The following is a 53,079-nucleotide window of genomic DNA, read 5'->3' as shown; positions in this document are numbered from 1 at the left end:
TTGGATTGAAAGTCAAAATAACTTAATTGTATATCCGGCTCATATTTAATGGCCCAACAAAATTTACTTAAATGGGCCAGGGCCATAATAAAATCCCAATAGTACTCACAATACCAGACCCGAACTTACTGCTTATTTGGGCCATAAAGGCTAGGACACACCACATTGTAAGGCCCATTTATTGAGTCGGTCCAGTAGATGGGCCCACGCATATTGGCAAGCCCACACATATATATATAGAGTCTGGATTGTTTCAAGGATATTGTATTAAAAAAATAACTGAAAAAATAGGAGGGGAGTCGCCGACTAGAAACCGGGCGGCGCGGCCGTGGATTAGAGTCCGATGCGATCGTCGGGGAAGCACGGTGCGGCGGAGAATAGCCGTGGCATCAGTAGTCACGTCCTCAACCTACATCAACGCCTTCAACATGCTCTCAGCCTCGGGTACCGTATGTTTGTTTATCGTGTAGTCTTACGATAACTTCATTGTAAATTTTTGGAGCATTGATGACAGACATTTATTCTCGTTTGGATCCGTATCTAAGTCAGATGAGCTGTTTTTTTTTTTTTTTTTTTAAGATCCTATTTAATTTGGTAATTTTGTGTGTTTGTAGTCCTTTTAAGCTGAATAGTCTAGTTGTATTTGGTTACAATGATGGTTATATCAAAATTCGAAGCTCCTGGTTGGTAGTAAGAATTTAGGTAAGTTTACTGACTTGAAGTTAGTGTATTCCGCTTGCTTCTGATCTTTATTGTTACATTTGACAGTATGGATAATTGAATTTTAGATTCTTAACTACCGCTTGGCAGTAATAATTTCGGTAAGTTTCTTTAATTAGATCGTGTTGTAGCTATAATTCCCTTGTAACTGCAACGTGTGGTTGCAGAAGCTGGGAGAACAAAGGGAAATGGCACTGCTCAGACATTGAGGTGCAGAGACTGGTTCTTCGTTCAATTGATGCATTCCTTGAATGCATATCTAGTGAGACATTGAGATACCCACTTATTAAGGTACAATATTTTAATCAGAATATAAGATTCTTATACACAGAAAAATTTGATTTTCAAATACATTTTCAGTTGTCACCTGCACTGTTTCATTGGCTGATCATTTCATGGTTTTCTTTTACATTAACAGCACCATTCAGCTCATTTTTTTACCTAGTACAGATTATGGTTCTTTTTAAACAGTCATGTTGTTTATAGAATTTTAAGAAATTGGCCTATTATTTTCTAGTCTAACCATATAAAATCTAGTTCATGAAAAATACCAAAGTATTTAACTCAAGCTGTTATAAGTCATAATTTATCTTTGCTGACTGGATATTACATTCATGTTAGTGTTAGACAATACTATTGATCACAGAATGCTTTATTTGTTTCATATGATTCCAGGATTCAGTTGTGCAAATTATGAGAGCGTTGGAAAGTATAATACAGTTCAAAAATCAATCTATATTGAAGCTGGCATTGGATATTGCGGTGAAGATGGTCAATATTTTACCAAGTTCAACACTTCAATCTCATGTTTTGGATCTAATCTGCCCTTTAGTAGATTTGCTGTCTTACCAGCAGCTTCAAGTTGTTATATCATGCGCAACAACATTGAATATCATCCTGTCAAAACTGAGTTCTAGACAAGACAGAGAAGCTTGGCAAATTTTGAAGGAAAGCAAAGCAGTTGTCTATCTTGTCCAAAATATTAAATTATTCTACACCAAAAATCAGCCGATTGAATACTTTCAAGAGATGGCCTCTCTTTTAAGTAAAATGTTGTGGCAGTGGCCATCTTTTAGATTCTGTGCATGGAACGATCCTATATTCTTAGATGTTTTGGATGCTGTCAAACTTAGGCCTGAAAATTCAGTGAAAGTTGTTGTCCTGCAGTTATATTCTTCTTTAGGTACTTCCTCTTTCGTTGACGAGTTCTCTAATAGTCACACTTATTCTCATTTATGTAGCTTTTATTGTGATTAATTATTCATCCTTTTTTTTTGCCAGCACTCTGTGGCAATGGGGCAGATAAACTTCTTGAAAATGGAGAATCACTTCTTCAAATGACAGTGGGCTGCATGGACCGATCTAATACTGATTCAGTTCGCTTTGAAGCATTTAAACTTGCTCGATGCCTTGTGGTAGTCTTTCTCAGTTGAAACTTAAACTCTGAAGAAGCTTTCAATCCCTGTCTCTGAATTTTCTGCTTTATAAATTTATCAGCTCACAAGAAGAGGATGTATTAATATGATGAACATTTACTGTGAGCCCCTGGTCAATGCTCTAACTAGCACATTGAGCAACTGGAGTTCACAGCCTGAAGAAGTAGCTAAGAGCCAAAGGCCTATCATCGAGGAGGCTCTCCGCTTAGCCTCAATAACTCGCTGGGCAGGTAATCATCATGTGTACTTTTGGAGAATGGGCATGGATAGAGTCCTTGTTAATCTTCTCCTGGACAATTATCACAAAATTCACCAATTGAGGCATGAGTTATCAGTGAATGAACTGATAATAATTGTACGAGAGTGTCGTAATTCAATTCTTCCGCTCTCTTATAGACCCTTCATATGGGATATTCTTGGAGGACTTGCAGCCAATTGTTCAGAAAATATCAACCATGAAATGCATGGGAATAAGCTTCGACTAAATATCCTGATTATAAGTGCATGGTAATTCATTTGTTTGCATGACACTGGTTTTCCAGATCTAGTTTCTTGTTAGTTTACCATCTGTCTGATTGTATATATTTTGTTTAAAACAGCTTGAATTTAACTCATGGTTCTCTTTCTGTTCTTCTCGATAATGTCCCAGCTTTTCCTTCGTCAACTCAATCAGAACATTGCGACAAATTACTCAAAATGGCCTCGTAATCATGTCTGATTGTGAATCAGCAAGCAGGGCAGTGCTTATGATGGTTTATTCACCTTGCAAGCACATTGCATCCTTGTCAAGGTCAATACTGCATGAAATACTTAAGTTGCATGCGAGGGATCACACTGAGTACTTACTCGATATTGTCAATGCAAGATTGACGAGAAACAAGTTTGGGCTTCCAGGAAACCTTCAAACTGTGATTAGCTTAGTGTGTTTGGCATGTTACTGTAGCTTACCAGAATATGGCAAACATATAATTAAACTCCAAGGTTTGAAGACTGTGGTAGCCTTCATAGTGTGGTGGTTCCAGAACCCTGTCTGTGCAACAAGGGCGAGTGCGGTGCTTCATCTGGTTGATGCATTCAGTCAGAAGAGCTGTTGCGTCCCGGACACAGACGAGTGGGAAGGGGATAATGGGCTTTTGCTTTATAGTTTGTGGATCCTCGGGCAATTGCTGCATCATTCTCCTCATCTAAAAATCCATCTCTCTGATGGCCAGCTGGACTTCTCTGAGGCTAAGTTGATTCAAAATCTCCAGGAGATTTGCAGAAGCAAGAACTCGCAAGGTTCAAAATGGTATGCTGCATATATGCTTAGCTATTTTGAATTATATGGTTTTCCAAGTCGATTGGGAAACAGGATTGGTGAATTACTCGGTGAGAGAGAGGACTCTGATCTGAAGCTAGATATTGTCGATGAGGAATCTGTATTTGTTCATGAAGTAATTCTTACTGTAAGATGCCCTTCATTATTGCCTCCCCAAGTATCTACTTCTCAAGAGATGATATCCACTGGGATTAGCGTAAAACTTGAGGCACAGGGGAGAGCCTTGAAGGCAATACGTTTATCAGCTCACGTAGATCACCAGATTTTGTTGAAGTTGTTAGAATATGTTTACTTTGGGCATCTGCAGGCCAGTGAAGATCTTGTTAAGAAGCTGAAAATTCTTGCAAGGCATTGTCAGTTGGGATCTCTGGTACAGTTGCTTTGTAAAAAAGTTCCGAAATGGGGCGCCTCTATACCAATCTTTGATCTTAGTCTGGCTCTCGGGGCAGCTGGATATTGCTTTTCGTAAGTACCCTCTTCATCCTATTAGAGTACTTGAGCATTTATGTGATGTTTTATCTAAGTAGATCTATTTGCTGTTGATACCTTGTTTTTATTTGGAAAGAATTTGGCATTAACATAGTGTTTGTTTGTCTTATTAGTCACTGCCCTCTTTACAATTATGTAAATTGGATCGATTTTGTTGTGATTTCTCTGTTCTCTTGATTCATGGTTCAGGGACGTTATCTTGGAAGCCAGCACGACAGAGCTCGTAGATTGGAAATGCAGCTTCTGTTCTGCTTCTGCTCCACATCTACATGTTCACAGAGTTATATTAGCATCCAGTTGCAATTATTTACGGGCCTTATTTTACTCAGGAATGCGAGACAGGTACTTTCGTAAAAGTTACATTTGATTCAACATTATGTATTTGATGGCGGTATTAGAAATCACGACGGTGTAATGACCTCCTTTTCCAAAATGTTTTTAACTTTTATTTCCAGCCATTTGCAAACTATCAAGGTCCCCGTGAGTTGGGAGTCGCTTACCAAATTGGTTAACTGGTTCTACTCCGATCAGTTACCTGTACCTGAATTCGACTGTCGATGGGACAATATGGATCCGGAGAAGAAATTCCAAGAAGTCCACACATATTTAGAGCTCTGTTGGCTTGCTGAATTTTGGCTCGTCGAGGACCTCTACAAAGAGTGTTACGAAGTTGTCGCGTCTTGCCTGGATTCATCGAGATTCTTATCGACAAGAATAATTCAAATCGCTGCCGATTTCTCCCTGTGGAAGCTGGCTCAAGTAGCTGCTGATTATATGGCGCCGTCGTATCATCAGTTGCGCAACTCGGGCGAGCTTGATGCTTTGGACAACAGTGTTATCGAGATGGTTCGCGCTGCGTCGGTTCGACTTTCTCAAGTTGGCAAGTATCAGTGATTTTGATCAGACTGTCTGTTCATTTGAGGCTCGAGGTATCAATTGAGTTGCCGTTGTTGAGGAGTTTGCACAGGCCACATATCAACTGGTAATCACATTTTAGCTTATACAATGCATTTCTGTCATACTTAAAAAAGCTTAAGACTATATACTAACGTGCATGTGTATGTATATATGTATATATATATATATGCATGTGTGTGTGAGAGAGTAAAATGTGGGGAAATTTAGCAAAAATATTTTTGTTTTTATAGCTGAAATATATGTTTTATATAGAAAATGAATATATTTTTATTCTTATGTGCTTTAGATATCTTGATATGATATACTCCCTCCGTCCCAAAAATTTGTCTTGTTTTTTCATTTTCTTCCGTCCCAAAACAATTGTAACAAAATTATTCATACTTTTCCATATTACTCCTAATTATTAGTCTAACATACTCTTTAAAATCCTTCAAAAAGTAAGGGCAAGGAGTATAATATATGGCGCCGGGAATTATAAATTCAGCACTGTGCTGAACAATAGCGGTTTGATAGTACATAGACAGCACACTGTATGCTATAATCTCAATAACATATGACAACACACAGTAATACTACACACAATATACAATATTACTACAAATACAATGTATATGTTAATATAATATATATATATATAGCACATGAATTAACACCATATGTTATAGCCTCATGCATATTATATGAACTAACACTATATGTTTAGCACATAGCATACTCTTATACTCACTTTGTCTGTAAATGTAATAAGGTTGCTTTAGTCTTTTTATTTTTATTGTATCACATCTAAAATTCTGTGCAAAAAAAACAAATTGATATATAGAATGAGACGATGGAGTATAATACACTTGTTATTAATAAAAAAATAGCATATACTTTTACTATACACAATTATTGTTGTGTGTAATAATAATGTGTGATATTTGTATATATATTTATATGATAAAAATGATTTTAGTCATGAGTGTATTTAGTTTAAATATAATTAATTAACTTATTTTTTAAAGAATGAATAAAAAATTTATTTCTTCAATCTTCCATGGTCTCATCCATTGTAAATCCAAATAATCCCTAACCATTAAATTACGATATTAATATATATAATATAATAATAAAAAACATTAACATATAGTATATATAAATTTGTTAAAAGATCAATATATACACATTATTATTCAGCAAAATGGATATTTCAATTCAACGCAAGATCCGAATGGATAATTTATTAGCACTGAAGAAACATATTTAACAAAGTCGGTTGCAGAAAGTATCATGGAACTAGTTGCTTTATTTGGTGTAACTAAATTTACTTAGTACCACCTCAACTAAAATTTTAAACTCATATTCACTATAAATTATTATACCAAAATTTATTGAATACTTTTAACTGTTTTCATATAATAATTTTAAAAAATATTAAAAATTTTATTATCTACAAAATGACATATTACTATACTACTTCATCATTTTGTTATATATGTATATAACTCATTTATTTCTTGTATGAATTTTAATATTTGTGTACTTTGTATTTTTACAGTAAAAAGATAAAAAAAAATAATAAAAAATAGAATAATTTTTATTAATAATTTTTTTTTTAATGATAGACAAAAATTATATTTATTTTAGTAAATAATTAATTAATTAATTATTATTTTTATATTTATTTAAATATTTTTTTATCAATTATTTAATATTTTTTCATAAAATTTTAGTTCTATTTTTATATTTAAATACTTTTAATTTTTATATTCAAACAAAATCCAATAAAAAATATTCCCTTCGTCCGGTGTCTGGTATTTTATGAGGGATGCAATTAGTAAATAATTAAAAATATATTAGTGAAAATAATTATCCTATAATATAAATAATTATGAATTAAGATTAAGATAACTAATTAGTTTAATTAAAAAAAATAAATTAAAAAATTTTAAAATGAGATTAAAGTGTGTAATAAAGTGACATAGAATATGGGGAGGGACAGAAAAAAACGGCAACATGGACGTGTATGCGGGACGGAGGGGGTATTATTTTATTGAAATAGAATTTTCAAGATATTTTTAATATATATTTTAATCAAATATTCTAAATAATAAGAGTATGTTTTCAAATACCATCCAACAATTCTCTTTAGGAATCCATTCAAATCCAAAACAGCTTCCAATTTTAAAATATAAAAACCCAACAAAAAGTTATCCAAACACGCCTAATAAGTAGTTTTTGGCTGATCGAAATTGGTTTAATAATAATTCCTTAATTTGATAAATTAAGAAGATGGCAAGTTCGTGTCACAGCCAATATTCTGGCTGCCCAAAACAACGACCCTTCACCCGCACACACTGCCTATTCCTTTTCTTTTTTATTTACTTTTATTTTTAGTATTTATTATTATTATTATTCTTTTTCTTTTTTTTTTTTTAATTTTTGAAAAAATTTACTCTTCCCTCCCTCTGTTATGTTCAAAAAGTACATATTTACGTCATAAAAAAAAAGTACTTTAATGCAAAATTTAGAAAATTTTATACATATTTAAATAGTATTTGGTGGATATTTTTATAGGTAATTTTTTTTTTTAATCTTTGTATTTAATTTAATTTAAATAAATATAAATTGAGTGATATTTATAATGTGTAATATAGTCAAACTCAATATATATATATATTTTGTGCTTTAATTGATAATAATAAAAAAAATTATATTCCCTCCGTTGTGCAAACGTGTCCTCATTTGACAAGGGACGAATTTTAATAAAAGTAAATAATAATAATAATTATTTTTTATAGTAAAAATAATACAAAAATACAATAACTTTTTATTTAGAAAAGAAAAGAAAATATTTTTTTATGACAATCCAAAGAAAAATAAGCATAGATTTGAAAGATAGAGAGAGAGTATACTACACTCTTCATTATTTAAAAGCTTACTCAAATATTTGGTCAATAATGTCCCTTAAAAAGGGTGACCGATAATTATAAGATGGACTCATGATCACGAGGTCGTTGGTTCAAATTTCAAATACCTCCAAGTTTAGAAAAAAATATACTATAGAGAAGAAGAGTATTTTTGTTTTTTTTTTTTTATAAAATTATGAGAATATTTTTTATAATTTAAAAAATAATTATAAATTTAAATGAGTGAGGAACTGTTGTACAGGAATGGATAATGATAATAATAATAATCTCAATATATATCCATTACAGCAAATCCAATTCAATTAAAATTAAAATTTCAATCATATCTATATCTCTCTCACTCAGCTCAGCTCAGCACTGCGTCTGTCTGTATCCACTATATATATATATATATGCGTGTATATGCAATTCATTCTTCAACAGTCAATCAATTGACACGATCGGATTCGGATCAGAGTTCATCATATATATATATATATCGATTAATCGTAGAAGATGAAGAAGAAGATGGAGTCCATACTGAGAAGATGCAAGACGCTGTCGAGGCAGCTTCGAAGGACCTCCTCCTCCTCTTACTCCACCTTCATTAGATCCATGTCCATGTCCTCCACCTCTCATTCGCACTACACCGAGCTCTCGTCCTGCCGTTCGCCGGAGAAGATTCCGCCGCCGCCGGACGACGATTCATCCAACGAGACAGTTTTGGTGGGGAGTTCCCGGAGAAGATACGTCCTCACCTCCAAGCACCTCACCCACCCTCTCCTCAATGCCCTAATCCGGAAATCCAAAACAAATACCCATGATTCGGATTCGGATCTGTCCGTCAAATGCGAGGTCGTCCTCTTCGATCATCTCCTCTGGATGCTCGATAATACGGATCCGAGTCTCGGGTCGGACTCCCTGGAAGAGCTTGCAGAACTGTACGTTTACTGATGATCCAGGATCCAATCAAACTTCGGGTCATATATATATATATTTACTGTTATATTCACGTGTAAAAGAATAATATGAAATTTTGCAAATTTTATAATTGATGAGTAAATGACAAGTTATTTCTTATTACTAGTTAAATATATATGCATGTCAGCATGGGTTTAATTATATTAATTACTTTTTATGTTCCATTATATATATATGCAATGACCTCCTTCATCTTCTCTAAGATATATATACATTTTTCTTTTAATTAGTAAAGAAATTATTAATAAAGTGTGTAAGAAATTTTTGACAAATTTATTATTTACAAATAAAAGAATATGTATATAAGTGTTGGTGAATTTAAAATAACTGTAGTGTGGAAAAATTATTGTTTAGAATTTAAAATTACTCGATGGTAGTGTGGAAAAATTAAACTTAATTGTGCTATTTAGATATTACTAATGTTATTGTTTACTTAACAATTAGTTTGGGAACACCTTTTATACTTGATTATGAATTTAAAATGGACATATATATATATACATATATATGCTCATTCATAGTTATTGTTTATATTACTACATTCGTTAGGAGAAAATTGAATATATATATATATCTAATTGTAAATATCTAGGAGATCTTAAAATAAAAATAACTACAAAAATTGAGATACAAAAATCAACATTTAATATAAAATATTATTTTTTATATTACCGAGATAAATTCAACGCAAAATACTAAACAAACAAGGGCATTGCCTCAATTAGAGTAAGCTTTTTACTAAACAAAAATTAAATCTCAAAGACTTCTTGGACTATGCTAGTAAATTTATACTGCCAGTATATTTGTTAAACTGCGTCGGTGGAGTTTCGAAGAAGAAAACGTGCCGGGGGCCGGGGGGGCCTACTTTGCCTAGCACGATTTCATTTTTCCATTAATGTCGCATTTAAGATATACTGCAGATCCCCTACATGACTTTGACCTATACACTGTCACCTACCACTCACCATTTAAGATACTTTAGGCTATATATCTTTTACATTTTTTAAGTATTGATTTTATTATTTTTTAATGATATTTTAAAATAATTTTAATAAAATATGATGAAATTTTAAATTAAAAGAATTTTAAAATTTGTATCAAAATAATATTATAATATAACGTTTTATTAAAAAATAATATATATTATTAATGAATAGTATGAAATAAATAGTGTTAGAAATATATTTAAAATGAAAAACCAACAAACCCATAAATTCCCTGCATTTTTTCCTCCGTATTTAACATTACATTTTTAATCATTATTTCATCCTCTCAATATTAAAAATAAATATAAATAAATAAAAAACCCTCAAGTAAATAACCCAAGAATAAAATTTTCACTAAAACCATATCAAAGTAAAAGAATTCCAAAACACAAAAACAAGAACATCTAATACCTGCCCACAGGCCGTAGTGTTTACGTCCACCTTTTCTGCCATCAAATGCCTGAGAACAAACGTTGATTCTCAAAAGGCACACTCACTGCAAGCAAAGATTAGCTCAATAGACTTACAGGGACGACAGCATAGATCACTGCAAATGTTAAATGTTACCTACCGGCGTTCGAGTTATTTCCTACCCCGATGGTCTCGACGATGATGATGATCGCTTCTTGAGCTTCTCTTATCCGAATATAATTCTTCGCCAAAATCATGTCTATCTCTGCGACTGCCTCGATTATCCTCATCCCCGCTCCTCCTTTTCGTCTCATTTTCATATTTCCTGTCTCTGTCGTGTTTGTAGCCATGGCCATCGTCTGCTCTATAGTTCTTTTCAAATCCCTTGTCGTCATTCCTGTGTTTGTAGCTACCATCACTGCCGTGTCGTTTTCTGCTCTCCCTCTCATTAGTATCATCATCACCAGGCCTTCTCTTGTGGTCTCTGTCGCGAATCTCATCTCGGCTTTTCCTTTCAACGGCTAGATCCTTCTCCGAGTATTCTTTTGTACCACCCCGACGAGGACTTCTCTGCCTTTGAGCATGTCCCCCGTGTTGTTCCCTCCGCTCCTCCCGCCTTTCGTCTCGTCTCTGCCAATCGTGTGTGCTTCCTCTTCGGTCATCATGCCGCTTGCTATGTTTTTCTGTGTCCTGTTCTTCATTTTCATTGTCCCTTCTCTTCTTGCTATGTCTGTGACTTCTGTCCTCATCTTCTTCAAAAACCATTTCATACCTAAACGGATTGCCAGATATTTTAGAGGCAGCATAGAAAACATTGATTTCTACTGAATCGAGATTATTAATACCTTGTGCTCCCATTACCACCGCGTTGAGTTTCGTTGTCTTTCAAGACGTACTTCGAATGTGGTTGTTTGGAATCTCCAGTGCAGTCCTTAGCTATGTGATCAAGAGAACCACATTTGAAGCAACCTCCACCTGCCATAAATAAAAATGTGAAGGCATGATGACTATTTTAGGTAAAGAAATACGCTCGATTGAAAAAATAAAACATAGAGAGCCATGGTCGTAGTAGAATGCTAGTTGGTTATAAGCAGATACTCGGTTGCATCAAATTTCCTAAAGAACTCTGGAACCATATTTGACACCAATTTTTAACAATATTTGGCATATGCACAAAATATTACTTTACTGGACGTCAATACAGAGTCAGTTTAAATCATTACCTGACTGCCCTTTGCGTCTATACTGAGACCAAAGCTTTGCAACACTTTGACTGAAATCAACATGAATCCTTCTGTCATCTATCAGAGCATTGTCCATCTACAAAATAGGAGGTAAAAGCATGATTAAAGCTAGCATTGCATTGATAGTAAGCTGATGTAGCTCCACTGTCACACCGCAACAGATTTAATATTAAATCAACAATCACGTCGCAATTATAAGGAATCTATAAGTAAACCATTAGCAAGTTGATTGTACTACCATAGAGGATATCACTCCCATTGGCAAGACGAAAAGACCTTCTTAAAACAAACATAGAATTGAAACTAAAAGGCAAATTAAATTTACAACCAACTTTCATGGGCCTATCATAGGATATGAATGTATCGTTTAATATACCACCTTTCAAGAAGGGAATTTTCAAGAAGAAATACTCATTGGATTCTCAAGAGCTATTGTTGCCGCATATACTCTACATTTTCTTTATACAAAAACGCTTCAGATGTAGAGTGCTTTTGCAATACATATTAACTGGTAAAACATAGACTATACCAGATTGTTAAAATCTTCCACTAGCATACACCTTCCTCACCAATAAAATAAAGAGAAAAAATGTTGCATAATGCAAGTTACATACTGCATCCTATACAAAAATTTGTAAGAATGATCAGAACTAACACACTCAACCAACTCAGCAGAGCAATACTAGGCTGCATATATTGTTGCTACCAAGTGTTAAGATAATATGGACTATTCATAGATTAATATTCAGAAATTATTCCGAGTAAAATCACAGTGATTAACTTTAGATAATCAAAGTAATTTTAGAAAATCAAGATTCAACATTCAAGTGTCCTCAAACACTATAGCATCACTTATTTCCTGTGAACTATGAAAACATGTCAACCTAAATATACCTTAAAATATGCTTGTTCACAGGCATCTTTGTCCTCAAATTCTGAAAAGAATAAACCGAAAACATCCGCATAAGCAGCAAGGTAATGAAAAGTATGGTAAAACATAACAAACCATGTAATATAAAAAAAGCCCTCATGTCCTCAAAAGCCATCTAATTAAATGCTCCCACTTGAATGAACAAAATCCTCACCTTATTATATATACAAAAGAAAGAATCAAATACATAATAAAATTGCTCAATCATAATTGTAGAATTGTTAGATAGGAGATGGCAAATATGAAGCTCCTACAACTATTATATTATTGTAATTGGAAGGATGCAGATTTTAATTAAATTGTTCCATTTAAAAGATGCACAAAGTTCTTGAAAGCAACTTTGCAGCAAATATACACTCACCAATAAATGCATAGCACAAGCTGTCCCCAGTTTTATGATCTCGGATAACTTCAGCACTAGCAAAGTTCATTAAACAATGAGAAACATTAGATGAAAGTCAAGAGATAACACTATAACAGAGAAATTAAAGGGCCTGAAAGTTAAGGGACTCACGAAGTTACAACTCCAAAGCGAGAAAAAATTGTGTTCAAATCTTCATCCTACATATAGAATAAAGGAATGTTATGAGAACCCGGGGGATCACTTTTTCAGAAAGTAAAAGCCCTGGATGTTATCAATAAACTGAATATCTGCACCTATGAAAAATAGTTCTCCATGGGATCATACTTACTTCAGTGACAGGATTGAGTTTACATACAAACAACACATTATCTGGAGGCTTTATCTCAGCATCTGGAATATCCCCAATCTGTTATACATAAAAACTAATGTGTCACATTTTTTAGATCAGGCCAGCTACTTTAGTTCTCAGTGATTCATGAAATGGCAAAGATACTGATGCATTAACTACTTACACTTTCAAGTACTACAGCGCGGGAATGTGCATCCTTTGCTCGTAACACTTCTTCAAGCTCATGTGCATTAAGTTGCTCATCCATTGGGACCCAATCATCTTCCAGTCTCACTTCATCATCAACCTAAATTTAAACCAGTACCAAAAGAATCAATTAAATCAAATTCACTGTATGCCAATATTTTGCTTCAGTTCATTAGAACATAGAACAATCTATTAACAGAGGAAAGCTTGAGATACATGTATAACGAATATAACAAACATTGAGGCCAAAAAAAAAACTACTAGATTTGGATAATCAATTTTGGTGACTCCTACTTATAGAGCAATGATGTATATCAAATACATTGATAAGATATGATTAATAGTCATGTGCTCGTCTACATTAAAATCCAACTGTTATTAGTAATGGCATTTAGAAAAATTAATCATCAAGAATCAAGTATTCAAGTTATAAATCAATGCATTACCTCATCTTTTGGCTTTCCTTCAGGTGAAGCATCAGGAATCAATTCTGCTAGTTGTGGAGGATCTTCAAAAGGATCATCCAATATGTAAGTGTGCTTGATTCTGCATAGATGAATAGTTAGTACGTAGGAAAATGCAGAAGAAAACCGATACAAAAAAGTAAAGGTAATAATCAATACAAATATTGAACCAAGAGCTTTCACGTGGTTAAGGAGGAAAAAAATGGTGGAAACTAGTAAGTAAAAAGATTGACCTGATATTTTTATATGGTCTGCTTTTTCCATCAACATAAGCTTCATTTATTCTCATAAGCGTCTCCAGCCCTTCTGCAACTTCCCCAAACACCTTTCAATCAAAAGGGTTGAAAACTTAGATAATTAGAACTAAATTTAGTCAATACTAGAATGCATCAAATTATTCCCGGAAAAGAAAGGAAAAAAAATGTAGGAAAGCAGTGCAACTATGACAAGCACATGCCATATGAATAAGTATACAGTTAAGTAAGAAGTGAAAGCACTAGCCAATACTTTCCTAAAAAATTAAGTAAAAGTATCACATTTGCCAACTAGCAATTTTCACATCCTCAGAACAAGCCAATGTTATCTTGAAAGGGTAACTAATAGCTAGCATAAGCAGTGTTTTATTTTTGGCTTTACAAAATGGGTAAGAACTCATATTTTTAACTTACAGTTAAGAAAACAGACATAGGGTTAAGAAATCGGGTCTTTTAAATTCCTATTAGGAAAGAGGGTATGGATTTATAACTCTTTGTGAATCTGTCTGGACTGTTAGCTTGGTTATCTACTTTTCTGGTTAGGATATGTAAATAAATAAACACACTGCTTGTGCACAACAGTTTAATTTTCTTATCTAATTTAGTTCTTAAATACATAATATATACATATACATGTAGACATGAAACTGTCATAAATGGAGATTTAGATTAGAAAACTCACAGTATGCTTCCCATCCAGATAATCAAGATCATCACGCAAAGTGATATAGAACTGGAGACAACAGCATGGTCAGAATTGTGGAGAAAAGCTTCTCAATGTCGGTAAGGTTACCAATGAGCATCAGAAAAGCATTGCTCATGATAAGCAAATAAGTCCTACAGAAGCAATACCTGAGAAGCATTCAAATTTTCCCCAGCACTTGCCATGGCTACAGTACCAACTTTCGAGTGTTTTACATCCAAATGAATTTCATCGCCAAAAAAGCGAGCCTGATCACCATATAAGAATCTGCATTCACGGGTTGCAGAATGAACAATAAAGGAAAGACGAGTTGAGATATACAAAAGCTAAACAGGATGGAATATGCCAGAATAACCACAAATTTGAATATGAAATGTATTGCGAGTACAAAGATAATACTTATCCAAGACAACTACATTAAATTTTCTCAACCATTCATCACAAAATGCAATGTTGCAAACTAAAATAAAGTTTTCCACAAGAATCCCAGCCTTAAAAAAACCACCAGTCAACTAACACACAAAGAACACTTACTTGTATACAGAATCACCACCAGATCCTGTACCAGTTGGATCACCAGTCTGTGCTGTGAAATCCTTCTGCACTGTGTGGAAGAGGCATCCATTGTAATACTTGATTCTGAAGTGCAAATATAAAAAAACGGAGCGTTGATACAAATCAAAGTTAAACTAACAAGAAACCTAATACTCGCACAACAAGGTCACAATCAGCTAAAAAGAAACGGACTTGCACAGCTTGAGAAAATTCTTGCAGGTCAAGGGGCAGCGATCGGTGAAAAGGTCCACCACTAAGTCACCCAAGCTCGTCACTATCATAATCGACATCTTAGCAAATCCTTTTTACAGACCTAGATCAACAACGACGAATATGAGCTAGGGTTCTTCCGACGAGAGTCCTAATTATGAGGAAGTACTTGCCCAACCGTTTTCGAACCGACCGGCGGTTCACGGTTCCGGTTTTAAACGGGACCGCGATCAACCTAAACCGATTTTTTTTCCCGGTGCGATTTCGGTAAAAATGTTAGGCCCATACAAGTAGGCCTAAAGAAAGCCCAATAATAATTGGGTCAAAAATTGATATATTATTAACCTAATTTACATTTCAAAACCCTAATCCGGAGCGCATCCTCTCCCACCGACCGACGACGCACCGAAAATGGTGAAGTTCCTGAAGCCAAACAAGGCGGTGATTCTCCTCCAGGGGCGATTTGCCGGGCACAAGGCCACAATCGTGAAGAATTTTGATGACGGCACGAGGGACAGGGCGTACGGACACTGCCTTGTGGCCGGCGTTGCCAAGTACCCTAGCAAGGTGATCCGCAAGGATTCCGCCAAGAAGCAGGCGAAGAAATCGCGCGTCAAGGCGTTCATTAAGGTTGTCAACTACAACCACATCATGCCGACACGCTACACGCTCGATGTCGATCTCAAGGATGTCGTGTCCGGCGACGCGTTGGTGTCTCGTGACAAGAAAGTGACTGCTTGCAAGGAGATCAAGGCCAGATTCGAGGAGCGGTTCAAGACTGGGAAGAACCGTTGGTTTTTCTCGAAGCTCAGGTTCTGAGGTGAAAATCTCTTCGGTACGTTTTGTCCGACTTGTTTTTGTTAGCTTTTGTTCTTATTTTTCAGATGATTTTGCTACTCGTTATGGATTATATCTATCTGAATTCTGTTTGAACTTGATATGGATTGTGTTCTGATTTCCTTATTTATTGTTCTACAGTTGAAATTTTCGGCATGTTGCTCATGAAATAGAATCTATTTATCTTCGTTTTCATTATTTGCTTTTGATTTTGAATTGGATACATAGTGATGTTTCATCTTTGTTTGTTTTTATAACATTATTTGCGGATCATATGTTTGTTTTTGTTTGAGAATCCTGAATCATACCAGTTTGAAGTTCGTGTTAAATTGTCAATTTGATATTCTTTGCATTACTCTTGAATCTTTATTCTGCATATGATAATTTTTCTACCAATAAAGTGGAGGTAGTAAAGTTACTGAGCAGTTTGTCATTATTAGGATATAGATATTAGATTTTGTGTTGTCGTTCATAAAATAATTTATATAGATCAACCATTAATGTGTGCATCTTTTGATCAACCATTATCTTGAAGTAGACATATCCTTGTTTTAGTCTTACTTAAGATTTTTCAACTGTGGAAAAATGATCACCTGCATAATCCTATAAAGTCCTTAAAGGATCTTTAGTTCTTGTTTTTAGTGTCTTCAAGCTTTGTTTATGGTGCTTGTTGAGTTTCGACATGTCCGCCATAGTCACTAAAGAGATCTTCAACATTCCTTGCTCGATTAGGAATTTTTGATCAAAAAATTTATTCTAGAATTGCATATGAATAGTATTTATGTTAAATAGTTTTTTACATCTGATTCTTTTATTAAATTCACGTAAGGGCAATATTATGCTTACTGAATCAAATGAATCTGTAATTTGGTTTGTAAAAACCCTTGTGCTATATCTTGTAACATGACACGGGGTGTGTCATTTCCTATGGCCCATATCATTTCTCGAACACGGCAGCGCCCCAAATAACTTTGGTGATGGATTTGGGCCGTTGTCGTGTGTGTTCGGGAGATGGTAAACCTAATTGGGAATTTGATTCTGAGCAAATTCACTGCTTTCTTATCCATGTTGGGTTCAAGAATATGTCCATGACAAAACTACTTGTGCATTATGGTTAAATATCATCTCCACAAGTAATATTTAGCATACTCTTCTTTTGTGTAGTATTTTAAATAAAGTTTATAATATTGTAACTTACTAGGCCCATTAAAACGTGGGTTTAAATGGGCCAATTCATGCGAGCCTTGGGGTTTGGTTTTGATACCATACATATGGTTCAGCCCAATTGGCCGACTGAAATGATACCATCATTTGCTTTTTAGTACTTAAAAAAAAAATATACTCTTTACGGTCCTATAATTTTCCCATTTTATAGTCTTGACTTGGGGTTTGGTTTTGATGGAAAATTTGAATTTTAGTTTAAATAGTATTTTCATTAAGAAAAAATAGTGTATTTTATTTGGGATTTGAACAATATAAATTTTTGCTTTAAAACAAAAACAAACACACCCTTGGTCGGGTTGGGTTTGTTAAATATTTTAGGTGTTAGAAGTAGGAACTTTTGAGATTACTACTAATACTCCATATAAAGGGTACTTAAGATAAAATTTTAAAATAAATTCTCAACTAAAATAAATATTTCGTAAAGAAGTGATCTCATTTTAAAAAAGAAAATCCAAATAATTGTAGTTTACGATATAATTACTTTACTTGATATACTTTAATTTATTTACTTGTGTTTGGTCTTTTTCTTGACATTTCACTAACACACACGAAAGCTTTTAAAGTGAAGTCATCAAACTGTCTTTCAATAGTTCTGTCCTAACGTGACATAAAAGCATGTTGCAATATGTTGATATGTATTTAATTTTTTATTTTTGCAACATTACACATCACCTGTCTATAATTAATATATCAGCTTTACTATTTTTGCCGGACACAATCAATATATATATATATATATATGTATATTCATTGATTTTTATAAAATATATTTACATTTCATTTATATTTACCAACATACAACTATTATATTTTACGACCTATCTACGGTTTTTCAATGGTGTTTTACTTGATATACTTTTATACTATCTATGAAATATAAAATTATGATTTTTTAATTTATATATCAAATGAACAGAAAATAGTACTCTGTTTGTTACATGAAAATAATTATTTTTTTTGCATTTAAAAATATTTTTATAGTAAAGAAACTATAGTACTCCTATTTTTTTTTACATGAAAATATACTAATTATTATAATTAACAAAAAAATATATACTATATTAAAATTCATGGTCAAAAGTTATAAATTTATTTTTTATGATAGAAAAAGTATATGATACCATCAATTCGTTCTATGTATAATTAAATGCAACCTTTAATATTAATCTTTATAATATAAAATCCAATATCATTATTATTTTTGTTGTTAATTTTTTATGTCAATTGCATATTGGTCCGCATTTTTAATCTTGTTTTTACATTATTGATTTTATTATATAATAATAATAATAATCAAACACATAGTAAATAACAATCATCTACACTGTTCAGTCCTTTTCTTTCCCCAAACACTGTCCCCACATACATACTAGGAAACACCCTGAACACACTATTTTTTCACCCTATAATATATATATATATAAAAGAAAAATATATACATACACACGAATATATAGGACATTGGTGGAAAAAAATAAAAATAATAATAATAATAATAATAAAATAAAATCAATATTAGTATTATTTTTATTATTATTGAAACACATACATGTGTGTGTGAATCTTCTAAGGACCACTGAAGCAAATAAATGTCCATACCAAACATTTATTTATTGTACACAATAATACATACATATATATATATATTATTCTATTTTTTTTTTTTATCGGAATATATATATATTATTCTATTAATTATAGAGTTGGTGGGCCATGGCCCATCTGTCATAAAGCCCAAAAATATCGGATTCTGTTAACTTTTTATTACATACTTTTAAAAATAAAGAGAAAACAAAATAAAAAGTAGTAGAGTGGCCCTGTTGAATTAAATTATTTGGTGCAGTGTTGGTGTTTATTTCTGACAGGATTAGGTTTCAGATAACATGGAAAGTTTCTGAAGAAATAATTGCTTTCGGGTCCCTCGTAACCACCTTAATCACCAATGTCCCCATTATTTTTCATTCAATGTGTGTCATAATTGTTCAACTGGCTATTTTTTTTGTCAATCTCTTTTATTATCATTATTATTATTATTTTCAATTAAATTGATTATTGATCTGCCTAAGCTACATTATTGGTTTGAATTATGAAAAGTGAATTAAAAACAAAGTTGGGTGAAAGATGTGAAAAAAAGAAAAGAAGAATATGGTGTGGAGGACCATTTATTTGAGTGTGTAATGAAATATCATCCCTACAAGTAGAGGGGATTCTATGGGTTGATCCAACGGCTGTGGTCCTGCCACGTGGTGCACATCGGAACAGTTGACCGTGAATTTCACTTTGCTTTAAATTTGATGGCTACTGATTCTTGCTTTTGCTTGTGTCATTTTCCTGTCTACGCTGCTTGGATCGCCGCTTTCTTGTGGAGTCCCTGGACCTCGAAGCCAGATCGATCCATGCCGTTGATGTAACACCATGTACGGCTTGGATTCATCCACCTATATACATGTATATATATATATATCAAATATGTAAGAATTAATTTTGTTGATTTTGTTACAGATATACATTAATATATATATCGTGCATGTGTGCTTTCCTGTCTGAATATTGTTGAGGAAATCGAGCCCACCATCAAATAATTATCACAACACCCAAAATATGATACATATATATATTAATATATATATATATATATATAGAGAGAGAGAGAGAGAGAGAGAGAGAGATTTGGGGTGGCATGCATGAAAATCTCACATAATTGAGTTGAGTGACAGTGTTACATTATATACTCTCACTCTTGCACAAGTATATATATATGTATGATTACGAATGATCGATTGTTTTAGGGTTTAGGGAAAATAATATTGTTATCAAATTATTATAGTACAATTTAAATATACAGCAAATTTATGTGATTAGTATATTATTATTATTTAGTAGTGAAAGAAGATTTGCAAAAATGTAGATATATTTATAATAATAGGAAAAAAAATAAAAATGAGAGGAGGGGAAAATAAATGAGCAGCGCAATTAATTCTTTTATAAAGTCTATATATACAGTTGAGTTGAGTTGAGGCTAAAGAAATCTTAGACTAGTGTTACATATATCTATAGCTGGCTAGGTATCTTGTCATCTCTATCTCATTTTTAATTTCATTAGCTTTATATATATATATTTCAATAAAGATACATTATTTCATCATAAAAAAAAATAATAATAAATATATAATATTTACAATACAACACATATCACAAATCAGACCTAACTTTTAATGCTAGTGGCTAGGTTTCTCTTTAATTTAATTAAATTACGTCATTCAAGTCACGTAAGGGATGTCTGGAGAATTCAATTACAAATGTGTATTTTCTTTTCATTATATATATATATATATATTTTTTTTTTCGTCAGCTTTTCTTTTTAAAAAATAATATATTTTTTTTAATGAAAATATCAGACCAAATATTATCTAAGAATAATACTCAAATATTCAATCTAAAAATGAAGCATGCTCAAAATATTTTTTTTTAATTAATTAATCTCAATATCTACTTAGAAGAAATCAAGAAAAACCACAACCAATCCCATTCGTTACATTAAACTTTATTGTATGTATATCTAATATATGATGGAATTATTCTCACTCGCAACTCTCAAGAACAGAGAGAATACATACAACCCTTTTGATTCCTTTATTTTATTCTTTTTATTAAATTAAATACAACATATAAAAATAATAATAATATTAATAATATTAATCCACGGATGGATCATACTCCTGGGAATATATATATATATATATTTTTAATTATAATATATATATATATAATATATCATTACATTAGTGTTGAGAGTGGGACCAATCGACATTCAGGAAGTGTCCTAATTGGAAAATGCAGTTAGGTCATATCAGTATTTCTTTTCATTTTTATATTTTATATATTTCCCAATAAATTAATTATTTAATCAATGAATTTATTTCGAATCTAACAATGAATTGAAGTGTGAAATCACGAATAATAATACCAAAAATAATAATAATATATAGTATTTGGACAAAAACCAAATCCACTATCTAATGGTGGTTACATCTAAAAATGACCCATTAATGAGATTGTGACTATATATATTTATATTTATATTTATATTAACAGATAGATAGATAGATCAATCGATGTATCAAATTAGTTAAATAAATTAAATGAGAATGGCAGAAACAGCCAATTATTCCTTGTTTGGATAAAAGCAATCGTGCACAAATATGAATATGTGATACTCATGCATATCATATATATATATATATATATATACTCATTTTTATTTTTTTTGGTACTTTTATACAATAAGAAAACAAAAAATAATAATTATTATCTATTTTATTAAAATTTATGTCTAAATATTTGAATGATAGAAAAAGTATATAGTACCTCCGGCCATTTTCTAATGTCGTAGGTAATATTTATACGTTTTTTAGGTAATTAGTTTTTTGGTTTTAAATTAACAAAATAGCCCTTATTTTGTGTATAGATATAAAAAAGATAAATAAAGTAAGGGTAAAAAGGTAAATTCTATGTATAAAAATAAAAAAAAAAGACAATAATTTTTTAACGTTCAAAATAGAAAAATAGAATATTAATTTGTGGACGGAGGGAGTATAAGATATGTTTGAAGTGTTTCTGTATTATTTTAATGAAAAATATAAACTATAAAAAGAAAAACTATTTTTTTTTCTTTATTTTGGCTCTTTTTTGTGGGGAGCATATATATTTTGTTTTTTGGACAATTTTACTAAAATATTTTTGAAAAAGAACATGTGAAAGATTAATTACACAAAGATTATCTAAATTGCATTATTATTATTATTATTATTATTTATTAAGTGTACAATAACCAAAACTAAATGTGTGTATATATATCTATAGTAGATTATTAGGACAGATGATGTATAAAAATATGATAAAAATACAAACATACTTTGTGACAATTAAAGTCCACCATAAATAATGCACCTACATGTGTTACTATTATTGTGTTTATGACTTGCCTGCAGGTCGAGAGGGTCCCTCTAATAATAATAATAATATATTTTTGACATATTCTAAACTCTATGATAGATTAAATTTATTAGCTTGAAAATTGGGGTATTAATTAATAATGTTGAGTGTAGCCCATAGCCCATCAACTTAAATAAAATAAGACAATAATTTTAAAAATTTATAAAAAATGATCGTAAGGTTATATGTTTAAATTTTAACAATATTTTTTTTTTTTTTTTTTGGTGTTTAGATTTAATTTGGCTATTTTAATTAACTTACGGATAATTAATCTTTATTATTTCTATTTCAATGGAAAATATCTTATTCATGACTTGTGAAAATTAGTTTGGTTGGTTTGGATTTGAAACTTAGAATGGTAATTTTTATTATTTTATAAGAGAAAATAAATTGATTGAAAACTGTACAAAATAAAAAGTAAACATAAAAAATAAACATTCAGTCACTCTAGAAAAATGTTACAAAATTCGAAACGTTCTGTGTCGGAAAAGATTAATCAAGTTTCATCTCATATACTTTGAAATATTTTTTATTTTAGTCTTTCTCATATGCTCTGGCGCTATGCAATATTTATAAAATAAAAAATATTTAATACATTTTTTATCTTATCATATTATTCAAATAATATATATATATCCTTTCAAGTCACCTAATTTTTACTTTATTCTACTCACTTCATTTCTGAATCAAAATGTTACTTCTTATAAGAGACATGAGAGTTTATAATATTAACTATTTTAATTAAATACAACCAAAATATATAAATAGTACGAGTTTTTGTTGGAGGTATTTTAAATCAATTTATTTACTACTCAATATGTAGTGTATAATACTCCTTCCATCCCAAAAGTATAGTCCTGTTGTATTGAACACCAGATTTTAAAAATATTAATATTATATTGGTAGTTGATAAAAAGTAAGGATAAATAATTTTTTTGCCTTTTTAAGTATATTAATGTAAAAAGTAGTGGCAATTGTGTACTAATAATGAAAAAGTAGGGATTATTTTATGGTAATACTATTATTTATGAAAATAGAACTATTGTTTTATGATTGACAAAAATAGTAAATAAGACTATTGTATTAAAACGGAGTTAGTATATTTTCAAGCTTATTTTTCGGTTATAGTTTATACGAGTCTTATCCAATATTTTACTTTTTATTCCACTAAACTAAAGATATTTTAGATTTTACCTATATTTATTTATTTAATTTATTATTATTATATTATTATTATTATTATATATAAACCCACAATCGCAAGAGTACGCTATGTTAAATTTTCTGCAAATTTTTTGCAAGAAAAGTCACTCGGAGGGATTTTACATTTTTGCCCTTGACACTTACAAAAAAAAATTAAATATTTTTGTAAAATTAAAATTTTGATCTTTGTACATATTTTTATTTTACTTAAAAAAAAAATTACACTTTTGCTTAAGACAAACAAAAATAATAATAAAAAAATTAATTAACTTTGAAACAAAAATACCAAGCAATAAAGTATTAAAATTTCTATTTTTTATTATTCACTAAAATTATACTTTCTCCGTTCCACATACCGTGTCGTCTGCTATACTGTAGACACAAATGTGTAATCATTTTTTAAAAAAGGAAAGTGACATGGAATGTGCGACGGACAGAAACGACAACGTGGACATAGTATGTGGAATGGAAGAAGTATTTTTTATTTACTAATTACCTACACTGGTATATATTATACATACTCTTTCAATGAGGCATATTTACACAAATGTCATACCGTTACATATAAATTCACATGGGTAAATTTGTTATTTTAATCTAAAATATCAAAAACTATCGTTAAAGTATAATATTTATTATTATATCATGTAAGAAGATAGTATTATATTTACTCTCTCCGTTCACAATCTAAAATTTTACTTTTCTATTGTAATATGCAATAATTATTGTTTTTTTTTTTTTCTATTTTTATATACATAATTTACTTTTTTTGTTCTTACTTTATTTACTTTTTTTTTGTTGTACACAAAATAAAGGATAAATTTGTAATAAAAAACTAATGGCCTAAAAATACTTGTAAATATCAATTAAGATATTAAAAAATGGACGGATGAGAGAGAGTACAAAAATCTTCGAATCAAAATTTATTTTAAATGTAGAAAGTAGTGTGAGCATTCCATCGGTTCATTTGGACTTGGCAAAATTTTGAATTTTGATCGAATTTTTTATTTGTAAAATCAAAACTGAAACCGAACCAGAATTTTTAAAGTCAAACCAAACCGAGTTGACTCATTTCGATTCAATTCGGTTTGTAACCTTAACAAATTGATTTTTTTTTATTTTCATGATGATGTTCGAACTCATTCGTTTAATTTATTCGTCACCGTTACATATTCATTCATTTTCAAAGCATATCCAAAACAATTTACAAATGAATCAAAATACTGAAATATAAGTACTTAAAAATTATAATTATAATATAATATAAATTTTATTTCATTTAAAATTCAAATATTTTGATTTAATGTTTTAAAAATGGTAACCAAATTTTATGGATTCGATTTTAAATAGAATCGAATCAATTAATCGGAAAGACCAATTTGATCCGTCCAAATATAAAAAAATAATAATAATAATAAAATTGTATATTCTAAATATTTTTCTATTATTTGTTCTTTTAATTATTTCTATTTAATAATAATATTACAATAAAATTAATTTATTTTTATTTATAATATATGTATTATATTATTCATATTTTTTATTTAAATTAAAAATTCTCATTTATTTTAAATAAAAATATAAATATTGATGATTTAATGGAATTTTTATAATTTTATTCAAATATATTTGTGTATATATAAATTTCAATAAATTTATACAATTTTATTTTATTTTTCTTTATTTTTAATATTTTTATTAAAATAAATTTATATTAAATATCCATAATTAATATATCATAACTAATATATTTAACAGACTATAATTAAGACAATCAATAAATATTTTGTAAATATTAAAGTTGATAAAATTATTAAGAATATGGTAATATGATGTATATATAGAATACTTATCTATTCAATTTAAAAATTAAATAATAAATTTGAATTTAAAAAATAAATTTGCTATTATATATATATATTAATTACATAGTTACTGATTATATAATTTTTAATTTTTTTAAAAAATAATGAATATGTTTTTTTAATAAAAATTTAAGAAAAACATAAAAAATATATAAATATTTGATGAATAAAAAATTAAATATAAAAATATTGTATATCGCACGGATTTTTCACTAATTTTGAATTAAAAAAAAATTGTATCAATCTAAAGAAAAAAAAAATAATGAAACGAAAATAGAAAAAGAATTGATTAATGATGCAAGATGTTTAGCATTTCCAAGAATTCAGTTTCAACACTGATTTCACGCGAACCCACCACCTTCAAACCTGCCACTGCCACTGCCACCTCATTGCTCTATTTATATTTATATTTATATTTAATTTATTTAAAAATTACTTCATCCATTAGGGATACCGTGTCTGCAGTATATCAGGAGAGTTATAATTAGTAGATAATTAAAAATATATTAATAAAAATAATTATTTTATAATATAAATAATTATAAATTAAAATTAAGATAACTAATTAGTTTAATTAAATTAAAAAATTTAAAATGAAATTAAAATGTATAATTATTTTTCAAAAAAAAATAACATAGCATGTGAGACGGACATAAACATGATGGTATTTGGGACGTGGAAGTAGTAGTAATTTCCAACAGGTTCAGTAACCAATTCAAACTCTAGAAAACAACCGCAATATAAAAATTAAAAAATTTAAAAAAAAAATGTTGTCACAGCCAATAAAATAAATTAGTACAACAGCACTGCACCCTCTGCATCTGGATTCACTATCTGCTTTTAGTAAAAAGTAAAAAAATATTAATAACTGATGATAAAAGTAATAATCTTTTTGAACAAATATTTTCTCCGCATCACTTTTTTCATTCATTTATATATATACACACAGACTAATTTAGATATAATATAATTATTTAAATTATAAATAACTAAAATATATAAATATTTTTTCTTAGAAAGACAAGTAAAATTAAAAATAGTGAACGAAAAAAATATTTTAAAAATATTAATAAAAATAAAAAATAAAAGTATTATTAAAAATATTTTTTTTACTAACCTTACTTAATAAGTGTATTAAGAGAGTAAATTTTAGGAGATCGGAGTCATAGTAAAAGTGGAAAATTAATGATGAAACAGACAACCAAAAAAGACCCACAATACATACATAAATACATATACATACATACAAAAGCATTGGAAACGTTGCCTGAATCTAGCAGGCGGAATCTGTTACACATAGTCTAAACCCTCATTTATTTTAATTTAATTTAGATTTTACTACCTCCGTCCCAAATATCTGTAGACACAGTATTTTATAAAGAATGTAATTAGTAAATAATTAAAAATATATTAGTGAAAATAATTATCCTATAATATAAATAATTATAAATTAAGATTAAAATAACTAATTAGTTTAATTAAAATTAAAAAAATAAAATTTAAAAATTTAAAATAAAATTAAAATGTGTAATCATTTTCCAAAAAAAGAAAATGACATGGAATGTGGGACGAAAAAAAATGACAATATGAATATAGTATCTGGAACGACGGAGGGAGTAATATATATCCATCACTATTTTATCATTAGCAGTAGTAATGTATTACTCATATTCTATACTATTTTCGTTGTACATAATTTTTTTTTTTTTTTTTATCATATATAATTTGTCTTTTTTTTTTTAAATATAATTATATATTTTAATAGATTTAAAATTTTAAATTTTATAATTTTTTTAATTTTAATTAAATTATTTAGTTATCATTTATAATTATTTTTATAATATAATAATTATTTTATTAATATACTTTTTAATTATTTACTAATTATATTTTATATAAAATTTTTGTATTTACAGTAATACACCTAAATTATATTGGACGAAAAGAATATTTTATTTCATATTTATGTTTTAGTTCTTTATATATTTTGTCTGATTTTTTCAAAGAATTATACATAATTTAATTTTAAATTTTAATTAAATAAATAAATTATATTAATTTAAATTTATAATTATTTATATTATATTATAATAATTAAATGTATTAATATATATATTTACTTATTTAATAAATACTAGTATAATTTTTAAAATTTCGTGTAAACATAAGTACATAGGACATTATTCATGAGAGAACGTAGAGTATTATTTTTATTTGTTATTTTATTATATGTTTTTACGAAACCTACGACGATAGGCTTAGCCTAACCTAGTCTGAAGCAGCACCTAATGGTTTAGACCACTCCCCACCCCCACGATACGTACATAATTAATACTCTCTTTCTCATTCTTATTGCTCATATTACTATTTTTTTGGTCTCACATTTTATATAATGTTTTTTTTAAAATAAAAATTATATATTTTAATCTTGTTTTTAAAATTTAATTTCAATTAAATTAATTAATTAATTTAATTTTAATTTATAATTATTTTATTAATATATCATTAATTACTGTTTACTAATTCCACTTTTTATAAATTTTTATATAATATGAACAGGGACGGGGAAAAGTAATTACTACTCTTTTTGTCCTAAATAATTAAATTATTTATTCTATACCATCCATTTCAAAGTATTTATTATTACTTTTGTATGTTCAGTTTTGAAATATTTTTTTAAAAATATAAAAAATAAAAATCATAAACTAATATTGAAATAATTTAAATTTTAATAAATTATAAACGTATCATCAGACATATAAAGTTTATGGACAAAAAATATCAAAAATTATTACGCACTTTCACTAATTAATAAAATATTATTATTATTTATTAATATACTATAAAATTCCAAAAATATTTTTTGAAATTGGACGTAAAGAGTATTTTAATGAAATAAAAATATTATAAAATTATTTTTATATTTAAAATATTATATTAATATATCAGTATATAATAGTATAAAATATTTATTTTATTTTAAAATTTTATTAACAAGATCCTGGGACATTTTCTGCTTCATTGAAAGCGACTCTAGATATGTGATGGTCCCCACATAGGTTACGCGCCAAAATTAAATAAATACCTGCAGTACTCTGCTCCGTCCTGCACACATGATACCAAACTCACAACCAAATTTAATTTAATCTAATACTATAATATATAATAAAATAAATGCACTTGGATGAAACTGTAATAAAACTTATAATACTAAGTATTAATTAATAAATTAAATACTACACCCCTTCCGAACCAATGAATAAGCAATTAGATGACTTGTAACGTTTTCCTCACATTGATAGAAGAATTAAATATTTTATGGTAATTGATGAACACACTTACCCACTCGGTAGTCGTCTTTCTTTTTTATTACTATTATTTTGGTAATAATGATGGTAGTAATAGTGGGACAGAATGATAAACCCCATTAATAAGAGTCTTGCGTTATGGGGAAAATAATTAAATTGTTCACATTATAATCTTCAATTAATTAAATAATTAATTAGACTATAGTATTGTATGCGGCAAGAATTGTCCTGTTTCAGACAGGCTTGGCCTTATCAGTAGGGAGCAGCGTGTGTTGTACGCAAGCGGAGAATACGGTGGAATATTATCTATATTTAATTATTTTTATTATTATGTTCGAAATAATGAATTAAGCATGAAACCTCGTGCATTGTCCGGCTCTATATATTGTGTTTATTATTATTATTATTAAATAAATGATATTTGATTTTTCTGGTGTGGTGCAGTTGTGAATATGGGGTGGGGACAGCAAATGGATTTTATCTTTTATTGTTCACCGTTCCTCTATTATGCCACAACAGCGACATTTGCGCGAGTCCGACGTGTCAGCCTTTATGCTGCACGTGTCACTCTCCATCTCTAACGGTTGACTGCCACGCTCCGCTGGCATGACTGACTGGAAAAAAATAAAAAATAAAAAAAAAAATAAATGAAAGAAAGAAATGGGAAGAACTGTAATTACAGTGATCAATGGAAAATTTTACCAGATGAAGAAAAGAAATACAAAATTCCATTAAAAAGATTAAAAAGGATCGGCTGATCTATCACTACTACTACTGTATTGGTATTTTTTTTGTTTGTTGTTTTCTTTTAGGAGGTGAGGTTAACGTGAACGCTGGCGGTTTTGGAGGATTTGCAAACGGGGCAAATGTGAAGAGAGGATCCGCAGACCGTACAGAGGCAGAGATGCCTGCAAGGAAGGAGAAGGACGGATGATTCGTTGTTCCCGCAGCTCCGGCAGAGGCGGTTGCGGCTTCGCCGGCCGTCGTCGTCGGTGAGGAGGATGTTGTAATCGCGATTATCATCGCCGCCGCAGTGGTCGCCTTTGTTGGAGGTGCTGCCGCAGCAGGATTGAGCGTCGTCGTCGCCGGCGGCGTTTTCCGGCGGCAGTTCTTTCTGTTCGTCTTGGATTTGTGCGAGGACTTGTTCGAGATTGCATCGGAGAGTGTTGGCTGTGGCTTCGTTTGTTTGAGCTAAATCTCGCCATATTTGATTTTCGACGCAGAGAGATTTCACTCGCTCCTCCAGCGCCATGTTGAGTTTTCCGATCTTATCGATTTCTTCCTCCTTGGCTTTCAGTTTCTTCAGGATGGTTTCTTCGACGGTTAAGGCGATGCTGCGAGAGAATCTCTTCCGCCTCTCTTCGGTTTCTCTTCGCATCTTTTCAGTCTATTGGAAGATGAACAAGCAAAATGCTAAATCAGTAAAGCACGGATTGAAACGAAAGCGAGGAACGAAATTGATGCAGATATTCCGGAACAAGGATGAACATACGTGTTGAGCGACGAAACGATCGATTTCCAACTGCTGTTGCAGAAATTGAAACGAGAAATCTGCTCCGAGAAAAGTAAAAGCACCGCAGCGGCTATTCGCAATCTGATTATGAACACCGGTCGTCGGAAGTGAAGAAACCAGAGGATCGCTCGCATCTCTCGACCTCTTCCTCGAATTCGGAGCAGAACAAGTCACACCGCTATCAGACTTAATAGCCACACCTTTCGCCGGAGCATTCCCCACCACCGCCGAACCGTACATCGGAGCCACCGTTTCCGCCGCCGCACTGGTTCCAAACAACGTTCCATGACCGTTCCCAATGCCTTCAACGCCATTATTCATCAATCCCCTGCACAAAAATCATCCAACAATCACCAAACACATCCAACTCCAAACCTAATTACAAAATCAGCACATAAAAAACCACTCCTACCTATTCCCAAGCATCTGCATCGGAAAAAGCGCACCAATATGCCGAGCTTCAACCGCCATGGATTCCAAACACCTATCCTTCCAACCACGCAGCAAATCAACCTCTATATATAACACCAAACCTCCACTGCACGCCAATCCAGCCTCGAATTAATTGACTCCGTCAGGCAAGAAAAGAAGAAGGTGAGAAGGAGAGCGGAAAAAGGCGAATACCGCATGCAACTAAATACTCACGCAAAAGGTTGGGGAGGTTTTTATTTTTGGGTTTGGTTTGCGTTGGCTTTCATGGAGAGAGAAACAGAGAGGAGCGAGAAAATAGAGCCTGCGAAAAGATGTTTGTTTTGGAGTATTTAAAGGAGGCGAGAGACAGAGAAAAAAAGAAAGAAACAGTAAAGTAAGTAAGAAGAGATTTGTTTTATTTCTGACTCGGCCGAATCGGTTACCAGAAACGCCCCTCTTGACCGTTCCAATTCGTGGGGGTCGCACCGTAATTTCGCATAACCACAGGGGCTATTCCGCAATTCCAGCAAGAAATAGAAAAAAAGGTAGAGGTGGGGGTGACGCGTGTGCGTGCAGTAGTCGCACGTGAGAGGTGCTTTGCGGGGGTTGGGGCCCACCGATGACGTGGCGTAACACTCACCTAGATGGTACGATACATCATCCAATTTGATTCCAAATTTTTATAACTGCAATTTTATTTTATTACAAAATTTAATTTAATTTATTAGTATAGTATATTAGTGTGAGCGTCGATTGCAATTGGCACCTACCGTACAAAAAGGAAATTGCCATATTGCATGATGTGTGTGACGCAAGGTTAGGTTCGCCCCACGATTATTGTTGCAGGTTGCAACTTCATTTTCACAATTTATATATATATATAATTAATTAATTAATAAAATTTAGGAAGTAGTAGTGGTAGTGCATGTAGTGATGGAAGTGCGGTGTCACAAGTCACATGCCCGGGCAGGGCAGCTTCATTGTATTTGTATATATATATCATCATCATCATCATCCGCAATGTGTTGCACCATTAAAGGCTACAGAGACAAAGGGAAAGGGCCAATTTAATTGTGTCAGAATTAGATAGGGGAATATGTGTGCATTTTATTATATGTAGAAAAATGATGATGCTTTCAAGGTAACCCTATCTAATTAATTAATTAATTTTATATGAAATATTAATGAATCAGTAGAAGTTGGTTGGCAAGCTTTCGATGTCAGAGAGAGGAGAGGATTCCTAAAATTTGATTTAGTGTAAAGTCATTTTGCGGGGACAAATGCAACAGGCCTGCCTGCCCGCCCTTCCCTTGCATTATCCTCCAAGGAAAATAAATAAATATTTTGTTAATATAACAAAGTTATACTCCTATTTTTTATTGATTTATTATTTTTTGAGTGGATAAAATATATATATTATATATATATTGTATGAATGTTTGTAGTATTTATTTTGTAAATATTATACAGTTGTACTTATCTTAATTTATATATTTATTTAACTAAATATAATTACCGTATACTTTACAATAAATTTCTAAATAGTTAAAAAAATGTTTGTTTGTTTGTTATTTTAATTTACTATAATCTCTTTTATTTTTTATTTTTAAAAAATCCTGTTTGATTTTAGTAGTATTAAATTGCATTGAATTTTCCAATAAGTTGGAATCTTTTCCCGATTTATTTTAAATTATTAGAAAAAAACATCTAACATAGTTTATGCTATTTGTTATTAATAAAAAAATTGTAAAATACATTGTTTATATTTTTATTTCGACGTTTTCTGAATCAATTTGAATTCTTATGCTGTTGATGTACCTCTTTCATCCTCTTTCTTTTTCTTCGATCCATTGTATCGTTTTCTTTTTATATATATTTTAATTAATTGCAATAATTGTTATATATATAATATTTTATATAAAAAATAGATATTTTATTCAGTGTAGCAATCAACAATTTCGATTATATTTAGTATTACTATAAATAGTAAATGATAAACTCATTTCATAAAACAATTAATAAAATCACAAAAATAAATATTATTTATATTTTAAATTCCACATTATTCAAATATACACAAGATACGTTGCATTTTTATTTTTATTTTATTTTTATCTTTATTTATTACAAAGTACATACATATATTTCTAAATCTTAATTGATTTATAAATAATGTAATAATAATTTGTCAACATATGTCTAAAGTATAATTCCCGTTGTGATTTTAAGTTAGAGGGAGTTTGTTAAAACACGAAAACAACATGATTAAACTACCACCTCTACCAACAAATTAAATATCCTAAAATTCTTTGTGAGAATGGCTAATTTAATTTCCTAAAAAATCAATGCCCTAATTATCATATTATTATATATAAAATGCGAGCTGGAAAATCGATTTCCGGTAAGATTATTTCGGCGCTGTGCATCGCGAGCTTCCTCGCCGGATCGCTTTTCAGCCGGCCGCCGCGCCACCGCCCGGCCGATGAATTCGACGACGATCACAAGCGGAAACTGGTGGAGCAGCACAACCGTGGAGATGAGATTATGGCAAAAGTCATCAGGACACATGAAGCAGTCCAGTAAGTTTTAAATTAACCCCTTAATTAATTTTTTTTTTTTAGAATAAATTGGATAATACCATATTGTGTTTTATTATAAATATTGTACCCAAAAAAAAAAAGGGTGAAATTTTGATGGCCTTGTGGTCCGAGGAATGTTCAAACCCCGACGTCTTCAGGTCCAAATAATTAACACATAATTTTAAGTGTATATATATATTGTAAAAAAATAGTTACAAACTTGTTTATGAATGAAAGAAAATGTTGAATTTTTATTTGGGGGATTTTGGATGATTTTTACTATTTTTTTTAAAAAAATATTTATGAAAATATCAAATCAAATATATAATTTTTATTTTTTTAAAATTATATTAAATATTAATTATATATTCAAAACATTACATCAATATTTATTTTTTTCTCGTTAAATAACTATTTGAATTTGAAATTAAAATTCAAACCCAAACGTCCAAATAAACATTCATGCTGCTATTTAAGAAACTGTATTCATTTTATTTGTATCATACTTATTAATTTACGTATATATTTTAATTTAATACGAAGAAATTTTACATGACAAGAGGATACGATGCAATTTACCCCAACTCTTAAACCAACTAATCAAGAGCCAAATTTACCAAATTACCCTTTTAACCATAACAGATCACTAGACAAGAGTATATCAAGCCTGGAAATGGAACTGGCAGTCGCCAGAACGAAGAAGAAGAAGAAACTCACACGAGAAAGATCATCCAATCACACAAGTCTCGATAAAAAATCAATTTTCGTAGTCATCGGAATCAACACCGGATTCAGCAGCAGGAGGCGGCGGGACGCCGTTCGAGAAACATGGATGCTCAAAGGAGACCACCTCAAGAGGCTGGAGAAGGAGAAAGGAGTCGTCATCCGCTTCGTCATCGGCCGCAGCGCCACCGCCGGAAGCTCCGGCCCCGGCGCCGGCGGAGTTCTCGACAGAGCAATTGACGCAGAAGACGCAGAGCACAAGGACTTCCTCCGGCTGAGCCACGTGGAAGGCTACCACGAGCTCTCCACAAAAACTCGGCTCTTCTTCTCGACGGCGGTGGACATTTGGGATGCGGAATTTTACGTGAAGGTCGACGACGACGTTCATGTCAATTTGGGGATGCTGGTGAGCACTCTGGCGAAGCATAGATCGAAGGCTAGGGTTTATGTTGGGTGCATGAAGTCCGGGCCAGTTCTATCTCAGAAGTGAGTAATTGATTAGTGTTGTATACAGATGATGCATTTTATTATTATTATTATTTTAATTTGAAATTTTAGGTGAGATGATTATTTAATATGAAGAGTATTTGAATTGACAGAGGCGTGAAGTATCATGAGCCGGAGTATTGGAAATTTGGAGAAGAAGGTAACAAGTATTTCAGGCATGCAACGGGGCAGATCTATGCGATTTCTAAGGACCTCGCGACTTACATCTCCATCAATTCGTAAGTGTCGATGCTAAATAATTAATACACATCTCCACAATTTCTTTTTTTCTAAAAAAATATTAGTGAATAGTGGCAAAAAGCTTCAAAAATATTTATAAAAATAGAACTAATATTTAATATGATATTTTATAAGAAAAAAATACATCTGACATGGTATTTAGAGAAATAAATAAATTATTGCAAATAATTAGTATCAAGATTTTTTAAAAAATATGTACACAGAATCATTATATTTAATATGATATTTTACGAGTACTGCAAATAAATAGTATAAAAATATTTTAAAAATATACATGTAAGTAGAGCTTTGATCTAAGCAGAGGCATCTTGCACCGATATGCAAACGAGGATGTGTCGTTGGGGTCATGGCTCATAGGACTAGAAGTTCAACACGTCGATGATCACTCAATGTGCTGCGGAACTCCGCCGGGTATTTTATACTATCGCTCTGTTATTCAATTCTATTGTCGTTTCATATATATATATATATATATTTATTTATTTATTTATCATTATTATTATTAGATTGCGAGTTGAAGTCGCAAGGGGGGAAGGTGTGCGTGGCGTCATTCGATTGGCAGTGCAGCGGCATATGCAAATCAGTTAAGCGGATGAGCAAAGTGCACACTGCTTGCGGAGAAGCTGATGGAGCCATCTGGAACATCCATCTCTAATATCATTTGACTCATTAATAATAACATCATACATTGCATCTCAGGGGAAATGAAATTCAAATTCAAATTCAAATTCAAATAAAATTGAAATTGAGATTGAGATTGAGATTGAGATTGAGCCTTCAACATGTACACATTATTATTATTATTATTATTATTATTATTATTATTATTATTATTATTATTATTACTATTGTAATTTACATACTATAATGAAAAAAAATGTTATGCAGTAAATTGAATTTAAAAAAAAAATGAAATAAAATAATGGGAAGTTTATTTCAATCTATGTAACTTGATCTAAATTCATTTGATTGAACTTTAGGTTTATAAATAGAGCTATAAATTATTTTTAGAACATAAATAATCAGAAAATAACATAACACTACTGTGTAGGGGTCCATGGTCCTCTCCTCCCAAGAATCACTCCATATTCCTTTTAAGATTTGAATTGAAGTTTTCCGTTTTTAAATAATGAATAAATAAATAAAATTAATATTTGTTGAAATGTAAATTTATATTTATTAGATATTTCGAATACAAAAATAATATTCTAATAGTACATCAAACAAAAAATATATTTATTTATTTATTAAAAAAAGAGCCTTTGATGCTGCAAGAATTCTACAAGAAGTAAGAATATTTTTCCCCCTACATACTTCTCTCTCTCTCTCTCTCTCTCTCTACAAATATAGACAAAGGAAAAGTCGATGATGATGAAATTACAAATCAATTTTCAGTGGTTCGATGTTATAAATAAAAATATAAATATAAAATATAAAAATGTGTATAATGCATTGTGGGTTCCTCCAATGAGATTTCATTTATCACCTCCAAAACTTTTTGTAATTTTACCATATCCATTATATGTAAAAAAAACTATATATTACTACTTTTATCAACCGAACCACTACAACACACACTTTTCTATTACTTCCACCATTTTTTTTAAAAAAAAAAATAAATTTGAAAAAATAAAAAGAATGAAATAAAAAGGTGGGTGGTGGGTCATACATTATATTTACGTAGCATTGGATTATTACCACAAATAAAATGTTGCAAGATTTGTCATGTGTCATCATCAATAATGAGAAAAAAATTGACATCCCACACACACACACACACACATATATATATATTATTTTCTTTTATTATATATATATATATATATATACATGCATACATTGCATTCAACTTAAGAAGTTGAATTAAAACATGTGGGATATGATTATCTACACGTGAATTTCAAACAAATTTTTTTTACCATTTTAAAAAGGGCCCTGCGTGACAGATTCAAACCTACTTTTGTTGTTTTTGGTCTTAATAGTAATTGATAGTATTACTTATAAAGACTAATCAATGTAAATGAATTGATGATGAATCAAGACCAACTTGCCTCTGCCAAATCATTGCTGTATTTTGCATTTTAATATATATATATATATATATATTAGTTATTTTTAGATATAAATTTTATTTTTATTTAAAAGTAGTAGTAATATATATCTAACATTTATCCATGGGGAAAAATTGTTTTGATTAGTCTGTACAAAAAAAGGAATAAATATATTTATGTAATTATGAAGTATATAATAAAAATAAAATATTTGATAAGAACTATTGGCATATATATATATTGTAAGTTCATACGTTGTATTAGTATTATATTAATATATATACCTCATACTACCTACTCATACTTCGACTTTATTTAGACATATTTTTTAAGACTTTTGAAATTTTAAAAATTTAAAAATAACAAAAAAATAACATATATCTATATTTTCTCTATTTTGAAATTTTAACCTCATTCTTTTGTATAAATAAATTAACATATATAATAATAAAAATAGACATCATATACTTCTTTTCTACAGTACAACATATATTATATATTATGTTATAACATTATATATATATAATATATATTATCTATTTTTATTATATATATTGAGTGAGCCAATCAACAAGTGATCCGCGTTCGTAAACAAGAGGCTATACTTGCAGCTTTGAAGGGACAGTTTTTCCTCTTCCATACTTTAGACTTGAGCAAGCCACAAAAGGGAATTATGATTATGGTATGACACAACCCATCATCTTTTTTTATTTTTATTTTTTAATATAAAAATAATAATAACAATAAGCAACAAAAAATAATTAATTAATTAATTAATTGGTGGTGAAAGTTGTTGCCCAACTCAATGCATGTGTGATGCAAAATTATTTGGAGTGATCATATCATACTTGCGTTGGAAACATACCTTACTTTTATGGCCAGCAATGACTTCAATTAAATTCAACCTTTATTTACTTTTTATTTTAAAATAAAATAGAACAATTATTTAATATTATCTTTAAATAATAAAAGAAAATTTATAATACGTATAGGTCAAAGTTGTTTGCTTAATTAATTTTGGTATTGTTTGACTCGATAAAAATTGAAAAATAAAAAACCTCGACTAGCGGAAAGATAGGGATGCAGTGCACATGACAGTAGTAATGTTGTTGTCCGGGGCTAAATTTACGGATAAGGTTAAGGATATGTAGTGGGCCATTGGGCTGCCACGTGGCCCAATCTGGCGACCCATGGGCCTCTAAAGCTAGTAGGAAGTCCATTTTTTTATGGGTCACACTTCTCTATTTATTTTGCATAGCAATGGAAGACATTGTAATGATATAATTTCAACTATCCATCTCTCGAAAAATATATAAACCTACATATTTCTTTTCTTACATATCCTTACATAATACATCCCTTATCTAAAAAAAGATAAAAAAATAAACTATATAGTATTTTTTTCTTAACTATGACACTTTTGTGTAAGTTGCGTAACTAACACAATTACAAGAATTAGGTTTTGTTTATATTCCCATTTTAAGAAGTTTTAACCCTATACTCACAAGTAACTTTTTTATGAAAGAAATATAACGTCAAATACATATTTTCTCACAAAATGTTGCACCAAATGCTCAAATTTGACTGCTATTCACACAATTATTCGAATTTCCAAACCCTAAAAAAATAAAAATAAATAAATAAAGAAAAAAAGAAAGAAAGAAAAAGAGCATAGCCTTAATATCATCGAAATGAAAAGCCAAAATTCAGAATGAAGTATACCAACAAACATGAAAATTTGCAGCTTGAGTCATTCAACCAACATAACATAAAATAACAGAACAGAACAGCCATTATTTACAGAATGGTATGTCCAAAATCAGACAAAGACAAAGGCTGTCTACAGCTTCAGCAAAAGCATCTTCACAAATTCCATCTAACATTGAGTAAGCAACAAAGCAGGAATTTAACTGACCTGGTAAGATAATACCACCGACAGCCTGCTTTGTCGGGAGCTACAACGATGTCCCAAACCCGAACAAGAAATTGAACTGCAAAACCTTGCTCGTAGTAAATCTATTTAGTGCACATTGCGATTGAGCAGCCCTTGAAATGATATGTATAGATCTTTATTCTCTATTCCAAATATATCTTCAGCTTTTCTCAGCGTCTCCTGAAAGAGTGAAACCCCAAATAAACAACACTCGAAAATTTTACAGCAAAGGGCCAACTTGTTAAGTAAATTACCTCGCGCGATTGCCTTTGCGCATTTAATTCCTTTATATTTGCCAGAAACGCGCTGAATTGCTCGAGTGACAATCGACTCCTGGACAGAAAAAAAGCACGGAATAAAGACACTAATTGTTGATCGTCAGTTAATGACAGCACAAGAAGACATTATCATACTCACCTCGCCTGACGGAAGAACTCCTTCCCATCAATTCGGGGAGCACGAGCTACCAGAAATTTTTTTTAAAAAAAATGTATCGGTTAGGCTTAACTTCAAATATACATTACCAAGATAGGATTTTTTTTAATCGAACAAGTACAAACCTGGTAGTGGGCGGCCTTTAGGAGGAGAGTTAGCGGCAGACGACTGCTGGCTGGACGAGTACCACGAAGAAAGAGATCCGCGGCCATCATTACGAGTCGGAGAAGTGGCGCCGGAGGTCAATTTAGGAGAGGTAGCAACTGAATACCTCCGGGGAGAGACACTAGCCGAAGTAATTTTCGGTGTTCCGGTGGGAGTGAGGCGGGGCGTTATGTACGGCGTGATTGAAAATTTATGTGCACCTTGCTTAGAGACTTGCCAAGAAACAAAATCGTAATATTAGCTCACACAGTAAAAACTCAGAACTGCATATACAAACGCAAAATTTCAAATACCATCATCGATTAAGCTTGCACCTTCAGTAGATCCCCCGTAAGAATGATTTTTGGGATAGCCATTCAACTCGTCTGAAGTAGAAAATTGTAAAAATCAGATCAAAGCAGGAAATTGGGTATAAGAGACCGCCAATGTTTCATGAACAACATAAGTCGGTAAAAGTACCATTTGCAGAATACATCTTTGGCACCGTCTGATCGTAAGTACCGATGTCTACAGTTTCTGTTGGCTGTTGTGATAACCCAAAAATAATTGAATAAATAAAAATTAGTCATTTGATTGATATCCTCTAGTAATTTACAAAGACAAAGAATTCAACAGAGAGCCGAGCTAGAATGTTAGCTATGGCAATCATACCTGTGAATTTTCATCATTCAGCGATTGCATCAATTGCCTCTTAAATGCCTCCAGCTGTCAAGAAGAAGAAATTATATCTCAATCGAATGTGAAACAATAATTCATTCAATTTATCTAATCAACAAAGACAACAAACTGAAGAGCAATGCAAGCTATTCTAGGAATGAAGGAGACAAGATTTACAGAATGTTACTTTGCAGGAATGAAGACACTTGGATATACGATATAAAAAAAAAAACATAAAAACAAAATTTTCACACATAATTCCCATTCCCATTCCAAATACTAATCCTATGTTTCTTTTGAGAATTTTCAGTGGAAAAGGTGGAAATTAAAAACTGAAACTTTGTTTCAAAACCTTTAAATAAAAAGCATCAAAATCATTAAGAACAGTTAGTTTTAAACTATACTTCACAGATTACAGAAACAAAATAGACTCGAAAATTATTAAGGATGGTATACTGCTTAAATTTTTTGCTTTTGCTTAGAGAGAAATGATAATAGCTTTCCACAGGTGAATTTTCCTCTACCTTCGTTCTCTGTTTCCTCAAAAATTTACAAATTCCTCACACAGACATAAAGATTATCTACAGGAAAATTAGGGCATCAATCACAACCTCCGATGATTGTTACTGCATAATCTTATTCTATGGAAGAACTGAAATTGTTAGGGATGAACTCAGGAATTGACAGTAGAAAATTGAACGAATAATGGGCAAATAAATGCATTAGGTCATCTTCCTCATTAGAACATCTGAAACTAATTTCCCTTTATCCCATTCTATTCGAAATGCTACTTCGGGAAAAGCAGACGGAAATACCTTTGCCAAATCGCGATTGAGTTTGTTTGCAGTCAAAGCCAAGGAATCCCTCTCCTTCACCAGCTTCATCTGCAAACCAAATTCCCCCAAAAACCAACCATTCACATTCAACAACCAAATTTACTAACAATAAAGACAAAATTGCCATTAAAATTCCAAAATTACATTATCTTCGCGGAGGATTTTCAACCGCAGCTCAGCATCTTGATAAGCCCCATCGAGCTGTGAAACCCTATCCTCGAGCTCCTGGATAATCCGGTCCTTCTCGTGAAGCTTCTGACGGAGACTCCCCGCCTCCGTCTCCAGCTTCGTGACGCGCGACGCGATTGCCATGGAAGTAATCTTCCGCGCCAGATCCAGCTGGTCGTAGGGGTCCGTAGGTATTACCGCCAATATCTCGTCCGGCAGATTGAAGTCCGGACCTGCTCCGCCGCCGTGCGCCATCTACCTCCGCCGGGTCGGAGCGTTGATCTCGTGAAGAGTAGGTGAGGAGAAAGCCTGGCCGCTGGCTGGAGGAGTCCAACTGCTTTGAGTTTGACGACGTCGACCTCTGCGCTGTCGGAGGGTTCGTTCTATGTTAAAATAGTCACAGGAGAAAACGTGCTTTTAAAAATAGCGCTTTTTGTTTTATATGCGAGGAAGGAATTTAAGCACGACGTAAAAGCGTGTTAGGTTTAGTAACACACGATTTTGCGGTGCTTTTGTCTGGTTGGTTCAAATTTTGGGTTTTCCCTCCTTTTATTTATTTATTTTTTTGAAATATTGTGGAAAAGGGCTGCTTTCTTATTTGACTTGCTTTTGAGTCTCCTGTTTTGACACTTCAATAAATTAAAGCCCATTTACTTTATTGTAATAATGATCCAATATATTTGAACTTATTGAAAATTAAGGATATGTTTGTTTGGGATTGGATTTTAAATTTATTATTCGTTTTATTTTTTTTTAAAAAAATATCAAATCAAATTTTTATTTTTATTTTTTATATTATACTAAAAATTAATTTTACATTAAAAAACATCACATCAACACCTATTTATATCAAATTATACAATTATTCAAATTCAAATTTTTTACTATTTAAATCTCAATTTAAAATCCAAACCCTCAAACATGGACACCCTAAACAAATGAGTTAATCCATATAAAACACTTTGAGGTTTTTTTCTTTAAAAATAAAATAAATTAATTTGCTATATTTGAAATCCGTGTGAGAATTAGTAACTTTGAGATATTGTATTGCTTTTAATTTTTTAACTAAATAATTATCTGATTTGACATTTTGTATTAAAATATAATTTTATAAAAAATTGTTAGTTTCATAACTTTTAAAAAATATTAGTATTTTAGTTGTGTGCTTAGTATGTAGTACTTTCATTTTTCAGATGATTTGCGTTTTTATTTTTTATTTTTAATAAAATAATTATTGAACATTGAAGAGAAATAAAGTAATTGAAACAACATCAAGTAAAAATTATATATTATATTAAAATTGACTATTACACATAACATAATTTAAATACAATTAAGTCTAACAAATTTATAACAAACTCTTTTTTTAAAAAAAATGATAATAGCAATGGTCACAAATATACAAGTTTGGTTGGGTTGGATTTTAGATGGCTTTATTGATTAACTTAAATTAGTCCATTTTGAAAGAGTTCAATCAGCATAGATCAAACGGCTTCTTCATTACCTCTCCTTCATTAACAATGATTTTTTAGATTTTGTTTCCTTTACGAATTTTTATTTATTTTACATTATTTATTTTTAAAAAATATCACATCAAATACTATTTTTTTTTTTTTTAATTTCAAAATTTTCCAAAAATCCTAAACCCTAAACCCCAAACAAACTTTCAAACAAACACAGCCATAATGTGTATAGCTTTAATTTAAATATTTAGATAAGACGGTCATTTAGATAGGACAAAAACACTAACATATGAATTTGTCGGATGTGTATGTGGCCTGTGAGAATTAGAGAGAATGTCATGTGCGCATAGAAAAGCCTAACATATTAAAATTGGTGTTGTCACCATCTCATTCATTGTACAACTTTTGGCTACGTTACAAGTCATTTAATAGGACTATTACAAGTTTTTTTTTTTTTTTTTTTCAAAAAAAATGTTAAATAAATAAATAGTATTTATTTCAATAAGTAATATTATTTTATTAATTAGTAAAAATTTGTAAGATATTTTAATATTTTTATCATTTAATTTTACATATATTTTAAAATAAAAATAAATCATTTGAAATGAGATATACAAAAATAGTAAAAATATATTTTAAATTGGGACGAATAAAGTATATATTTATGGATTTAAAAAATGTTAAATAAATAAATAGTACTCATTTCCAATAAATGCATTCATATATTCGATTTTAATATAATGCATTTTTTTATTGTTATTTTTTGTTTTTATAATAATATTTATAAGAGGTTTTGATATTTTTATTCTTTAATTCAATGTAAAAAATAATTATATTTACAATAATATATTTTTAATTTAAATAAAAATTAAAAGATATTTTGATATTAATAAATTATTATTTTTATTAAAATATTAAAAAGATAGTTTAAAATGAAATGAGTAAAATTGGTAAAAAAAATACTTGTTGGAGGAGGGAGTATCTGCCGTCAAATATAATAACAAGCAAATAAATTAGTAGACACGAAATAGAACTTGTATTATATTGAAATAATTATTAGATACTCCTTCCGTCTCATATCTATATATCATTTTACTTTTTGTACAGAGTTTTAGAAATATTAGTATTATATCGTGATAATGTAGAAATAAAGATAAAAAAATTAAATTAACCGCATTAGTATTATATGGTTTAAAGGTAATGACATTTGTGTAATATAATGTAAATTGGAAGAGTATTTGTAATGTTAGGTAGATAATACAATTACTAAAAAATAAAATAAATACTTTATTATGGGACGGACCAAAATGAAAAAATAAATAGATTGTTTATAGATGAAATAGAGTATTATATGGTTTATTTGATTTTAGTTTCATATTAAGACTTTGTTCTTTCAATATTTTTTTCAACACGATTTTTAATACTTTGTCCGTCCACTTACAATGTTTATATTTACTTTTGGCGCGGTGTTTAAAAAATAATAGTATTTTAATTATATTGAGTAGTTAAAAGTAGTGTAATGGCATTTTGGCCCTTACTTTTTTGTATAAAAGTAATGATGTGATGTAAAGTAATGTTAATTTTATAATTAGACGTCCCAAAATAAAAATATGTAAACATTGTAAGTGAACAGAGAATATTATATTATTTTCTCACAAAAAATCAACATTTAATATAAAATATTAATTTTGATATTACCACAACATCTACGTTTCCCTATATCTCACATAAAAAAAATAATTTCAAAACAAAATACTAAACAAACAAACCCTATATGATATAATTATTAATATATATGTTTAATCTGTTTCTACCTTTTTTTATTCGTTCCATAAAAAATTATATATTTTTTTAACAAATTTATCCATTTTAAATATATTTAACAAATATAAATTAATTTAATAAATTTATTTCTTCTTACAATCTAGAGTCCTACTTAAAATTCATTTATTTTTATTATTTTTTTAATAAACAAATATTTTTATCTATATTTATAGTTTCACATTTTTTATAAAATTAATTTTAAATTAATAATAAATAAAAAAATTATTTATTTATTTATATTATTTATAAAATAATATATAATATATATTTTATAGAAATATAATATAAAAATATTTAAGATATCAATATCAAAACTCATGTGTGAAAAATAATAAAATAATAAAATAATTATTTATTATTAATAATTTATTAATATATTGTACCTATATATGTAGGTAATAAAAGGATCATCTTTATTCGAAACATATGGAGTATATTTTAATATTGGCTTAACCTTTTCAAGTTTCCACTTTCCAGTGGATGAAAATGAATTAATTAATCGTCCGTAAGGATGGTACGAAGGTTTAGGGGATGAACTTGTGATTACAAGGTTATAAGTTCAAATTTTTTGTAACATATGGTTCGTTTAACATGATTTTTTAATCAGATATAATTTGTAGAGTATTAAATTTGATTGGGGTTTATCCAGTTCATACTTTTGGATAGCTACCGCTGATTCCTAGGTAGTACAGAATAAAGAGTAATAAAAAATGATAAATTAATCGCCAATATTTATCTAGACAAAATAATTCAAGCAATATCTTTGCAAGCCATAAATTTTACTAGAACTTTGAAAACGATGGATGAGATAGAGATAGACACTGATCGATCGATGGCGTGACAACACTCTTAACTATCCGTACATACAGACAAGATCTATATAAATATCCGGTCCAAAAAAAAAAAAAAAAAAATCAATATTTCAAATTAAAAAAAATCAACACAAACCCTAAAATCTTAAATCCCCAAATTAAACACCTCTCGACCTCAACCTGCTCCAATGGCGATCGTTGAATTTCCCACGCTCATCTTCCTTTCCCTCATAACAATCTTCATTCTCATTCTTACAAGCACGAGAACCACAAAGACAACCTCCGCGCCGACCAACTGGCCTATCCTCGGAATGCTGCCGGGGCTTCTCCGGAACCGCCACCGGATCCATTCCTACGCCGCCGAAATCCTCGCCGAGAGCGGCGGCACGTTCGAGCTCATTGGCCCCTGGTTCTGCAATATGGACATGCTGATAACCTCCGACCCCGCTAATATCCATTACATCTTCAGCCGGAATTTCGCCAATTATCCGAAAGGTCCTGAGTTCAGGAAAATTTTCGAAATTCTCGGCGACGGGATTTTCAACGCTGATTTTGAGCTATGGGAGCTTCACAGGAAGACGACGCTGTCGTATTTCAGCAACGAGAAGTTCTACACGTTGCTCGAAAAGGCTGTGTCGGGGAAGATCCAGACAGGATTGATGCCGGTTCTGGAGTTCCTGTCCGAGCGCGACAGGGAAATCGATTTGCAGGACGTGTTTCAGAGATTTACTTTCGATAGTATTTGCAAGCTGGTTTTGGATCACGATCCGGAGAGCTTGTCCCCGGAGTTTCCAATCGTGCCTTGCGGCGACGCGCTGAACGACGCTCTCGAGGCCCTGCTCCACCGCCATGTCCTGCCGGAGGTTGTCTGGAAATTTCAGAAATGGCTGCGGATCGGGAAGGAGAAGAAGCTGATTGAAGCGTGGGAATCCATTGACGAATTTGTCTACCGCTGCTTGAGCTCGAAGCAGTCCGAATATTCCGGCGCTGGCGATGGATTCAGTTTGTTGGAATCTTTCAAACAGGCGTACGAGGAAAGCAATGTCCGGTCGCCGCCTTCGGCGACGGCGACGGCGACGAGAGTGTTTTTAAGGGACACTGCTCTGAATCTGATGCTGGCGGGAAGGGACACGACGAGCACGTGCCTCACGTGGCTGTTCTGGCTGCTTTCGGCGCACCCGGCGGCGGCGGAGAGGATCAGGGAGGAGATAAAGGAGGAACTGCAGGTAAAGCAGGGAAGGGGGAACTGGAGAGGACCGAGCGTGGAGGACACGCGCCGGCTAGTTTACCTCCACGGCGCGTTGTGCGAGTCGCTGAGACTGTTCCCTCCGGTGGCGTTGGAACACAAAGCTCCGGTTCGAGCCGACGTGTTGCCGACCGGAAACCGGCTCCGGCCGGAGGCGAGGGTAATATTGTCATTCTACTCGACGGGGAGGATGGAGGAGGTGTGGGGGAAGGACTGCCTGGAGTTCCGGCCGGAGAGGTGGAGGACGGCGAGGGGAGGGGTAATGCACGCGCCGTCGTACAAGTTTCCGGCGTTCAACGCGGGGCCGCGGACGTGCTTGGGGAAGGAGATGGCGTTCGTACAGATGAAGATGGTGGCGGCGGCGGTGGTGTGGCATTACAGGGTGGAAGTGGTGGAGGAGGTGGTGGCGCCTCGGGATTCGATCATACTTCATGCTAAACATGGATTGCGTGTCAGGCTGCTGTCCAGATCCGACAGCAATTGAAGAACAGCATCATCTCTTTCTCGATCGATGTTTCCGTACTCCTCCAATCCATGTCTGAATATTCGCTTTTGTTCTTTAAAGCAAAAAATATTTTGCATCTTCGAAACAAATAATTATTCGACAAACATATGGAGTATATTTTCAAAAAAATATATATCTAATTTCAAATTCAAATTTGGGAAGGATTATAGTGTTAATTTTTTCAAATAGGCACGGTATTGATTTAGTAAAACAACACGAGTAAAATATAAAAATAATATATATATATTACACATAGTATATAGTGTTTGTAATAAAAATATGTGATGGTTGTTCGTAATAACAATAAGTATTATATAAGAGTAAGATAATATCCTAAAATTAATTATTGTATATATTTTTTAAATCTATATAATATGTTAGTTCATTTATTTTATTGTGCTTGTATTATACTTCTTTCGCATCCAAGGGTTATATTTATGTTTTGTGTTATTTTATTTAATATTAAAAATATTACTCTTTCCGTCCAGCTAGAAAGTATACATATTTTTATTTTGGGACGTCCAACTACAAAGTAAACATTTCATTAAATACCTTACTTTTTTTCCACAAATACCCCTAATTTACATCACATCATTACTTTTACACCAAAAAGCAACTTTTAACTGCCCATTATAATTAAAATATTATTATTTCTTAAACACCGCGCTAAAAGTAATTGTATATTTTTTTTGTGGACGGAGGGAGTATTATATTTGTATAATTTTTTTATTTATTTTATTTTTTTATAAATGTGCTTCTATTAATATTTTGGAATTTTTTTCTTAATTTTAACTACGTTTTGATATAATAATTAATATTAAAAAATCAACATGGTAAAAAGTAAATGAGACCAGCGAACGTGAGTAGTATTAATATAATTGATGTGTCGTGAATAATAATATTATGTGTTTTTATAAATTTATTAGGTGTTTTTCAACAAAATTCAACGCTGTATTTGTCGGCCCAAACCAAATAAACCCCATGTTAACTTTCTACATTTTGTCCTATCATTGTCAATGTAATTTATAAAATTGCCAAAAACAAAGGTATAGGAAAAATAGTGATAGAAAACTATAAGATTATACCACCTAAAAGGTTAAAACAACAATTATGAAGTAAATCGAGACAGATATATTGTGTATTTTAAACACACTGATTAAAATAGTACTATTAAATTTACAATAAATATATTGCAAAACAAAAATAGTAGCATTTCAAGTCAATTATTGTATTCAAAATGTTATCAGCTTATTAAATAAGACAATGCGTATATTGATTATGGATAAATCGAATTTTAAAAATAAATTTACATTGGATAAAGTTGTAGTACTATCTTTTATTTTTCTCTAAAAGTACTAACATTCAATTTTTATTTTTTTATAAAATATATATAATCTATTAATTATTTCATCATAAAGAAAATGACCGCACACATAAAGTAAATAAACCTTCGCCGCGTGTTTTTTTACAATAAATATAAATAATATTTTTTAATGTAAAATATAAAAAAGATACAATTAATATAAAAATAATAAATTTGTGTAATATATTAATTTTTTTTAAAAAAAAACACACCCCTCCTTATATTAATTATGTACGGTAAATCTTTATCATCAAAGCAAAAATTGTTCAAAAGAATATACTTCATTAGTTCATTCAAATTTCTTTATTTTTCTATTTTAATTTGTCCATTTTAATCTTCTAATATTTTTTTTAGTAAAAGTTATATTTCAAATAAATATAAAAATATTTTTATTTTTATCATCACATTATTATTTTGATGTAAAAATAAGAGCAAAATTATCTTTACATATATTATCTGTAAAATACTAATATATCTAAATTTACGCGACAAAAATAAAATAAAAAAATTATTAACAAACACAAACAAATATTACATGAATAAATTGTGATAATTTTTACGACAAAATTAATGAATATTGTTCGTAAAAAATATATATATATATTGATTTGAGTTTTTTTTTAAATGATACTTTGATGGATATTTTATATATGAAAACAGAAAAAATTATTAAAAATTAATAAAGTAAAAAAAATTGGTTTGGGTTAATTAATATTATTTTATATAGGGGTGAACATTCGGATTTTCTGTTCGGATTTGGCAAAATCCGAACCGATCCGAAAATTTGAAATTTTTGAAAAAATCAATCCGAATCGAACCGAAATAACTGAAATCCGAAATCCGAGAATCCGTAATCCGAACTAAAAAATTCGAACCAAACCGAAAAATTCTAAATTCTAAATATTATTATTATTATTTTTTTAATTTTTAAATTTCTTTTATATTTTATAATATTAAATATATAATATATAAAAATTAAATATATTAAAATATAATTAATAAATTTGAGTTTTTATATTAAAATATAATATATATTTTTAATAAAATATTAAATATATATAATAAAAAATATATTAAAATATTATATTTCGGATTTCGGATTGATTCGGATTTTAAGTATACCGATCCGATCCGATCCAAAAATCCGAAATTTGTTAAAAATTCAATCTGATACAATCTAAAAATCCGAAAAATCCAAACCAAATTTTAAATTTTACTTTGATTCGAATTTGATTTTGGGATTTCAAATATTTTGCTTTCCCCTTATTTTATATATGAAAACAGAAACACTAAACTTAAGGCTTATCCCATAAAAAGATATATGATCTTATAATAGGATGCTAATGCATTTATCATCAGCCTAAAAAATATTAATATGAAATTGACATATGACAGGCGCATGTGCATTCATTGGCTCAAAATTAATAATCCCACAATTAATAAAAGTAGGTACCAAACCTAAGTTGTTTGAACATAAATATCCAAATTCACTATAGTCACTGCTACATTTTATATTAATATAATATACTTAATCTTTTATTCAAATTTATTATGTTTTTTTTTTACTTTTTATTTATTAAGAAAAAAGTATAAATTTTTATTTTTTTATATATTTTTCTTAAAATTCGTGCATAATCAAATGAGCAAATAATTAAATGAAAGAAAAAGTAAAATATATTGATAAATTTACCATTCATAATATTTATTTTCCCGATACATATTATTTAGATCTCGTCATAAAAATATATTCATACCATTTTTCACCCTATAAATATGAACTAATGTCACATACAGGCACGAATCGTATTATAACTTTTCCCGATATTTAGATGTAGAGAAAAAATTATTTCCAGTCACATATTTATGTTACCATTTAATCAAATTTTCTCATATGTATTTATATATATATATAGCATAATATGCTGATGTGAACGTAATGGAAACTAATGTGACATACTATTTGAAAAATACAATGGGTATATGTATTATCTATAACATGAGTGTGTTGCTTCAAACAAATAAAATATTTATTTAGTTGCACATAAAATATTTATCTTTTTTATTTTGACTTATTTTATATAATTTTTTATTTTTTTAAAATATAATTATATATTTTAATTAAATTTTAAATGTAATAATTTATAATTTTAATTAAATTATTTTTATTATATGGCAAAAGCTATACCGAGAACCGGTTCGCTTAGGAATGTAATAATTATTTTTACTGATATATTTATTAAATATTTATTAATTATAATTTAATTAAATTTTTATATTTACAATAATGCCGAATAATTTAAAAATACAAACATGCATGGTCCAAATGAATCAGCATCGAGAAATTCAATTTGGCTTGGAGAAAGACAGCGTACAATAATGAATGTGGACCTCACTAGATTTTTTCTTTTTTTATTTTTTTTTTATTTAGAGTTTGTTGGTACAGTCTTTTATTTAAATAAATATTTTTATGTTTCATCAAATATAAAAAATAATATTATATTGAATATTGATTTTTATAAAATAATAAAATATATAACGAGAGAATCGTGTAAAAAATAAAATTTATGTAAACAAAGTGTTAATTTATTAAATAATATGAATATTTTTTATTTATATTTTAAAATTACTTTTGACTTGTCTTTTAATATTCTCTTTTCAAGTTTTGTTATTAATTACTAGATATTGTAAAAATATTATAAATAAAATATTTGGTTTTTTTTTTATTTTTAAAATATCGTATAAAAAATTATGTTTGATTTAGATAAGAGAGTTTGAAGTTTTGGAAACAGTGAAAAAATAAATAGTTGATGCATTATTTTGTGGAAAAAAGAAAACAAAGTTCTAATATGATTGATATTTTTTAAAAGAGAATACCACTTGATATATATACATTTTGTTATTTTTTATTATTCAAATATAAATCATTTTTTTAAAGTAAATGTAAGTTATAACTATACATTACAAATACTCTACATTTATAATTATTTATATCAATATTCTTACAATAATTTTACATATCATATAAATAAAATAATCTTTACGCAATAATATTATCACTAACTATCATTAAAATAATTTTCGGCATCATTATGTCTCTACTCTCGACTATGCCTTAACATAAACATAATTCGGTCTATGGGTCAGGCCGGGTTTGATTAGCTTGTAAATTATTGACCTGACAACTTCGATTCCCGGTCCGGGCCAAGGCCCAATATAGTCATAGGCCCGGCCCATAAATAATTTAGTATTTAGGCCCGATAAAAATTGACCCAATTAAACCGACCCTTCCATTATTATTATTATTATTATTATTATTATTATTATTATTATTATTATTATTATTATTATGTTGAGCTCAAAATTGAATTTGTCTTGGCTCATTGGCTAATAAGAATATTGTTTTTTAATTAAGGAACTTTGTTTGAAAATAAAAATTAAAGATTTACTATCATAAAATAAATATAATGACAAATGTAAAAGGAAAAATTTAAGGAATACTAATAAACATTTTCTAAACATAACACATTTAATTTCATGTTGATGTTAATTCATCATACGGATTTTATTTTATTTTATATTTAAAAAAAAAATCAAATTGTATTGGTCAAATTAACCTATACTATTATTTATCTAAGTCAAAACTCTAATAAGTGACATGTTGCCAAAGGGGCAAATTAACTAATTTGGCTCTTGGCTAATTTTTATTTTTATTTTTAATTTTCTAAATGAATGTGTGAATCTTACTCACATTTCCACTTATCAAATGCCTTTTTCTATTCATCCTTTTACACACACACACACACTGGCCCTAATTAAATTAAATCACTAACAGTTGAAAAAAAAATAAAAAATGGATATATCTAACATACATTTTTTATATCTTAAATATTACTCTCAATTAATTTAATTTAAAATTTTATCGTCACTACATGTCCAAATATTTAACCTACATCCAAACACATTTTTCAATGTTTCTATTTTAAGTTTTTATGGTAATATATATATTTTTTCAATCTCATCTAAAAATTGGATATTTGTTTATAATTATTATTTTACTACTTATAGTTTTTTTTAATCTCAAAATTAATATAAAGAGTAGTGGGCAAAATGTGGGGTGTTTGTTTGTTGGGACAAAGATGGGCTGGCAATTTGCACAACTTTATGTGGGCTCCATTTTTGTTTTTCCCTGTTTATTTTAATTAATTAATTAAATTTTCGATGGGTCCCACGATACTGCCGATTGCCACGTCACTCCCACTACGTGTTGGGCTCGCTCTCCAAACTATTAATTTTTCTGAAATTGGTCAATAGTCAATACTGGAAAATTTTAAATTAATTCCCCAAAAAATAAAAAGTAAAAAATATCTACAAATACAATATTGGATGTATATTTTTGGTATTATGTGACGCATTTCATTTCTAAATATACAAAGAAAGTCAGATAAATATTTAATAACAGGCAATAAATAAAAATATAAATAAATAGAAAGAAGTGTAAGTAAAGTAGTTGGTGAGTACGACTCGTACGGCGCATACGGAACTGCTCCATTAGTGCTGGCGGTTATTAAATTTTCTACGTAGCCAACTACCACTGGGCCCCACTTTCCTAACTACTTTTAATAACCCCTGCCCCTTCTTCCCTATCCCTACCTTACCCTAGCCCCACCCCACCCTATTTTTCATTTTCATTATTTTTATAATTGTTTTGAAATTATTTAAAAATTAAAATATATATTCTTTGTGGCTTGAAAGCTTATATTTATTTTTTGTATTATTATAATTAATATTAAAAATATTTTTATATTTGTA

General features: G+C 30.2%; 8 protein-coding genes across 11 annotated transcripts; 5 read left to right on the top strand and 3 right to left on the bottom strand.

Moving 5' to 3' along the window:
- Positions 1-267: 267 nt before the first annotated feature.
- On the top strand, positions 268-5,107 carry LOC127249758 (BTB/POZ domain-containing protein At1g04390). Of its 2 annotated transcripts, XM_051272732.1 has the most exons (9): positions 322-444; positions 769-821; positions 888-1,011; positions 1,396-1,903; positions 2,002-2,135; positions 2,218-2,663; positions 2,806-3,939; positions 4,153-4,305; positions 4,419-5,107. In XM_051272732.1, exons 4-9 carry the CDS (start codon positions 1,414-1,416, stop codon positions 4,855-4,857), a joined length of 2,796 nt encoding a protein of 931 aa, XP_051128689.1. In that variant the 5' UTR covers positions 322-444; positions 769-821; positions 888-1,011; positions 1,396-1,413; the 3' UTR covers positions 4,858-5,107. The 2 variants fall into 2 exon arrangements, with proteins under 2 accessions (XP_051128688.1, XP_051128689.1); XM_051272731.1 differs by lacking the exon at positions 769-821 and having other exon boundaries at positions 268-444.
- Positions 5,108-8,285: 3,178 nt separating this feature from the next.
- LOC127249627 (auxin-responsive protein SAUR78) lies at positions 8,286-8,855 on the top strand. Its single transcript, XM_051272536.1, has one exon. The coding sequence runs from the start codon at positions 8,286-8,288 to the stop codon at positions 8,721-8,723; it is 438 nt and encodes a 145-aa protein (XP_051128493.1). The 3' UTR covers positions 8,724-8,855.
- Positions 8,674-15,651, bottom strand: LOC127249626 (peptidyl-prolyl cis-trans isomerase CYP59). Of its 2 annotated transcripts, none has more exons than XM_051272533.1 (16): positions 15,390-15,651; positions 15,177-15,281; positions 14,792-14,909; positions 14,622-14,672; positions 13,919-14,010; positions 13,668-13,767; positions 13,199-13,321; positions 13,015-13,092; positions 12,837-12,883; positions 12,684-12,739; positions 12,286-12,326; positions 11,371-11,467; positions 10,993-11,122; positions 10,308-10,919; positions 10,148-10,232; positions 8,674-8,719 (listed from the first exon to the last, which is right to left on the bottom strand). In XM_051272533.1, the coding sequence occupies exons 1-14, from the start codon at positions 15,485-15,487 to the stop codon at positions 10,319-10,321; spliced, it is 1,737 nt and encodes a 578-aa protein (XP_051128490.1). In that variant the 5' UTR covers positions 15,488-15,651; the 3' UTR covers positions 8,674-8,719; positions 10,148-10,232; positions 10,308-10,318. The 2 variants fall into 2 exon arrangements, with proteins under 2 accessions (XP_051128490.1, XP_051128492.1); XM_051272535.1 differs by lacking the exon at positions 15,390-15,651 and adding an exon at positions 15,344-15,362 and having other exon boundaries at positions 15,177-15,241.
- A 108-nt stretch (positions 15,652-15,759) lies between these two features.
- Positions 15,760-16,439, top strand: LOC127249628 (60S ribosomal protein L27-2-like). Its single transcript, XM_051272537.1, has one exon. It carries the CDS (start codon positions 15,819-15,821, stop codon positions 16,224-16,226), a length of 408 nt encoding a protein of 135 aa, XP_051128494.1. The 5' UTR covers positions 15,760-15,818; the 3' UTR covers positions 16,227-16,439.
- A 13,076-nt stretch (positions 16,440-29,515) lies between these two features.
- On the bottom strand, positions 29,516-31,108 carry LOC127249897 (probable BOI-related E3 ubiquitin-protein ligase 3). Its single transcript, XM_051272959.1, has 3 exons — positions 30,765-31,108; positions 30,332-30,680; positions 29,516-30,226 (listed from the first exon to the last, which is right to left on the bottom strand). The coding sequence occupies exons 1-3, from the start codon at positions 30,821-30,823 to the stop codon at positions 29,648-29,650; spliced, it is 987 nt and encodes a 328-aa protein (XP_051128916.1). The 5' UTR covers positions 30,824-31,108; the 3' UTR covers positions 29,516-29,647.
- A 1,974-nt stretch (positions 31,109-33,082) lies between these two features.
- LOC127249808 (probable beta-1,3-galactosyltransferase 8) lies at positions 33,083-35,621 on the top strand. Its single transcript, XM_051272814.1, has 5 exons — positions 33,083-33,342; positions 33,985-34,551; positions 34,665-34,790; positions 35,114-35,223; positions 35,319-35,621. Exons 1-5 carry the CDS (start codon positions 33,140-33,142, stop codon positions 35,465-35,467), a joined length of 1,155 nt encoding a protein of 384 aa, XP_051128771.1. The 5' UTR covers positions 33,083-33,139; the 3' UTR covers positions 35,468-35,621.
- Positions 35,622-38,616: 2,995 nt separating this feature from the next.
- Positions 38,617-41,456, bottom strand: LOC127250020 (uncharacterized protein At4g15545). 2 transcript variants are annotated; one of them, XM_051273164.1, is made up of 9 exons: positions 41,034-41,456; positions 40,869-40,937; positions 40,048-40,101; positions 39,856-39,919; positions 39,690-39,761; positions 39,357-39,608; positions 39,214-39,259; positions 39,051-39,129; positions 38,617-38,976 (listed from the first exon to the last, which is right to left on the bottom strand). In XM_051273164.1, the coding sequence occupies exons 1-9, from the start codon at positions 41,310-41,312 to the stop codon at positions 38,884-38,886; spliced, it is 1,008 nt and encodes a 335-aa protein (XP_051129121.1). In that variant the 5' UTR covers positions 41,313-41,456; the 3' UTR covers positions 38,617-38,883. The 2 variants fall into 2 exon arrangements, with proteins under 2 accessions (XP_051129121.1, XP_051129122.1); XM_051273165.1 differs by having other exon boundaries at positions 39,711-39,761.
- Positions 41,457-45,256: 3,800 nt separating this feature from the next.
- Positions 45,257-47,299, top strand: LOC127249992 (alkane hydroxylase MAH1-like). The gene has a single exon (XM_051273120.1). It carries the CDS (start codon positions 45,345-45,347, stop codon positions 46,884-46,886), a length of 1,542 nt encoding a protein of 513 aa, XP_051129077.1. The 5' UTR covers positions 45,257-45,344; the 3' UTR covers positions 46,887-47,299.
- The last annotated feature ends 5,780 nt before the right edge of the window (positions 47,300-53,079 follow it).

This window comes from Andrographis paniculata, unplaced genomic scaffold (genome assembly GCF_009805555.1).
Source record: "Andrographis paniculata isolate CXL003 unplaced genomic scaffold, ASM980555v1 Contig36END, whole genome shotgun sequence".
Taxonomy (NCBI): Eukaryota; Viridiplantae; Streptophyta; class Magnoliopsida; order Lamiales; family Acanthaceae; genus Andrographis; species Andrographis paniculata.
This window is presented reverse-complemented; position numbering and strand designations above follow the sequence as displayed.

Bases quoted from the DNA above. Each gene is read 5' to 3' on its own strand.
- LOC127249897 (XM_051272959.1), bottom strand. From the start codon at position 30,823: ATGGCGGTTGAAGCTCGGCATATTGGTGCGCTTTTTCCGATGCAGATG. The intron at 30,681-30,764 runs GTAGGAGTGGTT...ATTTTTGTGCAG, and splicing joins ATGCAGATGCTTGGGAATAG to GGGATTGATGAATAATGGCG. The intron at 30,227-30,331 runs GTATGTTCATCC...ATCTTCCAATAG, and splicing joins ATCGTTTCGTCGCTCAACAC to ACTGAAAAGATGCGAAGAGA.
- LOC127250020 (XM_051273164.1), bottom strand. From the start codon at position 41,312: ATGGCGCACGGCGGCGGAGCAGGTCCGGACTTCAATCTGCCGGACGAG. The intron at 40,938-41,033 runs GTAATTTTGGAA...TTTGGTTTGCAG, and splicing joins AAATCCTCCGCGAAGATAAT to ATGAAGCTGGTGAAGGAGAG. The intron at 39,609-39,689 runs GTATTTGAAATT...TTTCTTGGCAAG, and splicing joins TGCAAGCTTAATCGATGATG to TCTCTAAGCAAGGTGCACAT.
- LOC127249627 (XM_051272536.1), top strand. From the start codon at position 8,286: ATGAAGAAGAAGATGGAGTCCATACTGAGAAGATGCAAGACGCTGTCG.
- LOC127249626 (XM_051272533.1), bottom strand. From the start codon at position 15,487: ATGTCGATTATGATAGTGACGAGCTTGGGTGACTTAGTGGTGGACCTT. The intron at 14,011-14,621 runs GTGAGTTTTCTA...TTTGATTGAAAG, and splicing joins ATCTGGATGGGAAGCATACT to GTGTTTGGGGAAGTTGCAGA. The intron at 12,327-12,683 runs GTGAGTGTATAT...TATTCTTTTCAG, and splicing joins CTTGTGCTATGCATTTATTG to AATTTGAGGACAAAGATGCC.
- LOC127249628 (XM_051272537.1), top strand. From the start codon at position 15,819: ATGGTGAAGTTCCTGAAGCCAAACAAGGCGGTGATTCTCCTCCAGGGG.
- LOC127249808 (XM_051272814.1), top strand. From the start codon at position 33,140: ATGCGAGCTGGAAAATCGATTTCCGGTAAGATTATTTCGGCGCTGTGC. The intron at 33,343-33,984 runs GTAAGTTTTAAA...TAACCATAACAG, and splicing joins AGGACACATGAAGCAGTCCA to ATCACTAGACAAGAGTATAT. The intron at 34,552-34,664 runs GTGAGTAATTGA...TTGAATTGACAG, and splicing joins GGGCCAGTTCTATCTCAGAA to AGGCGTGAAGTATCATGAGC.
- LOC127249992 (XM_051273120.1), top strand. From the start codon at position 45,345: ATGGCGATCGTTGAATTTCCCACGCTCATCTTCCTTTCCCTCATAACA.
- LOC127249758 (XM_051272731.1), top strand. From the start codon at position 344: ATGCGATCGTCGGGGAAGCACGGTGCGGCGGAGAATAGCCGTGGCATC. The intron at 1,012-1,395 runs GTACAATATTTT...ATATGATTCCAG, and splicing joins TGAGATACCCACTTATTAAG to GATTCAGTTGTGCAAATTAT. The intron at 1,904-2,001 runs GTACTTCCTCTT...TTTTTTTGCCAG, and splicing joins GCAGTTATATTCTTCTTTAG to CACTCTGTGGCAATGGGGCA.